Genomic DNA, 65,517 nt, shown 5'->3' on the forward strand with positions numbered 1-65,517 from the left:
GAGGCGAGAAAATTTTACGCCAAGCGTAATGAAAGTATTTATGACAAGAGTCAATCAAACTCCACCTTGAACATAAAAAATAGCATAAAAATGGCCCAGGAAAGGGATGATGTGAGGGAAGACACCATCGTGCACTTCTGGGATCAGTCGACGGGCTGAGCCTCTCTTTGCCCCCATAAGGACGCTTGTGTGTAAGATTCGAACGCTTGGTTATGCCAAGTGCTTCCCCGGGAAACTTAGAAATCTCTATATGGAGTGGTTTTATACCTCAGCGCTTTTGTAAGCGAGCTATATTGCTAGCATCTTTAGCATTCGCACGGGCTTTGCAGGCAGTCACTGTCACCGGCAATCCAAAAGAACTCGTGTCTCTGTTGTTGAAATAAACTGCACTGTGTAGGCAGCTCGTCGTTTGGGTTTCTCATGGAAAGCGACCAAAGAGTGGCCGTGCCAGTTCAGGAACATGACTGGGCTGAAGGTACAGTCTTCTGTTAGTGTATTCAGAACTGTAACAGTTTAAAATATCCTAAAGGTGCCTGGGCTGATAGTGCTGAATGGGGCATCACTCAGAATTTAACCCTAGCCGCACCTCGCCTCCCGCCTCGGTGAGGAGTGTTAGAACGCGAGGGAGTTTATTTTCTGCCAAAACTATTTTGCCCCTTCACCGAACACCTTTAAACCTCCAAATGGTTTAGCAGTACCGATGATCAAGGTCCAGGTCACGGGAATACTCACTGGTGCTGTTTAATTCAATCCCACAGATGCTGCCAAAAGCTCACCCTCAGACAGCATCCCACGCTAACATACGCAGGGGCGGTTTCTTCACACTGCCTCAACGATAGAAGAGGGGCTCAGTATCTCCAGAATACAGCCTAGAGAGCATCTGGTGTCAAGACAAGTGTTCACTTGTAATTAATTTTTTCCATTACTGTGACGAACAGGTAGAAGGGGTGTGTGGGGGTTTTTTTTGTTTGCTTGTAAACTTTTTAAATAAAAAAGGGAACAAAAGACATCAAGTATCTACAAAGACACAGGCCTGTAAAAACTACGTAAAAACTAGTAAAAGCTATGCCTGCTTGAACCCTTGAAAAGCAGGCGAGAACAGCGAGTTGGAGCTCACGCTGCTGCTAACAAGGACTTTCTCCCGCCCTGTGGCACCTGCATCCCCTGCGTGTGTCCCTCTGCCCGGGCGTTGCTGGGGAGACCCCCCAATTCGTGAGGTATTGAGATCACATTTGTTCTTTGTCTTCTGTGGTCTTGTGGTCGTTCCTGCGTCCTGCCCGAGTCGGCTCACACAGAAGCCTTTTGATTGTATCCCTTTCCTTAACATGTGACCAATGCTGTATTATTGATCATTTTTAGTAATCTTTCCACAGGGGGGGATGTTGGAGTCCCTCCTGGCACCAGTTGCAGTGCAGCCGCGCAACCCAGGGGTGCCCCCCATGGGAAATGTTAAAGAAATAGAGACCAACGTTTTATCCCTGGTGCTGTGGTTCCTCCTCCCGTCCCGCGGCTGGGGCTGTGCCCCCCTCAGTGCCCAACCCAGTGGGACAGGCTGGCACTGCTGGCACCCACCAACCTGGGGGGGTGGCTGTGTCAGGGGAGCTGGGTGGGCTGGAGAAAGGGAGGAAGCACCTCTTGAAACCAGCTCGGCCCTCTCCAGACACAAAACCCTCCACAGAGGCACCAGAGGGGACCTCCAGATCCTTGAAAAACTGCCCCAGACTCCCTCTGGCCTGCAAGAGTCCCCCCCAGGACCCCATAAGCGCCGCCCAGGACCCCTTACGGACACCCCACTGTCCTCCCAAATCTGGGTTCTTTACCTGCTGGGCAAGCCAGTAACACACAGAGCAGAGGTATTTCTAAGTTTATGCCATTAATCGCAGAAATGGGTGCTTGTCCCAAAACGGGAGCGCTCACACCTTAGTTCCAAAAATCTTCACTTTTACACATTAATTATTACATATTCAAACAATTAATACATATTCACTGTCATTCCCTCCAATGATTGGTCGAGGTTTCTTTGCTTCCCATGTAAATGAGTGCGCAGACTCTGTCTTCTTTCTCCACTCTTATGTTCCAAAAGTCTCCACTTTTACACATTGATTATTACATATTCAAACAATTAATACATAGTCACTGTTATTCCCTCTAATGATTGGGTAAATGAGTAAATGAGCGTGCAGACTCTGTCTTCTTTTTCCTTCTTTTTAATAGGTGGTATCATTTGGGGAGGTGGTCAATGAGCCGGTGGTCACCATCTCCCCCCGGACGGAACCACCTTTTACCTGCTTTTCCTCTGATCTTGGCAGTTCCAAGTGGGTTTCTGGGTTTGCTGACCAGGCCTACAGTTTGTTGCTCTCTTGATAGGAATACCCTGCTTACCAACAGTGCTACACTGTCTGCTGGGTAGTTCCTTAACTGAATCATAGAGAAATCGTGTCTACTAACTATTTCCCTATATTGAGATTAGGTAAATAACTAGCGTTGGGGCAGTATAGAGGACTTGAGCAGCAGCAGGTTTCCTTTGTTGCTTCAATTACAGTTTACATTTAATTATCCTGGTTTATGCCAATTTTACTACAACAATTCCCCCCCCTTGAGACTTACCCAAGTCTTCCTGTACTTCAGTGAGCCTCATTTCCTATCCCATATCACTAATACATAAGGTTGAGATAATTGCTTGATAACGATGCTCTTAAGACATCCAAACAAAACACAAACAAAAATCACTACAATCACAAAAATGATTGGGTTTCGCAATAGGCTTTGCAGCCATCTGGTCCGGGCAAACTCAAAGCCAAGCAAGATCTTCTTCAACCATCCGACTTCTATTGCCTCTTGTAGATTTCTGCCATCCAAGCAGGAGGCAAATTAATTTTTCCTATCTTCTCTTTTGACTGATTCCCTGTCCAATCCATACACCAAGGAGTAGATTGCACGTAATGCCATTCTCCGTGTTCTGCAGTCTTCCACACTGAAGGGAACTGCATTCCCCGAGGGAATCGATCACATGGTCCTGTTTGCTTAACCAATACAGGTTGCTGGGTCTCGTTAATATGCCAACACCAATTTTCAGAATCATTCCCCAGAACCTTCCATTTCCCTAATCCAAATTCCCTTTCCTTTTTCAAATTAAATCTTAATATTCCGGTTCCATTCACGAAGATGGTATCAAAGGTCCAATTCAAAGCGAGGGTTCAAATTCCCTGCTCCAAAGGAGAGTTTGCTGTCTTTGGTAAAGGCAGACATGCTGTAATTGAACCCATGTTGGGGATTTTACTACAGCACCAGGACACCGCAGCGGACACGCAGTGTCCTCAAGGGCCCGTCCAGCACAAACCAGGAAACCAAAAAACGGACCCCCGACCCAAAGAGGCCTCTGATTTGGGCAGCGCTTCCAGGAGATGCGGTTTCTCAGCCCCAGCCTGAGAAGCGAGCTGCACCAGCCAGTGAGAACCATGCTTTTGTGGGTTTTCAACTGACAGTCCCCATCTGCCACCCAGTCTGGGGTGCCAAACTCGGATTCCAAAGCCGCAGGTGCAGATGCTGGCAGCCAGCTGCCTGCTCGCAAGGACCCATGCGCCAGCGCCCCGTCTCAGAGCAGCTACGACATCCTTTTGGGGAAGGACGCCATGGAGAGAACCCCGAGATCCACCAGCAACTGGAAAACTACATCCTGGAGCCCCTCTGCAAGCGCAGCACCAGCCGCTGCACTGGTGGCATAGCAACAAGCATCGCTTCCCGGCCGCAGGGCGGCTGAGCCGGCAGTACCTCGCCATCCCCGCCACCGCCCTCCTGCCAGACCAGGCCTTCGCTGCCGGGGAAAGCACCCTCGCGCTGTCCTGGCGCCAGAGAACCTGCGCCACATTCTCTTCTTGCATCAGAACTTTTTGGAAGCGGTGCGGAACAGCAGTGAGACTCGCAGCAGGAAACTGCACGTGGAGCCCTTCCGTGGGGTAGCAGCGGTTTAAATCCACATACGGGGCTTTCGGACCTGTATTTCAATACTGTGCAAGGTATTTTCCCCAAACTCCCACCTTTTGGCATCGCTTTGGCAGCACCCGCAGTGAGGAGCGGCCTTAGGGAGGAGGTGCGAACACAATGCCGCTTCTTTGATTTTCAGTTCTTTTTACGTACAAGTGATGAGGAGCAAAAGGAGAATGTGCTGTTAATGTTAATTACCTAATCTAACTCTACTAAATGTGTTTATACTTCAGCTCCCGGTTTGCCTTGTTTTACCCGATTCCCTTTCCCGGGTGGGGAGGGCTCATAGGGTGATAGAATGATTGCCTAAATGACAATAAATTGTTATGGGTCTCTCCAACCATAACACCACCACCAACCCAGTAGAACGAGTTTTAAGTGCTTAAATTATTTACGGCACAAACAGCAAGAGCAGTCCCAGAACTTTTACATTCACCAACCCAATTTAATAAGTTAAAGACATAAAATTTGCAGTTCATTGCATGCTGTTGATTGCATGCTTTTGATTGCAGAAGCAAGGGAGGTCACAATTATGCCATGGGGGGTGATGATGTTGCTCCTCCTCCTCCTCCTCCTCCGATTGCGCTTCCTCCTCCTGGGAGGCGCCTTCCTCCTCCATGGTTGCCGGAAGCGGCTCTGTGGCATCCCATGCCAAGCTGAGCAGCTATCCGCCTCGCTGCGCCGGCTGCTCCCTGGCAGGCAGATGCGCTTGGGCTCCACGCCGTTCTCTCGTGGGCTTACAGCCATGCGCTGTGTGCCGTTGATCGTGGAAGCGAGGTCACTCGCACCTGTGCCATGAGGAGTGACATTCCTCCTCCGCTGCTTGCGCTTTCTCCTCCTGGCAGGTGCCTTCCTCCTCCCTGGTTGCAGGGAGTGGCTCTGTGGCCAAAGTGGACAGCCATCTGCCTCACTGCTCTGGCTGTTCCCTGGCAGGCAGATGCGCTTGGGCTCCACGCCATCTCCTGGTGAGCTTATGGTCAGGCGCTCCATGCCTCTGATTATAATATCGAGGTCAGCCGCGCTTGTGTCATCTCCTGGTGAGCTTATGGTCAGGCGCTCCATGCCTCTGATTATAATATCGAGGTCATCCGCGCTTGTGCCATCAGGAGTGGTGTGCCGCCTCTGCTCATTGAGCTTCCTCCTCCTGGGATGAGCCTGCCTCCTCTGCGGTTGCGGGGAGTGGCTCTGCGGCGTTCCACACAAAGGTGGGCAGCCATGCGCCTCGCTGCTCCAGCTCCTCTTCCTTCCAAGCATGCTTGGCATCCGAGGGCCGGGAAGCTCAGCAAACTGTGGGCCAGCTGCAGGGACCCCTGCTTTTATAGGTCCCCAAGAACAGGCAGTGTGAGGTGGCTGATGACATCAGGAAGCCATTGTGATGTTGATTGGGACTGTGGCTGATGCGTGTGGCCAACTATGGTATGTTTGGGCGGGGGGGGGCTGTGGCCTGAAACATGCCCAAATGTGGGAAGAGGAGGAGGGTCGAGGGGGCTGAAAGCCTCTTTCCTGGGGCTCGTTCCTGCCCGCCATGTTGCTTGCCCGAGAGAAAGGCCACCCCTTGGGCATAGGGACCACCTTCCAGCTCCCCTCATGAGCCCTGGACTCCAGCTCTCTCCTGATCCCGTGGCTGGGGTCTCAACAACATGGTGGCAACAGTGTTCCAGGAGGGCTGGGGGTCCTCAGTGCCCTCCCACCGACCCAGTGCCCTGCAAGTGGCAAAGCCCCCCGTGCTTCATAGTGGCTCTTCATCTGAAGTAGGGGCCTGGGTGGCAGTGCGACAGGCCGCCTTCCACAAGGTTGTGGCTGTCGCTGCCCATCTGGGGAAGGCAGGACAGCTCACCTTTGAAGAACCACAGAAGCATAGAGGTTGGTAGAGACGCTTGGAGGTCTTCAGTCCAAGCTTCTGCTCAGAGCAGCCACAGCTGGATCCCGTTGCTTGGGACTTAGTTCAGTCATGTTTGGGTATCCTCAAGGACAGGCTTCACAACCCCTCTGGGCCCTTGTGCTGTGTCTGAGGAGCCTCATGGTGACAATCTTTTCCTTTTTATCTAGCTGGGATTTCTTCTGTTCAGCTGTAGTCACCAGTTGGGTCCACCACGAGCCTCCTCTTCTTGATGCAGACCAGAGGCAGCTCCCTCTGCCTGCCTCTTGTGTGCCCCTCACCATCCCAAAGGCTTTGGGCTGGGCCCACAGCAAGTCTTTTCTTGGGCTGTGGAAACCAGGAGGGGGACAGAAGAGTCCAGATGAAGTTTCCCAAGTGCCAAAGAAGAGAGGAGGCATTTCAATTGCATTTTCTGGTGTCATTTAATTGTCTGGGTTTTTTTTTAATGGATTATTGCCTATTCTTCTTCCATGTTGTCAGTCACTTCTGTTGCTCTTTTCGTTAAAATGTGTTCCTGTAAGGCACTGGGGCATTTGGGTACAATGAAGGAAGTCTGTCCCTTTGTGTCCTTTGCCATTGATTTGTGAGGAGAAGAGCAAGGGGGAAGGAAGAGGAGGACAATCAGCAAATGGTTGCGGTAGCTCAAGAAATCCCTTAACTTGAAGCTGTTATCCAGCAACCTAATCAAACCAAGACCTCTTCCCATTGCAGTTTCTCTCATGGGACCTGTGCTGTGCTTTTTATCGTCTGGACTCTAAGTAGCTATAGATTTTATAAATATTTTTCCAGCTCCCCTGGTGATGAGTTTGCAAAGAGAGTGACAGTTCCCTGTTCATGCAGATTGATTTCTGAGGTGCATTGGGGTAAGGACAGTTTTCCAGCCTATTTGGAGCCAAGTGTTGAATCTGACTGGGGCCAGTAGGTGGAGGGAGGTCATTCTCCCCCTCTACTCTGCACTGGTGAGGCCACAACTGGAATAATGTGTCCAGTTTTGGGCTCCCCACTTCAAGAGAGATGGGGAACTACCGGAGAGAGTCCAGCATAGGGCAGATTAGATGATTAAGGGCTTGGAGCATCTCCCTTATGAGGAAAGGCTGAGAGAGCTGGGACTCTTTGGCCTGGAGAAGAGAAGGCTGAGGGGAGACCTTCTTATTGCTTCTAAGTATCTAAAGGGTGGGTTGAAGGAGGATGGAGCCAGACTCTTTTCAGTGGTTCCCAGTGACAGGGCAACGGGCACAAGTTGGAAGTTCCATTCAAATACAAGAAAAAACCTTCTTTAAGGTTAGGGTGACAGAACACTGGCACAGGCTGTCCAGGGAGGTTGTGGAGTCCCCTTCTCTGGAGATCTTCAAGACCCGCCTGGATGCAGTCCTGAGTCATGTGCTCTGGGCAATCCTGCTTTAGCTGGGGAGCTGGACTAGATGATCTCTAGAGGTCCCTTCCAACTCTGAAAATTTCATGATTCCTGAAAACCAAACCTTACTCCTATCAGAAGAAAACCAAACCTTACTCCTATCAGAAGAACACTAAAGCCTAAAACTAAGACCTAAAAGATGGCTAACGAAGACCTAAAACATACATGGGACTATCACCTAAGGGGGAAACGCTATTAAATACGATAACTATTTCTCTGCTGTTTGCTTCTTCTGGGTCTTTCTGGAGTGGGGGCGACCTCGTGGTGGTGGATCCTCTGCAGAGCTCAGGCACTGCCCCCTGCTAGAGGTCGGTGGGGTTTTCTAAACAGAGTAAATTGACCTCGTTGGTGGTCTGAGATGACAGTTGCCCAGTTGCCAGCTGGAGGAGGTCACCATCTGGGCTTCTCTCGGCTTCGCCTCCCTTTAAAAACGCTGCTGGGGCCTTCCAATCGTCCCACAGGCGATGGCATTTCATGTGAGCGTTCCTCCCATTGACCTTCCCAAACACCCTGGAAGGGCGAAAACAAATGGGAATTTTTAATTTCTTTTTTTAGTTTCTTAGACCACGTTTCATTAGTTTTATTTTGTGAGTTTCTGCTGTGTTTTGCTGCTTGGTCCTACACAGTTTCTGCCGGTACCCCTGGCTGGGTGGGACCTTGCTGGTTAAACAAGAGAGATTGTTGGGGATTAAAATAGGAGAATTAACGGTGTGATTGCTTAAAATTATGGTGGATTGAAACTTGAGCAGCTTTGCTGGGCATGAGTGATGTTGCTTGGCACGAGTGACTGCAGCATGAAAGCCCTCGGGCTGCAAACCGCAAAAAGGAACTTTAGTGGAACCTCTTCTTAGTGAAAATAGAGAAACGCTGGGATTCTTGCACAACCGGATGAAGCGGAACAAGCCTGTAATTCGAGGAAAGGGCCTTCAAAGAGAGTGAGAAACCGTTCCAGCTGAAGTCAGCAGGAGACAGAGGAGATGCAAGTGCGGATTGGATGGGAGGAAGATGAAACTGCAGGAGTAGAAACAATTCCCACTGCATTGTCGCTCCAATCAATGCAGAGGAAAAGCGGCTATTAAACAAATCGCTGGGAGAAAAGTCGGTGCATGCAGAACACAGAGGTGCCTGAACACCTCAGGGAATAAACCTTCTAAGGCACCAGAAGACAAGCGAGAGGGCTCTCTCTTCGGAGATACCGAGCTCAGCTGGAACAAAGCCACTCTGGGGCAGAGACGGGGCTCCGGACTCTCCTTCCCAGTTGGAGGCTGAGGCTGGATACAGCCACACCGAGACTCCTCTCCCAGAGGAGGTGAGAAAGCAAAGGGGGTCTGGTCCGAACCTCGCGACTCAGCGGGAGGGTCTCCCCACGTCAGAAAACACAGAGGTTTGGGTTTAAAGTCAAACAAAACCGCCAAAATTCTGCGGGGCAGGGGGAACCCTCCAGCTGCCCTTAGCTCCGCTGCCCCTGGGCACCTTTGAAAGTTTCCATCGGTTTGAGCCCAAAGCAGCAGGTTTCAAGAAGAAAAACGACCAGCTAACCTTCCACACTCTCTGCAGGGAAACAGCCACATCGCTGGCACCTCCACCCCAGCACGGAGAGTCATGGGGACAGCGGGAGGGACTGCCCGTGCTGCGGGGCGTCTTTTCACAACTCCTCTGCTTTTTCTTGGTGTTTTCCTTCGGCCCGAGCCGGTGCCTCTTCTTCGGGCTGCATGCAGCCTGTAAAGCAGACAGCCTTTAGTTATTTCTCCTTCTCCTCAGCAAGGGGGACAGCTAAAGTGAACAACTAGCTTGAAACATCCCCAAATGGCCACGGCAGTGAGGGATTTATTTTTGTGCTGGGTGTAACGCGTTCTGTCAGTGCCAGCCTGCCCTGCTGAACTCCTCTGAACACGAAACAGTTAAAAAAACACTGAAATTCAACAGGGAGGAGGGGGTGCAAAGACAGACCTTGAAAGAAAAACCGTATAATTCCTACTGTCCTCAGTGGAACAGCACTATCCTCCACAGAAGTCCGTACAATGGGTTTAAAGTGTAGAAGTACTGAGCACTGAAGTGACGTGGTTACCCAATTTCTACCACTAGAAAAAAAAAATAATTCTGTGAACCTAATTCCTGTTTCCTGGGAAGGAACGTTTTTGGCAACCCCTGTGCACAGCCGTGTGACAAGCAATTCCTTTTATGAAGCACTGGGATGTTACGGAACATCCCCGAAAATCATCATCAGCAAGTTTAACGCAAATGGGATTATTTCCAAGAGCCCGGGACGATAGCTTCATCGAGGAGCGACATCTCGCACCAACCCCCGGCAGTTTTTCTACCTTCTCTTCAGCTTCTTCAACCTCCTCCTTGTTTCCCTTCAGCTTTTCTTCTGTCCATTCAGCTTGACCGTTTGCAAATGCGACACGTTTTTTCCAGGCGTAGTAGTATTCGACACACTGGGACACGGTCTTCGTCTGAATCTATTGGGAGAAAAACAGAAGCGATCGATGAGGGAAAGACTGCAGTAAAACATTTAGGGCACAGACCCACAACAAATCTGTTGAGTGCTGTTTGTCTGTCCCCCCTTGTCTCTGGTTCTCACAGCACAACGAATGGGAGAGATCAAGCAGAAAATGAGCCTCCTTCTTCTGAAAGGGCTGTAAAGAAGCCATGGGAGGGCAGAATTGTACGTTTCACACCGGTGGTCAGCGGAACGTGTCAGTATTCTTTTAGTATTTCTGGTATTTTGCACCAGAGAGATGAAATATTCTGTGGTAATTACACATTAGGGCACATTATGTCTTGTACCAGTGTCTTTTTAGCGTGAAGCGCATCCCAAGAACAGGATTCCAACGCACCATTCAAAAGATGACTTTTCTGGGTTAAAACTCCCCTCCACGCTAACAACCTGAGACCCGCCTCGGTCTAAAGGCTTTACCTTCTTCTGTATCAGGTGCAAATCCTTCTGGTGTACAGAAAAGGCCTCTTTAAACAACTGCTCCTCGAGAGGCGTCCAAGTGTCTGCCCCTGGGAAGAAACAGAGACATGGAAACGATTAGACCACTCACCCTGTGCCAAAACCCCACCAGAACAGATTAAAAAGACTGTTTTCCCCAACCCAAAGAACACAAACCATTGCTCGCTCATTTCTAAAAACAACATTTTTGAATCAGAACAAAGGGAACGGTAGTACCCACTCGCATTCCCGGAGAAGGAACAAGCTCTGCTTCCACTTTACCTGCGTAATGATAATCAGCCAGGGGATGGGATTCAGTTCGCTGGGGTGCCCCAGACTGCAACATCTCCAGACCCTCCTGCGGGAGTTCAGAGAACAAGACTTCGATTCCCCCTCAGGAGGGGCCAAAAGGTCAACTCTTCAGCCCACTGTGGGAAGACGGTGCTCAGTCGATGCTCAGCAACAGCGCGTCGGGGTCACCTCCCCACACGGGAGTTGATGGGAATATTTCCTCAATCCACACTGATGTGTTTTAAGAAACCAGAACCTGTGGACATCTCTGGGAACCAAGCTGTGGCACCCCACCGGCCACCACCTCCGGGAGAAGACTGCTCGCTGCTCGAGTCCTTTTGGGCTCGTCCCTGCTGCAGGCAGAGCCTCCTCGTGCAGATGCAGCAGACGCCGAGTCCTCTGCCGCAGCTCAGCGGTGTGAAATCCCTTCTTCGAAGAAGAGGGAGCAAAGCAGACCCGCTCGGGGCTTCACCGGGGTCAGGCTGGAGGCGTTTGCTCAGCAAGGAGCGCCCAGGGACGGTGCAGTTGTCAAGGACAGGACGTTTCTCCGGGGCAGACCTCGGGTTTTAGCTAATATTCCTTCATTCCCAGCACTGGGAGTAGGAGGACTTCTGTTCTCCAAATTGTCACAGAATTGACAAGAGACAAAACAAGCTCTTATTGATACATGGGGTCTGTCACCCCACGAGACCTTAACTCTGCCTCTTTAGCAAAGAGATTTGAGCCTGCAGAACAGAAAACTCAGGAGCGACTCCCAGCTCACCCGAGTGCCAAAGGCTGTCCTAGACCGGTAGGAATTCAAAAACAGCTGCTTCTTACCAGAGCTTCATGCAGGCGGTGCAAGGCATGCTCAAGGTTGGCTCTTTCCCCCGGCACGATCTTGGAGCAGGTATCCGGGTTTGTTTCGATGTCTCCCCAGGGCTTCCACACCAGCGACGCTCCCTCTTCCTCCTCTTCCAAGCGGGATCTCTCCTGCAGGTCTGGGATCTCCGCCTGAAAGTTGCTGCTCATGTTGACGTATCTGAAATCAATAAGGCAGAGGAGGTGAGGAAGGCAAGTTGGGAACAGCACGATAGCACGCACCTGCTTCGAAGGAAGGGACGCGTCAGGTACGGCAGTTTTTTCTCAGCAGAGCATCACCAACTGCCCTCTAACAACTCCCACAGCCCCGTCTTGGCACCAACAGCATTACCGTGATGCCCTTCGAGCCCTTTTGTGCCCCATCAGGCAAGAAAATTGGGTATTTCTTCCTCAAAACCTGATCGAAATGGCAAGATCTACTACGAGACTGACGGCCAGCAGCAGAAGAGCTGTGACCGCAGGCCAAAATGAGTGTCAGAATGTTGTGTAGAACGCGGGAGTCCGGCAAACAGCATCATGAGGCCAGCCTGAGTGGCAAGCCCAGCCTGGACTAGCACTGGCCATTTCTGGCCAGCACGGGGGGATCCTCTGGCCAACAAAAACCCTCCGTTACCCTCAGCAGTGCTTTGGGGCAGTGGGAGAACTGGCCGAGGCATGGGGAGAAGGACAACAGCAACAATGAAGGCCGGCCGAGCCCCAGCACCAAACCAACATCACACCTGCTCCTCAGCCCCATTTCCCCAGGGTTTGCGGTTATTCTGACCGTTGGGCCAGAACTCACGGCCCAACGTGGATTTTAGGGTTATCCTTCATCGGCCAAAACCCAAAGTCCCCGTCCATTCTGCCTGAAAGATAGATAAAAAAAAATCCGCTTAAGATAAAAATCATTCTGCTGAGACCATCCTTTAGCCTCACGGCACTCACCATCGCACACCACCCCCCAGAGTCGGCCCCGCAGAGATTGAGCCATTTGGGGCTTTTTCCAAGCCAAAGCCAGGAGCGGAGCAAAACCCCGGTGGGCTGTTTCCATCCCCTCTGCTACAATAGCAATCCCAAAGGAGAAAGGCACCTCCTTTTTCACTTTTCCAGACTTTCATTGGAAGGCAGGAGCCTCTGAACAAAACAGTGCAATCACCGTCAACCACGCTCACATTCCTGCGTAGAGCTCACTGCCTGTCTAGCAGGGAAATCTCTGCCCCTCATTTAGCGGCAAAAGGTGGGAACTGGAGAAAAATCCCCAACGGGACATCAATCCCCGGCGTTATCATGATGCAGCCTGAAATAAGAGAGGTGGTTAAGATCCCTCCTCCTTTGAGCGGCTATGTGAATTGTCGGTTCTTTACCTCCACAGGGAACTTCTGGCCTTTTATTGTCATAGTGTGTGACCAGAACAAGCCCCGCCATTCCTCATTCCATCCTTAAAAGCCTTCAGCATTTCACTCGGGTAACCTCCCTGTCCCGCTTCCGTCCCTCAACAATTCTTAGGAGGGAGACTCAGAAATTAGGTCTTGTGGTTCCCATTGAAACACCCATTAATTCATACAACCAAAAGCTAGGCAAATGAAAAGGCTATGTTAAATCTCAGCCCTGAGGGAAAAGAAATGTGCCTGACGAGGGGCTAAAAGGCGCTATGGCAGACCACCCCCCCCCCTCCAAACTGCAGTTTTCTCTAGAAAACTGATGAGTTTTCTTCCTCTGCGGCCTTAGCGAGGCTGTAGATTTTTCCACCCTGCAGGGAAAGAAACAATCCTCAGAAGCAGATGTTATTCTGCCTGCAAGGAAAGCTTTAAAATAGTCATTCTGCCTTTAACAAAAGAAAAATAAAGGGAACATCTGAGTTGGTTTCTCCAGGAAAATAACACTTTGCACTTGCACAGCAAAGCAATGCTCATTAACCAATCTCATAAAGCTTCGCAGGCATTAAGAAACACCTGCGTGCACCCTGTAAGCACACGTGTAAAGAGGAATCGCCATTTCCACACCGCAACTATATCAAACCGCATTATTTCCCTCACAAGCCACGATGGAAACGGGCCACGCTCCCATTCCTCAGCTCACGAGCTCTGGCAATGACGGGATCATGCCGACCCTCAGCCGCTGCGGGCATCAGTTCTTCCAACCACCCGCTGCCGGGTCAGCGACAGGAATCTGGGAGCAGGAAGGGGATTGTATCAGCCAGGCTCCCCAAAATCCCCCGCAGTTACGAGGAATGCAAATCTTAGGCTCCCCTAAGCCAACAGATTTCACATTGTGACCGCCGCAGTAACATCAGAGCAGTTTTTAAGCAGCACCGACAGGGTTTAACCTCCGCGCCTGAGAAAGTCCCTGTCCTGAGGGATGCTGGTCCCCTCGGCCCAACGCAGGAGGCAGCAGCAAACCCCTCCGGAGAGGGCAAGAGGCGCTTGGAAGAGTGACATCCAGCTAATAACCAAAAAGCACTTAAACCAACCCCAAACTTTGGAGATATTTAGGCCCCGAGCCAGCAGCAGCACGTTGCTCAGTAAGGCACACTTCCACAACTACCCTTAATTAACCGTGACCTCCAGAGCCTCATCTTTGAAGGCGAGAAAGTCGTTTAGTTGACTCTTGACGTCCCTTTCTGTCCCACAGGCAACGAGACACCAAGTATTTCCACTTGAGAGCGCAGTTCCCCTTCCACGGGCACCGAGCTCGCTCTGCAGCTTTGGATTACCACCGACCTTCAATGTAACAAATTCTACCATTCTTCCACCCCTCTTTCTTGGGAAAAGACAGAGGGAACGAGACAACTCCAAACCGCTCTCTTTTATTTGATTTGCAGTGATCTGACAACCCCAGCCCTTCCCGCTGCCTTAGGCTTTGGGAAACAATTCAAGGGTCCTCAGCCACGAGTAAGGAACGAGCTGTTATTCATGGGCGAATCAGTAGAAACAGCAGCCCCGATCATTAGGAGAAAGTCTCATTTTTCAGTCATGGATTTTCACAGGTTTTGTTTTCAGGCCACCCAAACAGGGCGCACTTTTATAGCCATCAGCAATTAAGTTCTCTGTCCCCTCCAGAAAAGCCTTTTCCTAAAGGCGCTCTCCTTCCAAGGGCAGACCCACAAAAAGAAGCCCACACTGCTTAATCCATTTCACAGAGAATTTCAAATGCAAACAACAATTAAACAGGATGTATTTTCCCCGCTGCAGGGAAAGCCAGTAATACAGACCTTTGCAACATATTTAGCAAATCTATCATTTTAATGCCTTTGCATTTCCCACTTCCAGCTGGAGAGCAGGTTGCAAGGACTCATAACAAAAAACAAACCAACAGAACATATTCCTGTCTAGGGTGTAATTTTATGATAGTGAAGTTCCTGCAAAACAGAGGTGGTATGATTCTTAGGCCCTTAGGACCAGTTCCATGGGGCTTCGCTTGACCTGGAGCAGAACTCGAGGGTGTGAGGACAACGAGCCCCCTAAACAAAACCTAAAAAAAGGAAAAGTTCAATAAGATTTGCTGTTCCTCACCCACAAAACCCTAAACACTACAACTGGCCCTTTCACAACCAGGCCTGATCACAGGAGAAAACTGAAACATCCCAATTCCCGGTTCAAACACAAGGCGTGGAGCTGCCCAGACCCCACGTGTAGGCTGGGGAGACAGGACCTCTTCTTCTCAAAACCCGGAGGAAGAGAAAGGGCAGGAGTGTTTTCCTTAACACTCTGTTTGCTTAAACAACAGAGACACGACTTCTTTTGGATTGCCGGTGACAGTGACTGTCTGCAAAGCCCGTGCGAATACTACAGACGTCAGTAATGCAGCTCGGTTACAAATGCACTAAGCTATAAAGCCACTCTGTGGAGATCTCTAAGTGTCCCGGGGAAGTGTTCGAATCTTACCCAGGAGCGCCCTTCTGGGGGGAAGAGAGGCTCAGGCCGCCGACGGGTACCTGAGGCCCGGGCAAGCTGTGAGGGAGCCCTCCTCCACTGGTTCACCACGGGGTCTTCCCTCGCCGTGCCATTGGCCAGGGCTGAGCCAATCAGCGGAGCCGGTATTGGGCTGTCAGTCACAGCCATCCGGGGGCGGGGCCGAGGGGCCTGAGGAGGGGAGGGCCTGAGGGGAGGGAGGGGTGTGTGGGATATGTGGCTGTGAGTGCTGCTGGACTTTGAGCTGGAATTGCTCGCTGTGTAGGCGAATGGTGCCTTAATGTAATTTTGTGCATATAGGCAGGACCATGAGAGTGCTACTGTGCAGTCCCCAAGTTAGTGGGTGTCTGCTTTTCTGTGTTTGTGACTGACCTTTCTTGTTTCTTTGAGTCAGGAAAATCTTGATATGTACTCCGCAGGGAAGAAAGAAATACAAAGAACTGAGAAACACAGTTCTGGCAGTCAAAGGGGGAGTGCAGGTTAGTTCTGGTTTTAAATTGTCTCAACTGTCTTGTAGCTACAAGCCTTGTCTTAAATGAGTGAAACAAGTTGAATCACGGCGTATTTTTCATGCCTGTGCAATTCTGTATTGGAATCACGGAGTTTTCAGAGTTGGAAGGGACCTCTAGAGATCATCTAGCCCAACTCCCCTGCTAAAGCAGGATTGCTCAGAGCACATGACTCAGGACTGCATCCAGGCGGGTCTTGAAAAGCTCCAGAGAAGGGGACTCCACAACCTCCCTGGGCAGCCTGTGCCAGTGCTCTGACACCCTCACCGTAAAGAAGTGTTTCCCTGTATTTGAACGGAACTTCTTGTGTTCTAACTTGTGCCCATTACCCCTCGTCCTTTCACTGGGAACCACTGAAAAGAGCCTGGCTCCATCCTCCTTCAACCCACCCTTTAGATACTCATATGCCATAATAAGGTCTCCCCTCAGCCTTCTCTTCTCCAGGCTAAAGAGTCCCAGCTCTCTCAGCCTTTCCTCATACGGGAGATGCTTCAATCCCTTCATCATCTTAGTTGCCCTTCGCTGGACTCGCTCCAGCAGTTCCCTGTCCCTCTTGAGCTGGGGAGCCCAAAACTGGACACATTATTCCAGTTGTGGCCTCACCAGTGCAGAGCAGAGGGGGAGAATGACCTCCCTCGACCTACTGGCCACACTCTTCCCTATGCAGCCCAGGATTCCATTGGCTTTTTTGGCAACAAGGGCACATTGCTGGGTCATGGATAATTTACTGTCTACCAGGACCCCCAGATCCTTCTCCTACGAGCTACTTGTAGCAGGTCCGCCCCTAACCTATACTGGTGCCTAGCATTCTTCCTCCCCAGGTGCAGGACCTTGCACTTGCTTTTCTTGAACCTCATTAGGTTCTTCTCTGCCCAGCTCTCCAGCCTGTCCAGGTCACGCTGGATAGCAGCATGGCCCTCTGGGGTGTCAGCCACCCCACCCAGTTTGGTATCATCAGCAAACTTGCTGAGGATACACTCTGCCCCCTCATCCAGGTCATTAATGAATATATTAAACAAAATTGGACCGAGTATTGACCCCTGGGGGACACCACTGGTTACAGGCCTCCAACTAGACTCTGTGCCGCTGATCACAACCCTCTGAGTTCTGTCCCGCAGCCAACTCTCAATCCACCTCGCTGTCGCCTCATCTAGCCCATACTTCCTCAGCTTTCTAATGAGGATGTTATGGGAGACAGTGTCAAAAGCCTTGCTAAAGTCAAGGTAGGTGACATCTACAACTCTCCCCTCATCCAGCCAACCACTTATAACATCATAGAAAGCTATCAGATTGGCCAAGCATGATTTACCCTTGGTAAATCCATGTTGACCACTTCCAATAACTTCCTGCTCCTCAACGTGTTTGGAGATGACATCCAGAATGAGTCACTCCATTACTTTCCCAGGGACAGAGGTGAGACTAACTGGTCTGTAGTTCCCTGGGTCCTCCTTCTTGCCTTTTTTGAAGATCGGAGTGATGTCAGCCTTCCTCCAGTCCTCAGGCACCTCTCCTGTTCTCCATGACCTTTCAAAGATGATGGAGAGTGGTCCAGCAATAACATCCACCAGCTCTCTCAGCACTCGCGGGTGCATCCCGTCAGGGCCCATGGACTTATGAATGTCCAGCTTGGCCAAGTGGTCTCTGACCCGGTCCTCCTCAACTGAGGGAAAATCTTCCTCTCTCCAGACCTTCTCCTTTGCCTTCAGAGTATGGGATTCGTGAAGGACAGCTTTAGCAGTGAAGACCGAAGAAAAGGCGGCATTCAGGAACTCTGCCTTCTCTGTGTCTTCCACCACTAGGGCACCTGTCTCATTCGCCAGTGGGCCTACATTTTCCCTAGTCTTCCTTTTTCTATTGATATACTGAAAGAATCTCTTCTTATTGTCTTTAACTGCAGTGGCCAAGCTGAGTTCTGAAGTTCACTTGTGCTGTTGTCTGAAGTTTACTTGTGCTGTTTTCTTCTCCTGGCAATGCCAGCAGCAGAGCTGTCAGAGAAGGGTGAGTGCCAGGCTGGTGGTGCGGAGGGGCGTGTGAGTGTGATGTGCGCGGTGGCCCCGGAGGGCACTGAGAAGGGTCGGTTGGTCTGGCTGTGCGGGAGGATGCTCTGCCCGCGGCGACCGCCCGAGCAAGCGCGGCCTTGGGGAAGCGTCTGGTTGAGCGTTTGTTGGCGTATTGGAGAAGAGCTGAGCAGGTGTCCCAAAGGGCAGCGTTTGGTGGGACCCCCTTCAGCCCAAAACTTTGTGGGACCCTATTGAAGCCACCCTGGTGAGGCCTCTGCTCCTTCCACCCAAGTACTTTACGTTTCACACCTTGGAGTGGTCATTTCTGACTGCATCCTCAGCAGGACCTGGGGCCGGTGGCTGTAGCTTCAACTGTGGAGCTCTAGAGACCTGGCAAGGATGGAGGAGAAGGAATGAGCCTCCTGGTGAAGGGAGGGAAGTGAGGAGGTGCGATGTCCACACTGGCCTTGAGGACTGGCTGGGCAGGAGAGGACATGTTGGTGTAGGAGCCATGGAGCAGCCCGTGGCCAGAAGCAGAGGGTGGACACGGGGAGCGTGGGCTCAATGTGAGAGGGAGCACAACCTCGGCACAGCGGGTTTAACTAGAGGGCTGGGAGCGAGAGTGGCGTCCAGCCTGGGCAGGGGAGCTGGGTCTGCTCCTTCTCCACGTGAGAAATGGTGGTTTGCAGGTAGCATCTGGTTGCACTTGCTGGAATGCAGAGCAGGAGAGAGTTGTGTCTACTGCCAGGGGAGATTTCTGATGGATTTGAGACATGGAAGAGTTGACGAGGCTTTGGGTTGGGTTGACTTGGGTTGGAGTGCTGGCAAGCACCCCTTGCTGCTTTCCCCCCTGTCCCCAGCCCAGGTCTTGGGGGAACATCTTCCTCAGCCTTGGCTTTCTCTTCTCTTGGACCTGGAAAAGTGAAACGATGATGGAAATCAGAGCCAAACCAGACATGGTGCTCGGTTCTCACCAATCCCCTACTTTCTGTGCAGGGGACCGATGGTGGTCAGAGCACAGTTTCAGCTTTGCGGGGTTTTGGCTGCTCTGAAAGGCCGTTTGGGCCGGTTTTCCCCTACAAAGGCAGGACACAGGCAGAAAGATGGCAGCGGGGAGGAACTGGGGGTACCTGGGTGCTGAGTCGGGGCTGCAGCTCACCCCAATGCACCCTCGGGTGCCCCCGTGCTCTGTGAGGGGGGGTTTCAGGGCCTGCTGGGCTCACGGTGGTGGCATGCTGCTCTGCGTCGGGCTGGGGGTGGCGGGGAAAGGTCTGGCAGGCTGGGGCCGTCACTGACCCTCGTTTTCTCTCCCACCATGGAGCTCCTGGGTGTACCTCTCGGGTCTGTACGGAGCCCCCCCAGCCGGCACCTGCTCCAGGCTGAACAACCCCAACACTCAGCCTGTCCTCCCAGCAGAGGGGCTCCAGACCTCACAGCATCTCCAGGGCCTCCTCTGGCCCCGCTCCAGCAGGTCCATGTCTTTCCTATGTTGGGGGCTCCAGAGCTGGACACAGTACTCCAGGTGGGGTCTCACCAGAACGCAGCAGAGGGGCAGAACCACATCCCTCGCCCTGCTGGCCCACTTCTTCTGATGCAGCCCGGGATATGGATGGCTTTCTGGGCTGCGATCATGTGTTGCCGGCTCATGTTGAGCTTCTCATCAATCAGCACCCCCAGGTCCTTCTCCCCAGGGCTGCGCTCCATCCATTCTCTGCCCAGCCTGGATTTGTGCTTGGGATTGCCCTGACCCAGGTGCAGGACCTTGCTCTGGGCCTCATTGAACTTCATGAGGTTGGCATGTGCCCACCTCTCCAGCCTGTCATTAGTAGAAGGCCAGGCCTGCAGCACCCCGGTTATCAGCCTGGCTCGGGTGGGAGGGGATGCTCCTGCATGGGGGTGAACGTCCCACCGAGGGAAGGTCTCGCCAAAGTGGGGGCCGCGCTCATGCTCCCTTCCCCCATCCCTCCCCAGATCGCCCCGGCAGAAGGTCCCGAGGACAGCGAGCAGATGGTCATCATCACAGGGCCGCCCGAGGCTCAGTTCAAGGTGCGCTGGGTGGGGGCTGTGGGTGGGGGGGACAGTAAGGGACAAGTCGCGGGAGTCCCTGTGGTCACCACTGTGCTGCCAGCCTGGCTTGGCCTCCCTCAGCGCCGGGGGGGCTCTTTGCTGGGTACAGTGGTTTTGATGCTGCTGGACATGGGGACATTATCAGCTTTGGGGATGGAGAGGCACAGCGGGTGCTGCCTGATGGTTTTCCTTCCCGTCCGTCTCCTCCCCAGGCCCAGGGGTGAATATTTGGGAAGCTGAAAGAGGAAAACTTCTTTAACGCAAAAGAAGAAGTGAAGCTTGAAGCCCACATCAAGGTGCCTTCCTTCGCAGCCGGCCGTGTGATAGGCAAAGGTGGCAAAACGCTGGGGGGTGGTGCCCCGGGGATGCAGAGTTGGGCATCACCCATCACCCCTGCCCACCCCATGGGGACAAATCCCGGGTGCTCAGTGGTTTCAGCGACACCTTGACCCTCAGCCCCCATGTCCTGGTGGTGGTTCTCGTTGGTCCCAAGGAAGGGGGAGACACACAGGGTGCCTGGTGCCGTGGTGACACCGACAGTGGAGGATTTTGGCTCTTCCACAACAGAAGCCTCTTGTGGTTCGCTCCAGGTGAATGAACTGCAAAACTTAACCAGTGTGGAAGTCCTTGTGCCACGAGACCAAACCCCGGACGAGAACGAGGAGGTCATCGTTAAAATCATTGGGCATTTCTTTGCCAGTCAGGTACGGTTTGGCTGTGGCTTTACCTGATCTTCCCCGGCCGCTTTCATCCACCGAGGAAAGGTGTCGGGCTTGCTGAGCCCAGCACCACCCGAGCGACCTGCTGCTCTTCCTTTGGGAGGTCCCTGTGCCCCCAAGAGGCACTGAAGGTGTTTTGGTAGCTCCCCCCGGCTGTGCGAGCGCTGAAATTGAAGATTGGCTTGATTAAGCTAAAAATGGGTGTTTTGAATGCTGTGCAGAGCAGCACCCAGGGTGTGAATGGACTCCCCAGTGCGGGCAAATCCATGCGCATCCCACCTGGGTGCATCTTCCATAACCTTGTCTCTTGTCCACTTAGGCGGCATGGCGACCCCCCAAAAAATTCAGGCTCTCTCGAGGAGTGAAGCACAAGTTAAAAAAAAACAAACAAACAAACAACCTGAAATTAATTACAGCTTGTCCAGAGTGACAAGTTGGGAGCATTGAGATGCTCGGTGGGGGCTCGGGTGTGGTTGGTGGGGGGAGAAGCAGTGCCCTGACCCCCACCTCTTGCTTTTCCCCTCTCCTCCCCAAGACTGCACAGCGCGAGATGAGGGAAATGCTCCAGCAGGTGAAGCAGCAGGAGCAGAAACACGCTCCGGGAGCCCCGGCCTCGCAGCACAGCAAGGGAGGCTCCCGCCGTGCCGCCCAGCACCGCCCGATGAATGTAACCCCACCGCCAGACATCCCCCCCTCCCAAATCCTCCTCCTCCACCCCCAGGGTGCTCAGGGGAGCAAACCAAAGACCCCCCCAAACACACAGCCCCCCATTCCCCGCGGCGCTGCGAGGATGCACAGCCGAGGGGTACGGGGAGGGCTCTCTCCATCCCACAGCCTCCCCCTTCCTCCTCCCTCGCCTCCCGACGCTCTCCCTTTAGTTGGACTAACGTGGGCAGGTTTGGGTACCTCAGCACCTCACGCTTGTGTCTCCCTTTTAGAGATTTTGTGTGCCTTGTGTAAAACTGAGAGTTGGAGCTTTTTATTAGAAAATTAATTAAAAAAAAAATGAACCGAGTTGGAAAAGCGATGGGGATAGGCAGCACTGTGGTCATTCTCTCCGGGGCGTTGTGGAGGAAGGCTGCCAGTCTTCCTCCCAGTGTACTTTTCCCCGTTGGCTCCAGACTGCTGCTGGGGCTGAGCTCTGAGCCGCCAGAGCGGTTCTCAGCAGACGGTCACTCGGCGCAGACAATGAGGCCCTGAATAGCCCTTCCTGTGCTCTTGATGGCTCCGGACGGCTCTGCTCCTCTGCTGCTTCTAAGGTGGGGCTGCCCCAGTGCCCTCACTCAGGAGCCTTTTGTCTGTGCAGGTCTCACTTGTGACAGGCTGTGGGGGTGTTGCCAAACTAACTGCTGTGTTGCGATGTGTGAGTGGGTGTTCCTGCCCGTGTCAGTGCCAGAGCTCTTCCGTAGGCTCCTTCTGCCAGCGGAGAGCCAGGGGCCGCTCCTTCAGGAGAGAGCTTGTTTAAAAAGAGGAAAAAAAAAAGGGGGGGGGGGGGGGGGATGAAAAAAAAAAGTGGGAAAAGAAAAAAGGGGAAAAAAGAGAAAAAAAACGGGGGGGGGGAAAGGGGAAACAAAAAAAGGGGGAAAAGCAAAAAAAAGGGAAAAAAAGGGGGGAAAAAGAGAAAAAAAGGGGAAAAAAGTGAAAAAAGAAGAAATAAGGGGAAAAAAGGAAGGGGAAGTGAAAAACAAAAGGAAGAAAGAAGAAAAAATGAAAAAGAAAAAAACCCCCACATATTAAAAAAGAAAGGTAGAAAGGAAAAAAAAAAAACAAACGAACCAAGGAAGGAAAGTGGGAACATCCCCCGGGCAGGAGGAGGGACAGGAGCCGGGGGAGGGGGGAGGTGGGGGGAGGTGGCGGTGCCAGCGCCGGCCCCGGGGGCTGCGACACCACGTTTTTGTCCTCTACTGCAAAGTGTTCTGTGAAAAACAACCAACCAAATCCCACCCAACGACAACATCAAAACCCAAAGAGAAATCTCTCCAGCTCACAAGAGCCTGAGCTCGCTCTCCGTTGCTCTCTTTCCAGTGTCTCGGGGGGGTGTTGGCATCAGGAAGCCTGTGCTAAAGCGGGGTGGGGGCCTCACCACAGTTGGTTAGCAGAGCCAAAGTGGTTATTAATGGTTATTAACGGCACAGTAATTAGGCCCGTGTAATGGGGAAGCTCAGATGCCCCCTAAGCACCCCCCGGTGCTTCTCTAGCCAGGCGAGCGCTGGGCGTCCCCCCCCGCAGGAGAGGAGCGCACCTCCGGGGTGGGTGGAAGGGCGTCACCCAACGGGGAGAGGACCAAGATGGGGCTTGGGTGTCCCTTGGGGTGGCCGGGTGGCGGGGTAGGGCTGCTGGGGGCTGCCACGATGAGGGACACCCCCACGCCTTTCTCCATGGCTCCCACAGCTCTGCTCCCTCCCTCCCTCCCTCCCTCCCTCCCATCCAGTGCCACCGGAGAGGTGGTGTCCCCCCTCCCGGGGCGGGCAGGGGCTGTGCCACCCCATCTAACACCTCAACGCACCAAAGCACCTCACTGGGGGAGGGACCCTGTGCCTGGTAGCCCCGTGCTCCCCAGCACTGTAAGGATGGGGCTGAGCCCCCACCACGGCCACCCTGTGCAAACCAAAGACCCCCCCACAGAACCCCCCACCCCCATTCCCTGTGGCACTGCGAGGATGCACAGCCGAGGGGTACGGGGAGGGCTCTCTCCATCCCACAGCCTCCCCCTTTCTCCTCCCTCGCCTCCCGACGCTATCCCTTTAGTTGGACTAACAGAGGCAGAGAGAGAGAGAAAGAGAGGTTTTATTATTTTTTTATTTTTTATTTCCTAAAAGCCACCGGTTTTTCATCCCAGGCATGGCCAGAGGAGCTCGCCCAGCGTTGAGGGGGGGAGGTTGGGCTGCGGCACACAGCGCATCGGCTCATCAGCTTTTAGAATTAATGTAACAATAAGGAAACTAACAGCTATTTTTAAGTTTTGTAAGGATTTTATTTTATTTATTTATTTATTTCATTTCAGAGGGGGTGGGGGCGGGAGGGGGATGTTTGTTTTTTAGCACAAGCCGGCTTTTCCAGAGGTTAAAGGAAAGGCCGTGCTCGGCCGTAAACGCTTTGCGGAAAGATCGCGGTTGCAAGGAGAGAAGGGGGGAAAGAGGGGCAGGGGGGGAAAAACAGATTTCCAAGAGGTTGTCAGCCCAGGGCTGGGGGGAAAAAAAAAACAACACTAGCAAAAATATTAATTTTTTTTTTAGTTTCAAAAGTAACACACACACAACCCACAACCCCAAATGACACACACACATCCACACACAAAAACTACCTCAGGTTTTCATACCTCAGCACATTGCGCTTCTGTTCCTTTTAGAGATTTTGTGTGCCTTACAAAACTGATAGCTGGAGCATTATTTTTGTTTATTTTCTTAATAAAAAAAAAAGAGTTGGAAAACACGCTCTCTACTGAGTGTGAGGCGGGAGAAGGAAAGCAATCCCACGGGTGCCAGAGCTCTTCCATAGTCTCCTTCTGCTGGCTGAGAGCCAGGGGCCGTTCCTTCGGAGAAAGCTTGAGAGATGCTTAAAGAGAGAAAAAGAAAAAAACAAAAGAAAAAAAGGGGGTGGGGGGAAAAGAGGGGAAAGAAGAACAAAGAGAAAAAGAGATAAAAGGGGGGGAAGAAAAAAGGGGCAAAAGAAAAAAAGGGAAAAGGAAAAAAGGGGAGGGGGGAGAAAAAAAAAGGAAAAGGAAACAAAAACCCCAAATATAAAAAAAAAAGAAAGGTAGAAAGGAAAAAAACAACAACCAAACCAAGCAAGGAAAGGGGTGAAAGCCACTGGGCAAGAGAAGGGACGAGAGCCGGGGGTGAGGTGGCGGTGCCAGCGCCGGCCCCGGGGGCTGTGACACCACACTGCAAAGTGTTCTGTGAAAAAAACCAACCAAAACCCACCCAACGACAACAACATCAAAAAACAAAGAGAAATCTCTCCAGCTCACAAGAGCCTGAGCTCGCTCTCCGTTGCTCTCTTTCCAGTATCTCGGGGGGGGGGGGGGGGGGGGGGGGGGGGTCACGGCCGAGCTGAGATTGGGGGGGTGGTGGTGGGAGTTTGCCCCATGGCTGTGATGAGGGGAGAAGGGGTGGGTGGGGAGTGGGGGATGTGGTGTGGGGTTTTTTTGGGGTGGTGTGGGTTTTTTTTCCAGGTGTCGCTTTACCCAGTGGCTCGGGGACTGTGACGAAACGGGAAAAAGGGCTTCACTGAGAGGTTCAAATTAACAATTTCTTTGGACTTCGCTCACAGGTCCAATACGTCACTATTGCAAGTTCTGTGTGTGCGATAGCCATTACACTACTGCGGTTTAAAAGAAATTAGCGGGATCCACTATTGCGAGCTACAAATGCCCCCGACAAGTAGCAACACAAACCACAAGGGCGCTAGATATTAATACTTTAAAAGAGCGCACCAGTCACAAACTCAATCGCATGCCCTATACCCTACGGATGTTTCTTAGTCACTTACCCTCTCTCTCTCAGGTGAGGTCGCTCCATCCCGGGGAAGTTACCCTGTACAGCGTCCTGGATGGGTGGGACGGATCTCCTAAGGGCCAGCTGTATCCTTGGAGGATTCCCCATTTGTCTCCCCAGACCCTGCGGTTTATATTTCCTGACTCTGGGAGGGTGCAGGATTATGCCCGAGTGGATTACACTGTCTGGGATATTTCCCTCTGGTGGTGCCATAGCGAAGTCTCTGTTGCCAATTTGTGATGTCCGGTGCTCAATGTCACGGGAAGAGTGGTGGGATGGGATGGGCAGCTCCCTGCCTCTCACCTCTTGTGCTCTGAAACCGGCTTGGCTGGCTGCTCCCACACAGTGTGTTACTGGCTTGCCCAGCAGGTAAAGAACCCAGATTTGAGACGCCACTGGGGTGTCCGTAAGGGGTCCTGGGCTGCTCTTACGGGGTCCTGGGGGGGACTCTTGCAGGGCAGAGGGAGTCTGGGGCAGCCCTTCAAGGATCTGGGGGTCCCCTCTGGTGCCTCTGGGGAGGGTTTTGTGTCTGGAGAGGGCCGAGCTGGTTTCAAGAGGTGCTTCCTCCCTTTTTCTCCAGCCCACCCAGCTCCCCTGACACCCCCACCCCCCCAGGTTGGTGGGTGCCAGCAGTGCCAGCCTGTCCCACTGGGTCGGGCACTGAGGGGGGCACAGCCCCAGCCGCGGGATGGGAGGAGGAACCACAGCACCAGAGATAGAGACCAACATTTTATTTCTTTAACATTTCCCATGGGGGGCACCCCAGGGTTGCGCGGCTGCACCGCAGCTGGTGCCAGGAGGGACTCCAACGTCCCCCCCACAGCTCACCTGGCTCCGCTCGTGATGCTTTTGATGGGGCTCAGCGCGGTCTCTTCTGTGCTACGGACCAAGCGGCTCCAGGTAGGCGACTGCTGCACCGCACTGTGCCACAGCGTGGGGTGGGGTGGGGGGCTGCGGCGCGGGGCTGGGAGCTGCTCCTGTCTCACCCAGCTCCTGGGGTCCTGCAGAGGGACTGGAAGAAGCCAAAGCAAGGGATGACGGACGCGAGAGCCCACCCGCAGGAGCAGAGCGGTGAGTGGCCCCGGCACCGAGCACCATGCAAACAGCCCACACCCCACGGCAGCCCTGAGCCGGGGCTGTGCCCAGGGCTGCCGGCCGCTCACTCCGTCCCCTCCCTCAGCAGCTTCTCGGCTAGCGGATGAAGGATGGGACCTCAAGTCAACACAGGAGAAGCAGGGAGTGTGGGGGAGACCCCCAGATCCTGCCCCAGACCCTCAGCCCTGCCTGTGCTGGGCAGCCCTGCCCGCCTGCTGAGGAGGGGGTGCTGCCCGCGGGCCCCAACAGAGGAGACAGGGTATAGCGGGCTCTCTTCTCTCTCCTCCCCTGCAGGACAACCGAGGAGGCAGTGAGGAGGGAGCACCGGGCCCCACAGGACCCACTGGGCTCCCTGCCAACCATATACCATCGAAACAGTGATGCCTCTCTCTACCCCCTGCCCACCCCAAGCCCCCACGTCCCCCTGCCCTCCTCTGCCGCCTATAGGTCCTATCAGTGGGAACAGCTCCTTCTGGTCCAGGCACCCCTGGGGCTCCTGGGCCCCCCGAGGGCCACCACAAGCGCCCCTGCCTGTGCTCGCTGGCCAACTCGGAGGACTGCAGCAGCCTGTTGAGGAGCAGCTCCTCGTCTCAGAGCTCCCTCTACGACATCCTGGAGGCCTGGCCCAGTGCAGCAACAGAGCCAGTGGTGCTCACACACTCAGGACAACCCCGCTCTCCCATGGCTGCTGGTGGGGCAGTGGGGAAACCGGGGCCGGTCCTCGGCCAAGAGCCTCCACAGGAGCTGCCAGCAGGGACCGAGAAAGAGCGGGTTCCCAGGTAGGGAACGGAACTGAGTGTGGAAGCATACGCTGTGGGGCTCTGAGCTGCTGCGTGCTGCCAGGTATATCCAACGTCAGGCAGTACGTTCCCAGGAGATGTCACTGCTAACAACTCTTCCGTCGTAGCCTGCCTGAAGAAACAGCCCCACGGAGCTAATAGTCTGCTGAGCAGCAAGGGAGCAGAGTCGCTGACTCTCAACCAAGGACTGAAGTACAGCAACTCACTCTATTGCCTTCCCCCTTCGCCCGCTGCCTCCCACAGTTTAGAAGAAACCAACCAGGGAGCTCCAAGTGAGGGGACCCCTCCCCCACTCCCCCAAATCTGCCCAACATCCCCAAAGCTCCCTCAAGACACGGGACTCCTCCCACACACCTCCACTCCCCACACCGACAACCCTCACCCTCCCCCAACGCTCCAAAAAGCAGCAGTCCTTAGGGCAGACTCCTTAAGCTGACTCCACAGCTACGGCTCCCCGTCGGCTCTGGGGGAGACAAGGGGGCCCCGGGGGTCTCCGTGAGCTTTAAGGGGGTCCCAGGGCTGCCCACGGGCTCCCAGCAATGCCCGTGCCCACCACCCTCCCCCGCTTCAGGGGGCCCAGCGCTGACACCCCCCGACCCATCTCGGGGGTACCTGGGGGGGCTCGGCCGTGGGCTGGAGGCGGGCGAAGGGGGCACGGCCGGGCTGACCTGCCGGGGGGTACCGAGAGCGGAGCCCAGAGCGGAGCCAAGCGCCCGGCCAGGCCGGCCCCGGGCACCCTGCGCTGCGGCCGGGGCTGCCGCCACCTGCGGGGAGCGAGCGGGGGGTGAGGGGGGGGCAGCGGGGGACGGGGGGGGCCTGAATCGGCCCTGTTCTCCCCGGGGACCCCCCACTCGGCTCTGCCCCCCCCCAAAAAGGCCCAGACCGCCCCCCGCGCCCCCCAGCCCGGTCCCGCCACCCCACAAATCCCCCGAACTGGCCCTGGACACCTCCGCTCCTGCCGCCGCCGCCGCCGCCCCGCCCGCGCACGGTCCCGCTTGCGCTTCCGGTCCCCTCGGCCCCGGTCCTCCCGTCTCCCCCGGTACCGACCATCGCAGCTCCCGACCGCCGCCGCACACCGGAAATACTCCCCCTCTCCTCCGCCCACCCGCGCATGCGCCGAAGGGAAACCCGGGCCACGCCCCCCAGCGCTTCTCTCCGCCCCGGGCAGTGCGAGGCCGAAACCAGCCCAGCCCTCCCCCAAATGCGCCGGGACCCCCGAAACCAGCCCAGCCTTCCCCAAAATGAGCCGGACAGCCGTCTGCAGAGCTCCGCCAGCCCCCCCGACGGACATCACGGGGATGGGGGGAAAGAAAACAACCAGAAAGGTACTGAAAATAACGTGGAGACGGTGCTTAGAGATCCTTCCGAGAGGCAAAACCCGGCCTTTGTTCTCATTTTTGAACACGGGGTTTCGCAGTGCTTCGCGGTCAGTGGTTATCCAGGGGCATCAGCTATCCCGGGAAGCGAACGTTCCCATCCCGTGTGGCAAAAATCCACTCGCATGAATAATTTAGACAGAACCAGCCCACAAAAGGACAAGAGGCAGCTTTGGTCACCCTTTGCTTGAAGCTTTGTGAAAACTGTATAGTCAGATTGGCCCTGTCCTGCAGTTTCTTTCCCAGAGTTTTGCCCCAAACCCACGCTTCCAGCCCCGGTCCCCAAGCCCTCCCTCAGGGCCCACCACCTTTCCCCAGCCCAGCCTGTCCTTAAAGCTTTTCTTTCCACACACAGCCCTTTCCACTCACCTCCCTCCGGGGCCTCCTCTCTCACAGACACCTCACAGCCCTGCAAACCTCCCTCTCACGAAAACCCATTCCCCCCTCGCTTCCCCCCTCACGCAACACCTATTCCCCTCACACACTCGCTCCCACCCCCCCCCACCATCCTCTCTTCCTCCTCTCCCATCTCCCGCCCACCCCATCTCTCGGCCCCCCTTTCCCTCTCCTCTCATCAAAATGGCGCCGCCCTTCCCTTCCCTTCCCCTCTCGCCTTTTCCTGCCTCAGCCCCCGCCCCCCGCTCAGGTGACACCGCACACAGCCGCCATGAGGCGCGGCGGGGAGGGCCGGGGCTGTGAGAGGCGATGGCGGGGAGGGAATTTTCCGCTTTTTTCCTCTTCGTTTCATCTCCTCAGGCTTCGGGCAGCCCCGCGTGGGCGGCTGGAGATCCCCCCCCCCCCCTTCCAGGAGTGGCCCCGGCCCTGGGGCGGCCCCCGTCTCCCTCCTCCCCACAGGCTCTCCTCAGGGAGAGCCCTCAGATCTGTCCCCTGGGCGGCCCCACAGCCTCCTGTGTGTCCGGGAATGGGGTTTCCCTCAGGGAGAGCCCCCAAATCCATCCCCAGGGTGGTCCCACAGCTGCCTGTGTGGCCAGGAACAGCGTTTCCCCCATGGATGGAGCCCTCTCCTTCCCCCTACCCCACTCCTGGGCAGCCTTTTCCTCCCTCCCACCTTCTCCCCACACCTCTTCCAGGGCTGGGAAAACACTCCTGCCCTTTCTCTTCCTGCGGGTTTTGAGAAGAAGAGCCCCCCATCTCCCCAGCCCACACGTGGGGTCTGGGCAGCTCCACGCCTTGTGTGTGAACTGGGAATTGGGATATTTCAGTTTTCTTCTGCGATCAGGCCTGGTTGTGAAAGGGCCAGTTGTAGTGGTTAGGCTTTGGTGGGTGTGAGAAACGCGCTCACTGTATTGAATTTTAGTCCGGGGCAAATTCGGTGGAGCAAAGAATATTTATTGCAGCGCTGGGAGTTACACAGGGGATTTCTCCTCCTGTGTCTCATTTTTCCCTTTACAACCGCTTGTTTTTATTTCATATTCCTTATAATTATTCATGTTTCTTCTTGGAACATAGTTTGCATAGTCAATGAGTTTTTGGAACGCGACCCACCCCCAAATACATAATCGATGAGTTCTGGGAATGCAACATGCCCCCAAATACATAGTCAATGAGTTCTGGGAATGCAACATGCCCCCTTCCCAGGCGGCATGCTTCCTCTGGGGTCTTCCTGATAGTCCATGGAGGGAGGGCCAAAGTCTTTATCACCATGTCCTTCTTGTGGCTTCTTCACTCCTTACACTTCTGTGGTTATCTTAGCTAGAGACACCACCCTTTGTTTTGCAATGGTTCGGTGCCTCCAACTGTTGGTTTCGTCTGATACCCTATCTAACACTATCCCCTTTCCCAAGCGCATAGCAAGCACATAACTATCTTTAGCTGAAGCCATAGCGAGCACACATCTATCAAACGCATAGCAAGCATATACCCATCTTTAGCTGAAGCCATAGCGAACACACATCCATTTTAGCTGAAGCAAAATTCTTTTGCTAAATTACTTATTACAGTGGGTGAGTAAGAGCAAATCTTATTGAACTTTTCCTTTTTTCAGATTTTGTGTAGGGGGCTCGTTGTCCTCACGCCCTCGAGTTCTGCTCCAGGTCAAGCGAAGCCCCATGGAACTGGCCCTAAGGGCGGCAGCGGCCATGGACCAGCGCCCATGCGGCATCAAGAAAGTGGTTTATTTCAAGGTGAATCTCCCTGTTTTTCTTGAGAAGCAGGGGGCTGGTTTGTAGCGAGGCTTAAAACCCCGCATTGTGCCTAAACATGGGGCTGATTTCAACCTCAGGGGCTGCGACTATGTCCAGCTCTGACTCACAGCCCTGGCAGCACCGTCAGCGTGCCGGGCTCGGCGTTCTCTTTTATTTTGAAGGGTTTCTTACGGATCGGCAGCAGCTGGGGATATTTAGCAGCTGTGTATTGGTGGTGGAATCCGTGTGGTGAAAAGATCTTTGGGGTAAAGAGGTGACTAGTTGTATTTTTTTTTTGCACCTTGAGAATGTTTCTTGTTGCCTTGTACCTGTAAAAAGACGTTCAAATCGTTAAGGCTGAAGAAGATGGTAACAATCATAACCCCTCTGTTTCACAGGAATTTCACTTCTGTCCTATTTTCATAAAATTACCTCCTAGACAGGAATATGTTTTGTGGATGGTTTGTTTTTTTTTCTTTTATGAGAGTCCTTTCAGCCTGCTCTCCAGGTGGAAATGGGCAATGCAAAGGCATTACAATGATAGATTTGCTAAATATGTTGCCAAGGTCTCTGTTACTGGCTTTCCCGGAAGCGGGGAAAAGATGTCCTGTTCAATTCTATTTTGCATTTGAAAGTCTCTGTGAAATGGATTAAGCAGAGAGGGCTTCTTTTTGTGGGTCTGACCTTGGGAGGAGAGCGCCTTTAGGAAAAGGCTTTTCTGGAGGGGACAGAGAACTTAATTGCTGATGGCTATAAAAGCGCGCGCTCTTTGGGTGGCCTGAAAACAAAACACATGAAAATCCATGACTGAAAAATGAGACTTTCTCCTCATGATTGGGGCTGGTGTTTTTACTGATTCGCCAATTAGTAACAGCTCGTTCCTTACGCGTGGTCCTTACTTGTAGTTGGGACCCTTGAATTGTTTCCCAAAGCCTAATCCAGCGGGAAGTGCTGGGGTTGTCAGGTTGCTGCAGATCAAATACCAGGTCAAATCGCTGCAGATCAAATAAAAGAGAGCGGTTTGGAGTTGTCTCATTCCCTCTGTCTTTTCCCAAGAAAGAGGGGTGGAAAAATGGTAAAATTTGTTACGTTGAAGGTCGGTGATAATCCAAAACTGCAGAGCGAGCTGGGTGCCCATGGAAGGGGAACCACACTCTCAAGTGGCAATACTTGGGGTCTTGTTGCCTGTGGGAGGGAAAGGGACGTCAAGAGTCAACCTAAAGGAACTTCTCACCTTCACAGATCGGGCTCTGGAGGTGACGGTTAATTGAGGGGAGTTGTGGAAGCGTGCCTTACTGAGCAACATGCTGCTGCTGGCCCGAGACTAAATGTCTCCACAGTTTGGGGTTGGTTTAAGTGCTTTTTGGTTATTAGCTGGATGTCACTCTTACAAGCACCTCTTGCCCTGTCTGGAGGGGTTTGCTGCTGCCTCCTGCAATGGGCCGAGGGGACCGGCAGCCCTCAGGGCAGGGTATTTCTCAAGTGCAGAGGTTAAACCCGGTGCGTGCTGCTTAAAAACTGCTCTGGGTGTTAGTGCAGCAGTCACGGTGAGAAATGTGTTGGCTTAGGGGAGCCTGAGATTTGTATTCCTCTTACCTGCGTGGGATTTTGGGGAGCCTGGGTGGTACAATCCCCTTCCTGCTCCCAGATTCCTGTCGCTGGCCCGTCAGCGGGGTGTTAGCAGAGCTGATGCCCACAGCAGCTGTGTCGGCATGATCCCGGCATTGCCGGAGCTCTGGAGCCAAGGAATGGGAGCGTGGCCCATTTCCATCACAGCTTGTGAGGGAAATAGTGCGGTTTGATATAGCCGGGGTGCGTAAATGGGGATTCCTCTTCGCATGTGTGTTACTGGGAGTGTTTCTTAATGCCTTCGAAGCTTTATGAGATTGGTTAATGAGCGTTGCTTTGCTGTGCAAGTGCAAAGTGTTATTTTCATGGAGAAACCAGCTCAGATGTTCCGTTTATTTTTCTTTTTTTAAAGGCAGAATGCCTATTTTAAAGCTTTCCTTGCAGGCAGAATAACATCTGTTTTTGAGGATTGTTTCTTTCCCTGCAGGGTGGAAAAATCTACAGCCTCACTAAGGCCGCAGAGGAAGAAAACTTGTCAGTTTCCTAGAGCAAACTGCAGTTTGGAGAGGGGGGTGGTTTGCCAGAGTGCCTTTTAGCCCCTCGTCGGGCACATTTCTTTTCCCTGGGGGCTGAGGTTTAACATTGGAGGACAAACCTTATGAGGAACGACTGAGGGATCTGGGGTTGTTTAGCCTGGAGAAGAGGAGGCTGAGGGGAGACCTTATCACCCTCTACAACTACCTGAAAGGAGGTTTTAGAGAGATGGGAGCCGACCTCTTCTCCCTGGCGACAAGTGATAGGACAAGAGGAAATGGGTTCAAGTTATGTCAGGGCCGGTTTAGATTAGATGTTAGGAAGCATTTTTTCACTGAAAGGGTTATTAAACATTGGAATAAGCTGCCCAGAGAGGTGGTGGATTCACCATCCCTGGAGGTGTTTAAGAAAAGGGTAGATGAGCTGCTTAGGGACATGGTTTAGGAGTGGTGGTGTTTTTATCAGGGTAGGTTAATGGTTGGACTTGATGATCTTAAAGGTCCCTTCCAACCTCACTGATTCTATGGCCTTTTCATTTGCCTAGCTTTTGGTTGTATGAATTAATGCGTGTTTCAATGAGAACCAGAAGACCTAATTTCTGAGTCGCCATCTTAAAAATTGTGCAGGGACGGAAGTGGGACAGGGAGGTGACCGGAGTGAAACGCTGAAGGCTGTTAAGGCTGGAATAAGGAATGGCGGGGCTTGTTCTGGTTACCCAATATGACAATAAAAGGCCACAAGTTCCTCGTGGAGGTAAAGAACCGACAATCTGGGAGGGTGTTCAGGGTCTTGCCTGGCCGAAGGGTTTCCAGGGGAATATGGGGGTCACTCTCCATCTCATTCCTGGTGAGCTGCCTGCCTGTTAAGACCATTATTGTATTATAATCATGGAGACAGGGCCTGAGTTTAGGTTTAGGAAACCATTAGCTAATTTTGTGGTTAATTCTTTTTTTTTTAGAGTGACTCTGTGACTCGGTTCTCTCTGCTGAAGATGAGACACGTCCTGCCCTCTGCTTTGGCAATGGCCGCTTTCCTCGGGCGCAGGGACCGCACACCCTTCTGGTCCTTTCTCTGTAAGTAAATCGTGGCTGTGCTGCCTTCCTGCCCGGCCTGGGGAGCTTGTCCTTTACTGAGTGAGAAAGCAAGTTTTTCCCTGGAAGAAATAAAGAGATTTAAAAATCTCTGTCCTTCTGTGTAGCAGTGCCATGCCAATGCAGCCTCGGGAGAGGCACCTTTCCTCCAGCGCTGGAACCATGGCAGGGAAGGGACCTGCTGTCTTGTTCAGATGGATGAATTTCATCGTTCTTTGGCAAGAAACGAATGTGGTGACAATCATTACGTGGTCCAGCCGGCCTTGGTGGTCAGCCCCCTCCTCCCTTTCCCTGTGGGAAGTCTCCAAGGATCTCCCGGGCTATAGGAACAGGCAGGCAGTAAGGATGCTGCGCTGGGAAGCTTTGACTGCCTTTGCTATCTTCCTCCTGCAAATGGAGAGATGAATCCTCAGCACTTTGGAGCTCACCTTCCCCAAACGCTGAGTTCGCTATTTCTTATCCACAAACGATGTGTTATTCTGTGCAGGAAACGGGATTTTTCAGAAATTCCAGCACGGTATGGGAAGAAAACGCTCCTGGAACTTTTAATGCAGGTCATTCCTTTTTGGTGTCGCAATTAAAAAGCGACATCTGTAACTTTGAAACAAATATTTATACGTATTTGTCAATGGGTGCAATTCACGTAGTCGCTGGAAGGAGAATGGATCTTAACCGCATCTCTTATTTCAGGCTGTATCGTGATAACGCCAGGGATTGATGTCCCGCTGGGGATTTTTCTCCAGTTCCCATCTTTTGCCGCTAATTGAGCAGCAGAGATTTCCCAGCTAGACAGGCAGTGAGCTCTACTGAGTGAATGCAAGCGCGGATCTAATGTTGACGGTGATTAAACTATATTGTTAAAAGACTCGTGCCTTGCAAAGAAAGTCTGGAAAAGTGAAAAAGGATGTGCCTTTCTCCTTTGGGATTGCTTTTGTGGCAGAGGGGATGGAAACAGCCCACCGGGCTTTTGCTCCGCTCCTGGCTTTGGCTTGGAAAAAGCCCTGAATGGCTCAATCCCTGCGGGGCCGACTGTAACCCAGGTGAGGGGCAGCTGTGCCAGGAGATCCGGAGGGTCCATCTCCACACCTTCCGTGTCCAGTGAGAGATTTCCCCGAAAGGAGGGACATTCTGGGAGAATGGGGAGCGGTGTTCAATGATGAGGGTGGCGAAGAAGGCTAAAGGATGGTCTCAATGATTTTTACCGTGAGCGGGTTTTTTCATATATCTTTCGGGCAGAATGGACGGGGACTTTGTGTTTTGGCCAATGAAGGTTAACTCTAAAATCCGCATTGGGCCGTGAGTTCCGGCCCAGCGATCAGAATAACCGCAAACCCTGGGGAAAGGGGGCTGAGGAGTGGGTGCGTGGTTGGTTCGGCGCCGGGGCTCTGCCAGCCCTCACTGTTGCCGTTGACCTTCTCCCTGTGGCTCGGCCACTTCTCCCACTGCCCCACAGCACTGCGGAGGGTAATGGAGGGTTATTTTTGGCTGGAGTATACCCCTGTGCTGGCCAGAAATGGCCAGTGCTAGCCCAGGCTGGGCTTGCCACTCAGGCTGACCTCATGATGCCGGTTGCCGGCCTCCCGCCTTCTACACAACATTCCGACGGTGGTCTTGGCCCACCGTCGCAGCTCTTCTGCTGCTGGCTGTGGCTCTTGGAGTGAACTTTGCCAGTTTGCTCAGGGTTTTGAGGAAGGAAGCGGCAATTTTCTTGCCCGATGGGGCGCAAAAGGGCTCACGTGGTGGAACGGTAATGCTGTTGGTGGCGAGAAGGGGCTGTGGGAGTTGTTAGAGGGCAGTTGGTGATGCTGTGCTGGGAAATAACTGCCGTACCTGACACATCCCCTCCTTTGAAGCGGGTGCGTGCTATCGTGCTGTTCCCAGCTCTGCTTTCTCACCTCCTCTGCCTTAACAATTTCAGACACGTCAACATTGGCAGCGACTTTCAGGCAGAGATCCCAGACCTGCAGGAGAGATCCCGGTTGGAAGAGGAGGAGGAGGGAGCGTCGCTAGTGTGGAAGCCCTGGGGAGACATCGCAACAAACCCGGAAACACAGGACAGAGGTTTCTCTTAACGTTTTTCTTGTCAGTTCCCCCCCGAGATACTAAGGGTCGAAAACTGCACATTTTCACAGCAGCTGTTTGTCTGTTGGGACCCTCTCCCTCCTTTCATTGACTGCCTTCGTGGCTGGTAGCACCCGAGGGTGCTCAGATCTGATGGGACAGTGAACAGATAACCGGTGGTGCTCTGAGTCGCGTCCTCTGGGAGAGACGGTCAGGGGTGTTTGTAGCTGTCCCACCTCAACTGCAGCGACTGGTAGAGGGGAGATCTGTCTCTGGAGCTTCTGGTCCCAAAGCTGCTCTGAAGGGAGAGAGAGCGATACCTGATAACCTGCCTTTTTTTTGGTGCCTTTTCTGGGTCTCCAGTCTGTCTGCTCTGTTTGCCCTCGGCCTTGTATTGTATCTTTTCCTCTTTCTTGATGGGAACTGACTTTCTGTTGGTTTTTGTTGCATTTCTAGTGACAAATCTGCTCAATTTCGCCTGCTCCAATATGGTGCCGGGGGGAAGAGGCAACCTGGAGCACGCCTTGCACCGCCTGCATGAAGCTCTGGTAAGAAGCAGCTATTTTCGAATTCCTACCGGACTAGGACAGCCTTTGTTACTGGGGTGAGCTGGGAGTCGCTCCTGAGTTTTCTGTTCCACAGGCTCCAGTCCCTTTGCTAAAGGGGCAGAGTTCTTGCGTGCTGCCTGTTGGCCGCCCTCTGCATTAAGGTCTTGTGGGATGACAGACCCTGTGTATCAATGAGAGCTTGTTGTGTCTCTTGTCAATTCTGTGACAATTTGGAGAATAGAAGTCCTCCTACTCCTGCAGGCAGCTCTGCCTGCAGCAGGGACGAGCCCAGAAGGACTCCAGCAGCAAGCAATGGCTGTTGGGGTGCCACAGCTTGGTCCCTGGAGATCTGCGCAGGTTCTGGTTTCTTAAAACACATCAGTGTGGATTGAGGAAATATTCCCATCGACTGCCGTGGGCGGAGGTGACCCCGACGCGCTGTTTCTGAGCATCGACTGAGCACCGTGTTCCCACAGTGGGCTGAAGAGTTGAGGTCCCTCCTGAGGGGGAATCTAAGTCTTGTTCTCTGAACTCCTGCAGGAGGGTCTGGAGATGTTGCAGTCTGGGGCACCTCAGCGACCTGAATCCCATCCCCTGGCTGATTATCATTACGCAGGTAAAGTGGAAGCAGAGCTTGTTGCTTCTCCAGGAATGCGAGCGGGTACTGCCGTTCCCTTTGTTCTGATTGAAAGAAGTGATTTTTAAAAACGTGCGAGCAACGGTTCATGTTCTTCGGGGCAGGGAAAATAGTTGTTTTAATCTGTTCCGGGGGTCTTTTGGCATGGGGAGTGCCTTGTCCCTGTGTTCCAGCCCATTGCTGTCCTGTACAGTGATGCCCCACGCTGCTGTACGCTCCTCCTTTTGCATGCCGGCTTCACGGCAGCTCTGCTGGCAGCCATAACTGCTCGTGCTAACGAACTCCCTGCGGCATTGGCTAATCACTTTCCACAGGAGGAGAGATGTGGATGTGTGATGAATAACTTGTGCGGATTTCAGGTAGGCTGCGAGTGGTCTAATCATTTGCACGTGGCTGTTTCTTCCCAGGCTCAGACACTTGGACGCCCCTGGAGGAGCAGTTGTTTAAAGAGGCTTTTTATGTGCATAAGAAGAATTTCCACCTGATCCAGAAGAAGGTAAAGCCGTTAGACCAAGGCGGGTTGCGGGTTGTTAGTGTGGAGGGGAGTTTTAACCCAGAAAAGTCATCTTTTGAACGGCGTGTCGGAATCCTGTCCTTGGGATGCAGCTTCATGCTAAAAAGACACCGGTACGAAACATAATTTTCCTAATGTGTAATTACCAAAGAAATTGAATCTCTCCGGTACAAAATATGGGAAATATTAAAAGAATAATGACACATTCCGCTGACCATCGGCGTATAACGTACAGTTCTGCCCTCCCAAGGCTTCTTTACGGCCCTTTCAGAAGAAGGGGGCTCGTTTTCGGCCTGATCTCACCTGTTCATTGTGCTGTGGGGACTGCAGACAGAGGGGGGGACAGACAAAGAGCACTGGATAGATTTGTTGTGGGTCTGTGCCTTCAGTGTTTTCCTGCAGTATTTCCCTCATCGATCGCTTCTGGTTTTTTCCTGACAGATTCAGACGAAGACCGTGGCCCAGTGTGTGGAATATTACTACACCTGGAAAAAACACGTCAGGTTTGGCGCCACCCGACCAGGACAGACAGCCAAAAGGCTCCAGCGAGGCACGGATGAGGTGGAGGCGGCTGAAGAGAAGGTAAGAGAACTGCCGGGGGTGGGTGCGAGATGCCCCATGGACGCATTGTCTCGGGCTCTGGGAAACGATCCCCTTCGCATTAAACTTGCTTCTGATTATTTTCGGGGATGTTTCATGACGTCCCAGTGCTCCGTCACAGGAACTGCCGGTGATCCGCCTCTGTGTGGGTCTTGCCAAAATGTTCCTTGCCAGGAAGCAGAAATGTGGCTCACAGAAATACATATTATTTAGGGGTTTTTTTTGATGGCAGCCACTGGGTAAGCATGTCACTTCAGTTCTCTGTAATTCTACTGTTCTGCTGAGGACAGTAGAAATAATATGTTTTTTCTTTCACCATCTGTCTTTGCACCCCATCCTCCCCGTCGAATTTCAGCATTGTTTTGGCTGTTTTAGCATTTGGAGGAGCTCAGCGGGGCAGGCTGGGGCTGATAGAACGCGTTCCACCCAGCACACAAATAAACCCCTCACTGCCTGGGCCGTTTGGGGATGTTTCCAGCCAGTTTTTCGCTTTAGCTGTCCCCCTTGCTGAGGAGCAGGAGAAATGAGCACAAGCTGTCTGGTTTACAGGCTGGTTGCAGCCCAAAGAAGAGGCGCCGGCTTGGGCCCACCAAGAAGCAGAAGAGCAGCGAAAAGACGCCCCGTGGCACAGGCAGTCCCTCCCGCCATCCCGGGGACGCTCCGCGCGGGGTTGGAGGCGCAGGCGATGCAGCTGGGTTTCCCTGCGGGCAGTGTGGAAGGTGAGCTGCTCGCTTTTTCTTCTTGAAACTCACTGCTTTGGGCTCAAACAGATGGAAACTCTCAGAGATGGCTGGGGGGGAGCAGAACTAAGGGCAGCTGGAGGATTCCCACTGTCCCGCCACCACCTGCTGCTTTTGTTGGACTTTTAGCTGAAACCGCTGTGTTTTCCTGTGCCTTTGAACGCCTCACGGTCTCTTCCCTGAGGTGTTGGGGCACCTGTCCCATGCCGCACATGGCCACGTGTTGTCACCACCATTTGTTTAATAGCCTCTTTTCCTCTGCGCTTGTAGGAGCAACGAACCTGTCGGGATTGTTCCTGCTCAGTTCCATCCTCCTCCCGTCTCCCCTGCACTCGGGGCTCCTCCGTCTCCCGCTGACTGCAGCCACAACGGTTTCTCTCTCTCTCTTTGAAGGCCCTTTCCTCCCATTACAGGCTCGGGGCGGTTCATCTCCTTGGGCGAGAATCCCAGCGTTTCTCCTTTGTTTGGCTGAGAAAAAGGTTCCACTGAAGTTCCTTCTTGCGGTTTGCGGCCCGAGGTCTCCCGCGCTGCAGTCGCTCGTGCCAAGCGACATTGCTCGTGCCACGCAGAGCCACTCGAGTTTCAGTCCGACCCGATTTTGATCCATCGTGATGTTAATTCTCCTATTTTAATCCCCAATGATCTGCCGTGTTTAACCAACGAGGTCCCACCCAGCCGGGGGTACCGGCAGAGACTGTGTGGCACCACGCAGCAAAACGCACAAGAAACTCACAAAATTAGAAGTAATGAAACGTCGTCTAACAAATTTTTTTTTCTTAGAAAAGGAGTTAAAAATCCCCGTTTGTTTTTTCCCTTCCAGGGTGTTTGGGACAGTCAACGGGAGGAACGCGCATGTGAAATACCATCGCCCACGGGAGGATCGGAAGGCCCTGGGGACGTCTTCAAAGGGCGGCGAAGCCGGCAGAAGCCCAGAGGGTGACCTCCTCCCGTTGGCAACTGGGCAACTGCCGGTGCAGCCCAGCAACCAGGTCCCTTTCCACCACTAAGAAAACCCCACCCACCATCTCTCGCCTCCAGCAGCGCCTGAGCTCTGCGGAGGGTCCACCACCACGAGGTCACCCCCGCTCCAGAAAGACCCAGAAGATAAGAACAGCAGAGAATAAGGTATTGTATTTAATAGTGTTTCCCCCTTAGGTGATAGTGACGTGTAGATTTTCGGTCTTAGTTAGGCATCTTTTAGCTCTTAGTTTTAGGCTTTAGTGTTGTTCTGATAGGAGTAAGGTTTGTTGTTCTTCTGAGAGGAGTAAGGTTTTTTTTTTTATGTGTTCTCCTCAATTTATTAAATTGAGCTGTTGAACGTTCAAGTCCTGGGGCTGCTCTTGCTGGGTTTGAGCCAGAAATAATCGAAGCCGTCAAAACCCGTTCTGTGCGGTTGGTGGTGCGAAGCAAAGGAGAACCTGGGCCTGCGCCACACAGTGCTGTTCCCGGGTTGGTTTTCCCACCGGAGAGCGCAGCGGCACTGCCATGACAAAGCCGGCAGCAGGATTGGGGCGGGTGAAGGCATTGGATGTCTGCGAGGCCTCTTGGTTATTTGCCAGAGTCGGCGTTGGCCTTTCGTGCTGCGCTGTAGCGCCCATCGGTCTTTGTTTGCACAAATAACGCAGCGTTTGGCAGTGACAATGGTGGTTGGGTTAGTTCAGGGAATGACATCTAAAGAAGGGGGCTGGTCTCTGCTGGCGGTGTACCAGGAGGGAGAAAAGGTTTACTTTTCGTTGCCAGGCCACCTGATTTTCATGGCTTTGGTTTTTTGTTTGTTTTTTTTTTTTTGTTTTGTTTTGGTTTGGTTTGGTTTTTTTTTTGTGTGGCTGAATATTCCCGCCCGGTTGAAGCAAATCTGTATTTTGGTTCTGTTTTGTCTTTAAAGTATTGATCTTCAGGTCTGGGCCATGGTAAACTTCTTTCCCCGAAGCGCCCGCTTTGCAGAGCGGGTACGAACATTCTCCTTTTGTTTCCCATCACTTGTATTTATAAAAAAACTACCCTAAAAGTCAGAAGAGGCATCGGCGTGTTCACACCTCTTCCCTAAGCCTGCTCCTCACTGCCGGTGCTGCCCAAGCGATGCCAAAAAGGCGGGAGTTTGGGAAAAATACCCGGCACCCTATCTAACTGTGGTGTCCAAAACCCCGCGGGTCGATTTAACCCCCCACTGACCCAGGGAAGGGCTCCACGTGCCAGTTCCTGTTCCAAGTCTTGTTGCTGTTTCACATTGATTCTAAAAAATCAGAATGTGGATGCAAGAACAGAATTTGGACCAGATTCTCCGGCACCAGGACAGTGCACCGATGCTCCAGGGCGCTTTCCCCAGCAGCGAAGGCCTGGTCTGGCAGGAGGGCGGTGGCGGGGATGGCGAGGTACTGCCGGCTCAGCCGCCCCACGGCCGGGAAGCGATGCTCGTTCTTCTTCCACCAGCGCAGCAGCTGGTGCTGCGCTTGCAGAGGGGCTCCAGGATGTAGTTTTCCAGTTGCTGGTGGATCTCGGGCATGCTCTCCATCGGGTCCTACCCCAGAAGGATGTCGTAGCTACTCTGAGACGGGGCGCTGGCGCATGGGTCCTTGCGAGCAGGCAGCTGGCTGCCGGCATCTGCGCCCGTGGCTTTGGAATCTGAGTTTGGCACCCCAAACTGGGTGGCAGATGGGGACTGGTGGTTGCAAACCCACAACAGCGTGGTTCTCACTGGCTGGTGCAGCTCGCTTCTCAGGCTGGGGCTGAGAAACTGCATCTCCTTGAAGCGCGGGTCCAAAACAGAGGCGATAACTGCTGGGCTTTCGAGCACTTTCTCGAATGCAGTTCCCTTCAGTTTGGAAGACGGCAGAACACGGAGAATGGCATTACACGCGATCTCCTCCTTGGTGTATTGATTGGACAGGGAATCAGTCAAAAGAGAAAATAAGAAAAATTAATTTGTTTTCTACTTGGATGGCAGAAATCTACGAGAGGCAATAGAAGTCGGATGGTTGAACAAAATCTTGCATGGCTTTGAGTTTGCCCTGAGCTGACAGCTGCAAAGCCTATTGTGAAACCTACTCATTTTTGTGATCGTAGTGATTTTTGTTTGTGTTTTGTTTGGATGTCTTAAGAGTATCGTTATCAAGCAATTATCTCCCCCCCAGCCCCGCCATGCCCACCAGCAGCAACGGGCCGATGGGATCCTCAGCTGTCAGGTGGGGGGCAGCGGCACCAGGGCAGGGAGGGCGATGCCTGGTACCCCCGGGCGGGCCATGCCGACGGTGTGGCTGGAGAATGCTCCATGGCTGCTCACTGCGGCATTTCTCATGGCTGGGGGGAAACACGTTGGGAGCAGGGGGTGGGGGTGAATGGGGGAGGCAAAGCATCTGCAAGGGGCTGTGAGGGCCATGGAAAGGGGAGTGAAGGGCATCTGCAAGGTTGGAGGGGGTAAGGAGGGTGGTAGGTGTCTAAAATAGGGTGCTGGGGGTGTGCAAGGAGGGGGGACAGCAGGCCGCTGAAAGGGGGTGTAAGGCATCAGCAAGGCATCTGCAAGGCAGAGGGGTGGGGGCTCAAAGGGGGAGGCGAGGGGTACCCAAGTTGGGTGCGGGAGGGATGTGAGGAGGGGAGGAAGGCACCTGGGCAATGCCTGTTGGGGGTCTCCCCACCAGACCCCCCCTCCTCCGCATCTCGATGTGACCCCCTGGTGATGCTGTGGCCCTTCAGAGCAGGGGGACAAAGGCCACTGTCCCCACAGAGCCCCATGCCACCCGGTCACCTCAGCTATTGTCCCACCGGGCGCTTGCACGGATGCGCCCGGTGTTGGGGTGCAGGCAGGAGGTGGCTGGGTGGTCCCCCCCTCTTTCTGCATCTCCTTGGCCCGGGGGAGGGCCTGTCCGCCCCCCCGCTGCACCCATGGGACCCAGCTGCAGGAGGTGCTCTCGGGGGCAAACGAGAGGTGGGGAATTAATTAATCTGCCCTGAAATTACAGCTCACGGGAAAGACTGAGAGGAATTTGCGTCTCTGCCAGCAAGGGAAGACGGTCACGTCCTGGTGATGCTCAGCTGTGACCTGCGTGTGTGTCCCCCCTCACAGCCCCACTTTGGGGCTCTGGAGATGTGTCCTCTCCCAGGTCCAGTCCCCGTCACAGCCCAAATCCTGGCTCAGGAGCCGGAGGGGTCCCTGCAGGGGATGGTGCTGACCCCCACGATAGCAAAGGAGGGAGCCACAGGACCGGTGGCTTCGTCTGGGTAGGATGGAGATGGAGAGGGGCGAGGAGGGGGGTCTCCTGCTCCACCACTAGAGCAGCTCCCCCAGTTTGGCCCCTCATCCCCTTATAACACTGGGATCAGTGTTATTAATTACACTTTGCGCGAGATTAATTACATCAATCCTCCCTCCTGCTGCTGGTGGCCAGTCCAGCTTGCGAGTGACGGAATGAGGGGGCTGAGATGGGAAGTTTGCCTGCTCGTGCGATGCTTTTGGCCTCCCCTGGCACCGGGAGGACTCAAAGCCGGACCTGAACCTCTGCTTTGTGCTTTTCCTCATCCTCAATTACACCAAAGCTTCCCCAGGGAAAGATTTTTCTTTCTAACTGGAGGAGTTGCACTGAGACAGGTAAACTGAGGCAGGACAGTCAAAAGTCCCTCTCTCTCCTGCTGGGACAAAAAAAACCCTGCAGCAAAATAATAATTTGGAGAAGTTTTCTTGAGAGGGAACAACACTCTCTGCTCCGAAAGTCAAAAGTGAGCTTGCCATCCCCTTTCCCAGCCCAGTTTCGATGATTTGATGTTTTCCAGGCGCCTGGCAGCAGCGGAGAAGGACAAAGAGGGAAGGCGAAGTGTCTGCAAGTGCTGGTACCCATCCTGGGATGGGATAATTTGCTTTCTGGAGGCATCTCTCCATCCTGCTCCATCCCATCCCAAGCCCACGCGTCCACAGATCCCATAGACTTATTAAATCCTTAAATCCTCCAGCGATTTCCTCAATGAAATAACCTTTCTGAGTCCATTTGGGTGTCTTAATCGGGAAAAAGAGGGTTTTGAGTGGCACCGTTTCCTTCGGTGGCATCTCTGTGCGAGGTTTGCCGCGATTTCTGCTGCAACAACTGGGGAAGGGCGATGGGATTCTCGGAGTGTCTTGCCACGGACCCGCTTGGCTTCTTTCTCCTGTCTTTGCGCCTGAAGCTTTAATACTAAATAATAAAAAAGCAGCAGAGATCTGAGCTTGGATCCCGATGGGATTTTAACGGATTAGACCTCATTGTCACCCTCCTTCGCTGTGTTATTTTACATCCCATGTCACCTTTCAGGGCGAGCCGGGGCTGTCAACCTTTGTGCTGAGCAGCGCCGGGGAGGAAGTTCATGACAGCAAATGAATCTGTAGGCTGGAAATGAGGGATTAGCTCCGCTCGGAACATAAAGTAGGGCTGGAGATAGCTGGCGGAAGCGAGGAGAGTAAAACATGGGGCTTCCCTGGACATTTCCGTACGGCGTAGGACTTGGTCTGGCTAACGAGGGTTTATGGAAGCCGCGAAGGGACGGAGGCTGTGCCGAAGGGAGACCTCCCTGAAACACCCTGATTTGATGCAGGAAATGTTGATGAAGATCAGGGCTGCCCCATAACGGGCATTTCCCCAATGGTTTGTGCCTCACGTGGTCTTTTGGCAGTTTGGGCTTTCAAATACACCCAAACACTGTGTAACACCTTTTGCCCTGCCGAGATGCAGCGTTTCCACCCCTTTTCTCTATTCTGGAGAGTTTTTCCTCAAAACAGAGCAGGTTTCTCCCCATCCGCTAAGTTTTCCAAGCGGGATCAGTATTGGGGTGTATAGCTTTAAATAACTGCCGGGGTCACCCTGAACATTCCGATCCCAGCAACGGTCGCTGTTTATGTGCTGGAGATGGTGCAGACTGGGAGTCACTGGGCTGCAGTCGGAGGGTTTGGTCCTCTGATTGATCTGGAGGCTCAGTTATCCCCCAAAACCGGTGACCGACTTGAGGATGAAGCAGGAGGAGCGTCCCAAAATGACACTTCTGGAAGAGTTACAGGTGGGAGGGCTGTGCCGAGGGTCTGCGCATCCCCCAAAAAGGGGGGGAGACTTCCCAAAATCCCAGTGGCATGTCGCCAGAGCAGGGAAGGATGCGGGGGGACGATGCTTTGTGCCCTGCCGGGGGCAGGTTTAGCATCGTGGGTGGGAGCACGGAGCCAAAATGGTTTCTGAGAGAGAAGCAGACTTTCCCCATGTTGCTCGGGGGGGATTTGGGGAGCTGTGATGCCCAAATCGCTCCGTTTATTCCCACTCTGACACCCCTGTAACACACTCAAGCTCGCTATTGTATTTAAATTGCGATTTTATTTCAATTGTGATTGTATCTAAGTTGCGATTTAATTTAAACAGTGATTTAATTCAAATTGGGGTTTTATTTCGGTGGCGATTTTACTTAAATTGTGATTTAATTCAAATTGGTGTTTTACTTAAGTAATGATTTTACTAAAATTGCCATTTAAAGCGATTTGATTAAGCCCCTTTTGTCCCGTGCCTTTTCTGAGGATGGGGTTTGGGTTTTTGAGGTTTTTTTCCGGTAAATCTGGAGGGGAGTAGACGCATTGCTAAGAAGGGACGGAGGGTGGTGGAGATCGGCGTGGGAGAGAGGACGGGAAAGCCACAGGCGCGTCATAATCCGGCTGCCGGGTGACGCGGGCGAGTGCCGGGAGGTGGCGGGGAGGTCGCAGCAAGTCGGCTTTGAAATTAGTACTCGGGGGCCAGAAAAAACTCATTCCCAGATGGGAACGTTTGTTTCTTTTGCTCATTAAATTAACTGGTGAGCGGGAGGTGTGAGCTTCCCGAGTGTCGCTGCTGCGCGGCAGCAGATGATGCCATTCAGTCGAAGCAGGGATTTGGGGGATAAAAAGCAGATTTCTGGTGTTTTGCTCTTCTCTAAAGAGAAGTGTTTCCTGGAGGCCCTTTCAAAGTTGCAGTTGCGACTCGAGTGTGAGACGTGGTTGGGTTTTTATTTCTTTGAGTGTGGTGATCCCGGTGATGCCCTTCCCCAGCACAGGGGCAAGGGGAGAAGAGAACGCCTGTAATTCTCCTTCAGCTTTTAAGGCACAGATGCTCTTTGTGCAGCGCTGGCAGTGGTATTTCAGCCAAGGAGGGCATTAGCTGTTAGTCTTTGGCTTTTCTTTTGAGGAGAAAAACGCAGTTTTGTGTGGAAAGCAGGCTTGCAGCAAGAGAAGCCCGAGCCTGGTTGGGCTGAAGTCGAAGCTTCACCCTTGCAGGTTCTTGAGGGCCTTTGGAGGTTGATGGTGGCCATGTCTTGTGGCCAAGTGCCATCTAGTGAGTCCTGCAGGTATCACTTTTGGAGAATGAAACTGGCTGTGCTCAAAAGTGTGGAGTTGGGTTCCCCCACCCCACTCCACCCCCAGTTTGGAAATCCCTTTTTTAATTTTAATTTTTCGAAAGGAACCACAAGAACGAAGCAGGAGGTTTGGTTTTGGTTTGAAACACTCAACTGTCTCCCCTTTTAGTAAATCCTTCCAGACTCACGGTATATACAATACAGGTGACATTACAGGTGGTTTTATTTGGGTATGGGAATAAAAACCTCCAAGTCCGTGTTTTTAGGGCTGTGCCTGGAGGAGGAGACACGCAGAGGTGTGATGCTCTTGGGCTCACGTGGCCGCAGGGATGGGTGATGACTGGGAGGACGTAAGGGAGCTCTCCTCACCTGGTCCCAACTTGTATCTTCTTCTCCTCACTAAACAGAGACACGACGAGGAGGCGGTGATTGACCAGGGAAGAACGAGCACCGCTGTCACTATTCACTATGAGAAGGAGGAGCTGGAAGGTGAGTCGGGAGAGGTGCCACCAGCCCCACGCGTTTTTCCGTCGCGCTAAGTCCCTGCTGCGTCCTGTGCTCAGCGTATGCATCACCTGCAGCGAAACGTGGCGTGCTTCTAAATAAACAAGCACAGTTATTTTCACATTGTTTTAATATTATGGCTTTTAGACAGAGGGGAAAAAGCCCCCATGGCATCTGCGGTGTGAGCGTTGGCCACAGAGCTTGGTAGTTCCCAGCTTGTTTTCTCAGAGGCTGCTCTTGGCTTGGAGAGGTCAGGAGAATAATTTGATGGCTGCAGACACAGGGCTGTGATTTTCTTTTTTTTTTGTTCCAGACTTCATTATCACAGGACTGATTGGATCTCCTCTTGTTGCCTTGTGCCGTACAAAGATTTTAAAAATAATTACCTTCTGCGGCTGCTTAATGAGCAGGTCTGAGTGTTGTCCAGCCAAAGCTGGAATTTTAGACAAGGGTTGATACTTTCAGGGCACTTTTAGGTGACCCGGAGCCATCGCTTGTTGTTGCTCTGTTGTTGCAAAGTTAGAGTAAAACAGGCTTGGAAAAAAGGATGTCTCTGACATTCAGGGATGCAGTGAAACTAAAATGAAGAGAAGTTGGTGTTTCCTCCTGGGATGGATGCGCTGGTTTAATCGTGGCAGCGGCGTCAACCATCTCCGCAATATCGAGAGTGATGCGAACACTGCTTTTTTCGCAGGCCACCGCACCCTGTCCGTGGGCGTGCGGATGCCGCTGGTGAGGCAAAGCCACCGGCGCCACCGGCACCACCGACCCCACCGCCAGAAGCATCGGAAGAAGGAACGGGAGAAGGACTGTGCCCCAATGGAGCAGGGCTACCACTGTAAGTCCCGCCGCAGTGTTCACGAGCCTTCTCGGGGCTGCGTGGGTGCCGGGGTCCTCTGCAAGCAGGTCTGTGTGGCTGATTTGTGTGGTTTGCTGTTCTTCTGAGGGAAAGTGGCATTATTTGGGAGGCAGTTGAAGGCATAATGGATTGAGGCTGGTCTTCCGTAGAGGGATCCTGCCTTTAAAAATGGAAACGTGGGGAAGGAAAGTGGCCCGTCCTTATGCAGAGGTGCAATAGATGCTTCTCCTTCTCCGTGGCTCTGTGCAAGCCTGGCCAGACCTGGGGGAGAGGGGCTAGCCCAATATTTAGGGCTGAACTGGTGCCGATCGATGGCCACTTTGCGTGTGAGCGTGACGGGTCGAATGCAGGTGTGGTAACGGGATTTATCTTCTGCCCCCAGACACCCCATCCCAGCGGGTGCAGTTCATCCTCAGCACCGAGGAGGACGAGCAGCATGTTCCCCACCACTTGTTCACCGAGCTGGATGAGATCTTCCTGAAGGCGGGTGAAGATGCCGAGTGGAAGGAAACGGCAAGGTAAATCCCTGCCGCCGGCTGCAGTGGCGGCCGTGGGCTCTGCCTTCCGCTCTCTGGAACGCGAAGCTTTTGCAGCTGCAGGTGCCGATGCGCGGAGCCTTCTCCTCTTGCCGCCCCGTAGCTGCACCGAAGGGGTTGCAGAGCTGAGGCTGTTTTCTTGCAACGGGGCTGATCGTGCCCAATGTCCGCAGGTGGCTGAAGTTTGAGGAGGACGTGGAAGATGGTGGCGAGCGCTGGAGCAAGCCCTACGTGGCCACGCTGTCCTTGCACAGCCTCTTTGAGCTGCGGAGCTGCATCAGCAACGGGATGGTGCTGCTGGACGTTTGTGCCAACAGCATCGAAGAGATCGCAGGTACTGAGCACGCTGTGTCCCGCCGGGAACGGCTGAGCTCAATTTGCCGCGGTGCCCTTCACTCCCGTATCAAACCCTGCCCCAATGGCACATCCTTTTCCAGAAGTCGCGCGGTGTTTTTAAATCGTGGGTTGCTTTTTGGATGTAGACTGGGTGTACAACAGTCACATCAGCTTTTTCTCCCAGTATGGGAGCCTTTTGAAAGCAATTTGTGGGGTCAGAGAGGCGATTAGAGAATATTCTCTGGCCAGAAAGGAGTGTCAGGGCTTGGCAGGCTGCTCTCAGAAACATGGAGTCTGCGTAAGAGCTGAACCTCCTTAAATAAGCTACTTACTACAAGCTGTTTCCTCCCGTTGTTTGTTTTGTTTTTTTCCTATTGCCTTAACATCCAGGATTTAAGAGCTTTAAAGGCAGAGTTTATATGGCAGGTGACCAAGCAGCATATTTCTGTGGGGAAGATAATTGAAGTTAATTGAAAAAGCGGCTTTGGAGAAATTATCTTTGACTGGCAGGTCTCCATTCAGCCCTTGCAAGAGCTGGAGAAATCGGAGCCGTTATTAGCACGTTTCTCCCTGTGTTTGGCAAATTGCAGTCGATGGGCAAAGGAAACTCTGGGAAAGCCTGTGCTAGAGATTGCTTATAATTTGTTGAAATGTGTCGAGTCTAGAGAGTCTGTCTAGAAACGCCAGATTGGGCAAAAAAATGTCATTATCTAGGATTGGGAATAATTATCTGAGCGGAGTGATGAATAAGCACTTTGATGATGGCTTTTAGCAAAAGAGAATTCTTCCTTTCGCTGCAAAGGCTGAACTGCGTTAAAACGTCTTGCTAAGCAAGGCTGAGCCCTCGTTAGGTTATCCTGCGTGGTGCAGCCTTCGCCGGGGGCTTGAGGGGTCGGGGCTTGGGGACTTTCTGCTCTGACGGCTTCGTTTCCCGTTGCCATCTCCAGATATGATCCTGGGCCAGCAAGAGCAGTCCGCGGGGTTTGATGAGCGCATGCGGGTGAAAGTTCGAGAAGTGCTTTTGAAGAAGCATCACCATCAGAACGCGAAGAAAAGAAACAACCTTCTCCCCATCGTCTGCTCATTTGCTGACATGAGCAAGAAGCAGTTAGATGTGCATCCCCTCGACAAGCCAGGTGAGGGTTCCTGCAGGGTTTGGTACCCGGTGAGGGTTTCTGCCAGGCTTTGGCACCAGGTGAAGGTTTCTGCAGGGCTTTGGCCCCATTAGACTTCTCCCGGCAAAGGAGAAGTGTCCCGATTGCTCCTTGCCTGTCTTTCTCAGTGTCTTTCTTTCTCCTCCCAACCCAAACACTCATTCCTCATCCATCTCCCACCACTGCAGAAGCTAAAAATGGGGTGAACCGTGACACCAATGCAATGGATCTAAGCAAGGTGAGACACTCGTAGCTTTCTTACGCTTTTAGGCCAGATTTGCTCTTGCAAACTTGGCTGCAGAGTGTTCTGCAGAGTGCTGTGGGCTTTGCTTTTGGGGTAATGGCTGAAAATCCCTTGTCGTGCCCAGGCGGAGCTGCGCTTCATGAAGAAAATTCCCACCGGGGCTGAAGCGTGCAACGTGCTCGTAGGAGAGCTGGATTTCCTTCGCCAGCCCATCGTGGCATTTGTCCGCCTGACCCCAGCTGTCCTCCTCTCGGGCATGACGGAAGTTCCCATCCCAACGAGGTCTGAATGAGAAGCGCAAAGTTTTTATTTAAAAAAAACCCACCACAACAAAACACCAAATTCATGCATCAGTTGGGCGTCCCAGGGGAACACGGCCAGTGGGAGCAAGCAGGTTTCTCCCACCCACATCTCCGTGCTTTCATTTCTCCCTTCCCTGCTGGAGCTTTTAAACCCATTGGCCAATTTTAATGAAAGTTTGCCCAAAACTCAAATTTGCGTTTGGTTTTGATGCGTTTCAAATTCATCACCGGAGTCGGTGAGCCTACACGTCCCCCCTGGAGCCACGCTCTGGGGTGGGAGCTCCCAGGGATTTCCTTGGGTGCCCTTTGAGTGAGGCCATGTTCTTCTCTCTCATTTTGGTTTTCTTGCCTAGGTTCCTGTTTGTTTTGCTTGGACCAGGAGGAAAAGCCCATCAGTACCACGAGATCGGCAGGTCCATGGCTACTATCATGACGGATGAGGTGTGACGAGATAAGAGATATCGCCGGGTCATTTTTTTGGGGCTTTCTTCACCTCTTCCTGTCTCTGTAGTAGTGAGGAAGAGGGTTTGTTGTCCCTGTTAGCTGCCTGCAGGAGGCTAAAATCCCACCTGGGCTGCAGCCCGCGCCTCATCCTTCTCCCCAGGGTCCCCAGCATGCTGTCCCCAGTGGTGGCATTGCCAGGGCCAGTGAAACTTCTCCTCTTGAAGCAGAAGGCTGTGGTGTGCCATGGGGGACGGGAGCCTGGTGGAGATGGTTACAAATACTGTGATGCACAGATTTTTCCTTTGGGGGAATATTTCCTGCCACTTCCAACAGGCGATTTGGGGGAAATGACCTTGCATTTAGCCAAGAGCTTATTGCACAGGTTAGGACATCCGAGATGGGTCATCCTCTCACCGGGTTGTCTCCTACGGCAGGTTTTCCACGACGTTGCCTATAAAGCCAAGAACCGGGCTGACCTGGTGGCTGGCATCGATGAGTTTCTGGATCAGGTCATGGTTTTGCCACCAGGAGAGTGGGATCCCTCCATCCGAATTGAGCCCCCGAAAAACGTCCCTTCGCAGGTGGGTGCTGCGGCAGAAGGAGGCACAATGGGGACGGGCAGGAGGGCAGCACGGCTGGGGGTGCTGCTCAGGGGCCCAAATTCACAGGTCACGTACCCAGCCCAAAAAGCAAAACAAGCCAGTGGCTGCAAAGACATATCTTTATCTTATTTCCATTTTAACAGGAAAAAAGGAAGGTGCCAGAAGGTCTTGATGACAGCGCTTCTCACAGCAAGCCGGAGAAACACAGCGGTCCTGAACTGGAGCGGACAGGAAGGTGTGAACTGAAATAGTTTGGTGGGGTGTTTTTCTGTTTGCCCCTAAAATCTGAGTGCGCACCTCCCTTCTAGCAGAGTTTTGGGGTTAACTGGGTCAGTGAAGGGGCTCCAGGTTCCCAGCTTGGTCCCCTGGGCTGGGTGGGTGGGAGATTTGGGCAGCTGGGCTCAGCTGCAGTGTGGTTGCACAGAGGTTTTCTTGCTTTGGGGTGGAAGCAGATGTGTAAGTACCTCCAGGTAGAGCTCTGCTGCTTCTCAAAGTGAGGGACTGTTGCAATAAGAGGGGGTGGGCTCTCAGGTTTGGTCTCCTTTTCTTTTTGTTGGAGGGGTTTTTTGTATGCCTCAGTTTCTACTGGGGCTAAAATGGGAGAAGGAGACTTCTTTTTAGCAACGGAAGTTACTCTGTGCTTGTGATTGTCCTTCCTCAGCCAAGAAAATTTAACGCTGTCTTCCACGAAAATGTTGTTTTTTTTTTTTTTCCTTCCTCCAGGCTCTTTGGCGGTTTGATCCGGGATGTGAAGCGAAAAGCCCCCTGGTTCTGGAGTGACTTTCGGGATGGTCTGAGCCTGCAGTGTCTGGCGTCCTTCCTCTTCCTCTACTGTGCCTGCATGTCCCCCATCATCACCTTCGGGGGACTGCTGGGGGAGGCGACCAACGGCCACATAGTGAGCACCTCTCTCTGTTGGGTGGCACGGGGGAGGACAAAACTCATGCAAAAGTCCTTGCTGCAGTGAATTTGCACTTGTTTTTTTCCCCCTAATGATTTAATTACTCACTGCTGCCTCTCTTCCCCGGACAGAGTGCCATGGAGTCGCTGCTGGGCGCATCCATGACCGGCGTGGTGTATTCCCTCTTTGCTGGCCAACCTCTCACCATCCTCGGCAGCACCGGCCCCGTCCTCATGTTCGAGAAGATCCTCTACAAATTCTGCAAGTAAGGCTGGCTGCTGCGGCCAGGTGCTGCGAGCGCCTTTGGAAGAAGGCAGGGATGGAGAAAGGATGTTTTTCTTAGTGGTAGTTGGTAGATTTAAGTTGTCTTCTGTGTCACAGACATCACGCGCTGCTGCTTTAGTATGTGACGGTGCAGGAGCCCTCAGTCTCTGAAGGATGGATGGGTGGTTCGGGTTTTTTAGGGTTAAAGTGAAAGAGCAGGAGGAGGAGAAACCACAAGGATGTGGATGCCCGAGCTGGGCTGCACAGGGAAGATGAGACAAATGACTCTGGTTTGGGAATGAGGGAAGATTTGCTTTCCTCTCAGTACAAACTCGGGCACTTTTTTGCATGATTTTTGCTGGAAGTGGAAATATATTTTACCCACATATCCAAAGAGTTTTCTGGTCCAATGTTTTGATGATTTTTGAGAAAGCAGGAGCTTTTCAGGCGAAATGGATATTTTCCATGACAGTCTTTTTGTTGTGGCAACTGTGATGGGAGATTAACCCCCTTATTGCAATTAAATTTATTATGAAGCCCCAACTTGCTGGCAGCAGGTAACTGGGTGCAAACCCAGCCGGTTTCGCTGTTAGGGCATCGGGGTGATGTGGGAGAACACCACCTTCCACAACAGGGACCTGACCTCAATTAGCCTCCGAGGCATTAACACAAGGTCATTGTTAAATAAGGATTAATTAGCCTCTCCTCCTGCGGGCCCACACCCTGTGCCGCAGCCCCGAGACTGTCTGTCGTAGGACCGGAAACTGCATTCACCATCCGCAGCCTTGACACGCTCCTGAATTGCTGCCGACTTTCCCCGAAGGAAGGCACGGCTCGGAGTCTCTTGCTGCCCTCTCCACCCTGCGTTTTCTTTTGCTTTCCCAGGGACTACGCGCTCTCTTATCTCTCTCTCCGGGCATGCATTGGTCTGTGGACCGCCTTCTTCTGCATAGTGCTGGTGGCCACTGATGCTAGCTCTTTGGTGTGCTACATCACCCGCTTCACCGAAGAAGCCTTCGCCTCCCTCATCTGCATCATCTTCATCTATGAGGCTCTGGAGAAGCTGAGTCACCTGCGAGAGACCTACCCTGTGCACACGCACAGCAAGCTGGACTTCCTCACCATCTCCTAGTGGGTTTCTTCCTCCTAAAGTGCCGCTGCCCCTTGGCAGGAGCTCAGGGCTGCACCTCCATCGCCTTCCCCTCACCCCTGTCTTGGCTTCTCTCCTCCCAGCTGTAAGTGTGAGGCACCGACCCATCCCAGCAACGAAACCCTGCAGTTCTGGGAGAGCAACAAGATCAATGTGTCTGGCATCACCTGGGAGAACCTCACGGTGACTGTAAGTGCCCCGAGTCACTGCTTCCTCGTGCCGCGGCCGCGGGGTCCAGGGGCACTGGCCTGGTGCAAAGCTCAGAGCCCTTCAGGTGATGGTGGGCTTCAACTTGTGCCAGTGCTGCTCTGAAAAGTCATTACTTCAGTGTGTTTAACCTCCTTGGGCCTGGGAAGGAGAGTCCACCTCATCCCCGACATGGTGGGCAATAACTGTTATCCTCAGGACAGCGGTTCTGTCTGGGAGCAAGGTTCAGTGGGTGCTTTGGTTATTGGAGAAGTTGGAGGACTTAAGTTCATGCTTGAAGGCTGTAATTAGCTTCCTTCATTGGTTCCTAGTAACTCCAGGCCTTGCTTTCTTACTCAGCGCTGTCTGAAGGTACGTGCATAAACTTGCATGTCTGAGCAGCCCCTTGGGCCATTGTTGCTGGAAGCAGAGCTCAGGCACAGGGTGGGATGCTCTTATGGACATCTTCACCCCCCTTGGCCGTGTCCTGTGAGCCCGCCCCTGGGAAGGGACAATTTGTCTCTTCTCCTTTCCTGTCACTGTTGTCTTAGCCCTCCTTCCCCGTTCCCTCTTTCACTCTCCCCAAGAGTTCCCAGTGTTTCCTTCCCCTCTGGTGTCTTCTTCAGCCACGGTTACCTGCTGTTCAAGCAGAGAATGTGCCATAGGTCTGTGGTACAGTGTCCCATCACATCTCCTCTCTCCGCTGTCTGTGTAGTTCCATGTGTCACTTATTCAGCTGCTGTTGATCGTTAAATATAAATCTCCGCTAGCTGCAGCAGTCCCGAGGTCACAGATCTTGGAGCAAGATCCTCCAAACCCCCTAGTTATCCGAGGTTTCCTTGACGCATGTGCACTACCTTTGTGTCCTGATGCTCTGTTTCCCCAGGAATGTCGGTATTTGCATGGAGAGTTTCGTGGACCTGCCTGTGGACACGATGGCCCCTACACGCCCGATGTCCTCTTCTGGTGCTGCATCCTCTTCTTCTCCACCTTTGTCCTGTCGGGCTTATTGAAGAAGTTTAAAACCAGCCGCTACTTCCCGACCAGAGTAGGTATAAGACGGTGGCCAGCAGCAGTCTCCACACTCATTTCCCAAAATGGCTTTCCCGGAGCACTAAGCAGTGTTTGCCACCGCTTGGTCAAACTGGGAAATATTGGACCTTGAAGGCCAAACTTGGATGTCTCTCACTCATTTCCAGGAGTGCAAAATGATCGTAGTGTTTCCCACCTGCCTCGTGACCTGCCCCGGAGTGGTTTTTTCCCCAGGCAGTGGGAAATCGGTCTTCCAAAGTTGGTTGTTTGTTGTATTTTCATTTGTGGTTTTTTTCACCTTGTGTGCCCAAGGGGAAAGTTGATTCAAATGAGGAACTGCCATAGAAAAAGACACAAAAGACACTGTTTCTTCCTTTTGAGGAGCAAATGATGCCTCAGTGCCTTATTCCCATTGTAGCTGTGAGTGCAGCTGTAGTGGCAGACGTCTGTTTCGTTATTTTTTAATATTTATTGGCTTTTTTTTTAAGTTTGAATTTAAACCACCCTTTTCCACCTAATTAAACTTTTTTTATTGCCTGACACCAGATCTTGCAGGTACAAACACAGCAACACTATCCAAACGAGGGATTTGGCTGCATCTTCTCAGAGTGGTGGGAATTTGTTAACCAGCCTTAATGCTGTTGATGTCTTTAACTTTTCCATCTCATGGTATGGCCCCGTTTGTGCTGTCCCTTTCAGCTCTGCTTTCTTGCCCCAGGTACGGTCCACAGTAAGTGACTTTGGTGTCTTCCTCACCATCGTCGTCATGGTCCTCATTGACTTCCTGGTTGGGATCCCATCGCCGAAGCTCCACGTCCCCCACATGTTCAAGGTAATGGGGTGTTTTGGTGTGGAGCCGCTTTCGGCCCTTGGGGATGCCACAGGGTGATGCTGGGACAGGACAGGGCTGAGTCTGGGGATGCTGGTGGTGTTACCATCTCCTCTTCCACCTCCGAATGCATCGTTTCCTTCTGGAAAGAAGACGCCAGCCCCAAAACTTGATACCTACAGAAGTATCTATAGGTGCTTGCAACGAGGACACTGGCACTGCTGAACCCCGTAGGAGAGGGTGACACGAAGGCAGGGCCAGGAGATGAGGCGGCACAGCGATGGAGAGGAAAATCAAAGCCAGTGAAGTGGCTGGGCTGGGAGTTGATCCTGATGTGTGGTTTGGCTTTGTTGCAGCCTACCAGAGACGACCGCGGGTGGTTGGTCAACCCCATAGGGCCCAACCCTTGGTGGACAGTGTTGGCCGCGCCCATCCCAGCTCTGCTCTGCACCATCTTGATATTCATGGACCAGCAGATCACGTCTGTCATTGTCAACAGGAAGGAGCACAAGCTGAAGGTAAGGGGCTGCAAGAGCTGACCCCATCCCCACCCCACTCTGGGCTGCAGGTGTGAGGAGAAGCTCCTATGCCAAGTGCTTTGTGAAGGCGTTGGTTTGGGACAAGGTCAGGCTGTGTGGCAGGATGCTCTGCTGGATTAGTGATGTCACAGGGAGCAAACGAGGGCAGTTCAGATGAGCAATCTTTTGGAGGAACAAATTAATTTTCGAGCACTATAGAAGCGTGTTTTTGTTTCAGAATGCCAGCAGGAGCTGGGGGAACGAACTGTTTTGACGCACTGCCAGGGATAACTCAGGGTCACATCTTGCTTGCAAACAGTAGAAATTTCTTTATGAATGAAAATAGTCTGTTTGTTTGTGTGTTTGTTTGAGAAGTAGCTATTGCACAAACCTCCCAAATCCACTTGGTCTGAACTCCTGCCAGATTTTCATGCAAGGTGCTTGCGCAAAGACTGGATCCATCCTTATTTTTGCCAATTCTTCTCTTAAATTTTCAAGAGGGTGACTTGCGCCCAAGTAGGGTTTGAGTCTGAGTCGCGACGTTGTCCTCGCTCTTGTGCTGTGGGATGCTCTGTTCCTTGTTTTGCTGCCCACAGAAAGGATGCGGGTACCACCTGGACCTTTTCATGGTGGCCGTGATGCTCGGGGTGTGCTCCGTGATGGGGCTGCCCTGGTTTGTGGCTGCGACTGTCCTGTCCATCACCCACGTCAATAGCCTCAAAGTGGAGTCTGGCTGCTCAGCTCCAGGAGAACAACCCAAGTTTCTGGGGATACGAGAGCAGAGAGTCACCGGCTTGATGGTCTTTGTGCTCATGGGCTGCTCTGTCTTCTTCACTTCGGTGTTAAAGGTAAGAGGAAAATGCAAAACGCCCAACGAGCGTGAGCTTTTTGGAGGTTATACAAAAACCATCCCCTCCCTCCAGGCCTGAGTAGGTGTGGAGCAGAGGAGGAGGCGATCCCAAACCTTGAGGCTTGGCCCATGGTGGGAACCAGCCTCAGTTACCCTTTCCACCAGTTTGGTGTCCTCGAGGCAAGTGAGGAGGACAACTGCTTTAATTCCCAGGTGTCTCTCAGGCCCACCTGTGTTTATGGGTTACGACGAAGCGGATTCAGACCAGTACACTGCTGTCTTTCAAGCAGGCAGCACCTTATGGGATGCAATTGGCTCCCCCAAATGCCTCCCAACAGCCTTTCCCAGTAGCTAAACACACCAAAATCATCCCCGTGGGCTTCCTTGTGTGCTCCTCCCACAAAGTCACCGCAGCTCTAGGCTAAAAGGAGGCACTTCGCTTTTGCGTGTTGCCACAAAAATGTGTAGAAATGTTCTTCTGCCGTCACAGAACGTGGCGTACAGTTTCATGGGTGAAATGTCCTATTTTCCTCCAACCTTTCAGGAAAACAGGAGTATTCTAATGAAACGTAACTAAATGCTCTGCCTAAAGCAGAGCATACACTCACTCACTCGCACGCACAAAACCTCTACGGGTTGAGAGCTGAAACATCTCTAAGCCTGTGGAAACTGGAAAGCTTTAGGCAATTTTAGGCAGTGCCTCTAGAAGAGAGCAGTAATACTGAAAAAGCAATTAAAAAAATTAATTATTGCATTCTTTTTTTTTTAATTTCCCAGTTTATACCCATGCCTGTGCTTTACGGTGTCTTTCTCTACATGGGTGTGTCGTCGCTCAGAGGGATTCAGGTACGGACTCTTACAGCGTGCAGCTCCCTGCTGTGTCATCTCCAGAGAAGCAGGAAAAAAGCAGTGGTGTGGGAGAAAACCTCCCCAAAAGCAGGCAGTGAAAGTATTTTGTATAAGGAAAAGATTGGTGGGGGCACAGGAGGTACGTAGGGCGGGAGGACCAGGCAAGTTCAGCGCGCTCTGCGTCACGGTTTGGGACAGGGCAGTGTTTGGTGTGGTGAAAATGGGGGAATTCAGTGCAAAGCGAAGGCGATTTCTACTGCCGGTGGGAATCCTCACTGGGGGATTGAGTGGGCTGAGAAATGCCAAATAACAAACAGAAGAATAGAATATATTAAACATATACTTTTATAGAAGAACAGGGAGGGGGAGGGGGAGACGGTATGAGGAGAAGGACCTGGGGGTGCGGACTGATGAGAAGCTCACCGTGAGCCGGCAATGCGCGATCACAGCCCAGAAGGCCGACCGCATCCTGGGCTGCATCAGCAGTGTGGCCAGCAGGGCGAGGGGGGGATTGTGCCCTCTGCTGTGCTCTGCTCTGGGGAGACCCCCTGCAGTGCTGCCTCCAACTCTGGGGCCACAGCACAGGAGAGCCATGGACCTGGTGGAGCGGGGGCAGAGGAGGCCCTGGAGCTGCTGGGAGGGCTGGAGCCCCTCTGCTGGGAGGACAGTCTGGGAGAGGTGGGGGGTTCAGACCGGAGAAGAGAAGGCTCCGGGGAGTCCTCAGAGCCCCTGCCAGTGCCTAAAGGGGCTCCAGGAGAGTTGGGGAGGGACTCTGGATGAGGGAGGGGAGCAATGGAACGAGGGGGGATGGTTTGACACTGACAGAGGGCAGATTGAGATGAGATATCGGGGAGAAATTTTTCCCTGTGAGGGTGGTGAGGCACCAGCGCAGGTTGCCCTGAGAATCTGTGGCTGCCCCATCCCTGGAGGTGTTCAAGGCCAGGTTGGACGGGGCTTGGAGCAACCTGGGCTGGTGGGAGGTGTCCCTGCCCAAGGCAGGGGGTGGGACTGGATGATCTTCGAGGTCCCTTCCAACCTAAACCCTTCTGTGATTCTATAATAGAAGGACGTGGAATAATTGCAATTTGGTGGGCAGCTCTCATGGACACACTGGTTTATAGATGGAGCAAAGGGAAAACGGGTGCTGCTCCTGGGAGGAACAAAATGGGATCCAGGATTTCTCACTGCACGCGAGATCCTGAAAACTCCTTCCACGTCCCAACAGGGCCGGAAACTTTCTGCAGCCCCAAGGGGTAACTTTTCCGCTTTTATTTTGCAGTTCTTCGACCGCTTGAAGCTCTTTTGGATGCCGGCAAAACACCAGCCGGATTTCATCTACCTGCGGCACGTTCCCTTGCGGAAGGTGCATTTCTTCACCGTGATCCAGCTCATCTGCCTCGTCCTGCTCTGGGCCATCAAGGTGTCCCGTGCTGCCATCATCTTTCCCATGATGGTAAGAGCCGGTGCCGCTCTGCAGCGGGACGTTTGCAGCGTCGGAGTGAGACGTAGCATCATCTCACACCTCAACCCCCTCTTCCTTCTTATTTTGTGAAGGTTTTGGCTCTCGTGTTTGTCCGGAAAGTGATGGACTTCTGCTTCTCAAAGCGAGAGCTCAGCTTTTTGGATGACCTTATGCCAGAAAGCAGGAAGAAGTTGTCCGATGCCAAAAATGAAGCCAAAGAAGAAGAGGTGATGCTTGCTGGGTGCTCGGGGGTGGATGTCTCCCTCGGGCTCTGAGATTGCCTCTTTCCGTCACAGCTTCTTTTGAAATGTTGGGGGAAGATCCGAACTCAATAGAAAGAGATCCTGACAGCCTGGATCCCGCATCATAACCTTGTTTTTAAATTAGCAGTGTGCTTAACACTTGAATAGCGGTATAATTTTTAAAGGTGCCATTTATAATCAACATTATAATTATGATGGAAAGATTTGCTCGTAAGGGTGGTTTTAACCCCCCCCCAAAATGTTTGGAGTGAAAGGTCTTTCCCCGGCTGCGCTAACAGAAGGTCAGAAGGAGAGGGCAGCACGTGAGTTTTGCTGGGTGTTTAGTTTATCTCCACTTCGATCATAGACAGACAACTTTGATTTGTCCCTTTTTATGTCAGGAGTCCCAGGAGATGATGGAAGCTGCTGCTGCAAACTCCGTTCGGCTGCAGCTGGGCAAGACCAGCAGCGCGGATATCCCAAAGCCAAGCAGCGACAGGTAAAGCCCCACCAAGCAGCAGGACCCCCGGCAAGATCAGCCTGAAGGGGGTTGGCAGAATTTTCTCCACGTTTATCTTTGCTGAGCATCCCAGCGCCATGCACTCAGCTTGGTGGGAAGAGCAAATTTATGGGCAGGGCGGGCGGCAGAGTGCTGGCACAGGCTGCCCAGAGAGGTGGGGGAGTCTCCCACTCAGGAGCCATTCCAAACCCGCCTGGAGGTGTCCTGTGCCACTGCTGTAGGTGCCCTTGCTCTGGCGGGGGTGGGACTGGGTGAGCTCCAGAGGGCCCTTCCAGCCCTGACCAGTCTGGGATTCTGTGCAGAGCCTTTGCACAGAGCTGTAGCTCTGCGGCTCTCCGGCTCGCCTTCCAAACCTCCTCATCCCGCCCAACCCGCTGTGCTTATGCTCAGCTTTGGTTCTCCTCCCCCCTGTTCCTCTTGCTGGTGCTGATGCGCTGGGTGGCGTCAGTTCCCGCAGTCACGGATTGCTGTCTCAAATATTTATTGCAGGACTGATCCTTCGGAGATTAATATCTCGAATGAGGTGTCGAAAACACCCATGTGGAAGGCTCTCACTATGAGCACGGAAACAGTCTGAATCTGGGGAGGAAAGAGGTAAAGGATCTCGTGGGAACGTGGCCGTGCTACTTTGCGAGCGGTGGCACGTGCCTACGGCTTTTTTTTTTTTTGCCGGCAATGCTGAGCAAGCGGCGAGGGCTGCGGCACACGAACCAGCTCCTCTCTGCCGGCGCGGTCCCATGAGCGGGACAACAGCCCCACTGATGACGCTCTCCCTCCTTTTCTCTCTCCTCCCTCCCCCCAACTCCAGTTTTCATGTTTAGGAATCTTGACTTTGAAGGAGAGGCGTGAGAACGTGACTCGGGGATGTGCCCACGCAGACATGGGCAGAAACCGCTTTTATTTTGTTTTCCAGTTGGAGGATTCCCCTTTAAGCCATGGCGATGGTTTCAGCTGTCCTTGGTGTGCTTCAGGCATTCCCTCTCTCCAGAGCAGCAAACTGAGGTGCACATGACAGTCAGTGGGAGTTCGGTGGTGTTCCGCCTCCGTGTGTTCGTGTGTGGGTTGTTGCCGTTTTGTAGCGGTAGAGGGACTGCTACTGCTTCATCGTTCAGTGCCATTTTTTTAATATCTCACTCCTCCTCTTCTGTTTCTCTTTTTTTTTTTGTTCCCCAAAAATAAACTCTGAATGTTTCTGTTGTATGTGACGCATTCTCCACTTTCTTCTTCATCGCGACCAGGTTCTCGGGTCTGGTTTGGGGTCCTGCCTTCAGTTTGCCCTTCTGTCTCTCCCTGGCAGGAGAGGGATGCCCTCCGTGGCGGGGCAGCGCGGAGCGCCCGAGCGGTTGGGCCGAGGCGAAGGAAAAGCATTTGCTCCCTGCGCTCCAGTTTTACACTGGAGTTTTTTTTGGAATTTTTGTTTGTTTGTTTGTCTGTTTTATGATAATTATTTTTCTTGCTTTGGCTCTGCCGTCAGCCTGGAAGCTGCAAAAGGCAGAAATGGCGCCTTCTCCTCCCCCGGCTGTTAAATTAATATAAGGCAGCACTTCAGATCAAACCCCTCCAATCCGCCGGGTGGTGGCGGGAGCGGCCAGGCGAGACCTGGGGCTCTGTGTCCCTGGGCTGCCCCTCCGCTGTCCCTCCGCTTTCCTTCCTTTTCCCTCCCTGGCTCTCTCTCTGTGGTGTTTTTTCCTCCTCCCCTCTCCTCACAAAGCCGCGTCTCTCTCGCAGGGTGGGATGAGCCCGGAGGCAAGTGGGAAGGTGCCTTTTCCTCCTCCTTTTGAGGAGCCCTTAAAAAGAGGAAAAGAAAAAGGCTCGGAGGAAGGGAAAGGTGCAGCACCGGGTTTCCTTGCTGCTGTTCCTCCGGGATGCCCGTGCGCGTCCCCTCCACGCTGCCCTCCGGGCAGGACCGTGCTCGCTGCTCTGGCTCTGCCTCCCTGGAGGGGAAAGGTCCCGGCGCAGGAGAGTCCCTGTCTCTCCCCCCTTCCCAAAAGAAACTGTAATTTAATCCTTACGCTGGTGACCCGCAGTGGCTGTGGGACTGGGGGCTGTGGTACCAGCCCTATTGCTGCCCTGCCCTTAAAATGGAATTATACACTTCTAATATAGGACAATTTGGGTTTTTTTTTCCATTTTGTTTTCCTCCCTGTAAAAGGAGGGAGTGGAGCTGAGCTTCACTCCCTCCTGGCCGGGACCAGGGCCAGAGCCTGGGATTGTTTTCGGCACGTGCCGGGCATCACTCCAGCAGAGACAGAAAGGAAGAAAATCACCCTGGAGGGAAAACGCGGCCGGTTTTGGGGCAGAGCGGGCTGAGTCCGGCTCTGCATCTCCCCCCTCCCCAGGGGCCACAAAACCTTGGCGGCTGCCTCCAAAAGTCCTTACTTAAAAAGCAAAGCAGATTTCCCCAGCGCGGCCCTCTTCTGCATTCGAAGCTCGGGGGTTTTTGCTGCTTACAGGGTGAGATTTTTTATTTATTTATATATTTATGTATTTATTTTTAATTAAATGAAAGCTGAGGTCTTGGTTAACAACGTGACTCTGAGCCACCTAAAAGGCGGCTGTAACCCCCCGGGCTGACTGTGGGACACAGTGCTGCGCCTGTCCCCCAATTTGTGCCCCGTAATCCCACAGCCGGCTCTGTATTTCGGGAGGATTTAATATTTCCCTGTGCAGAGGAGAATTTTATGGGGAGGAGTCGGGAGGAAAAATCCCTCTCAAAGCTGCTGCTGGAGTCGCTTTAGGAACCAAAAGAGATATCCCTGCAGTGCCCCGCAATGCTTTAGTTGGCAGCAAAGCCCCTTCCCAGCGAGGCGGGACGGGGGCTGCTGTGCGCTTCGGTGCCTTCAAACAGCTCCTCACATCCCCCGGGGGCCCCTCAAAAGAAGTTTCCTAAAATGATGCGCATAATAGAGATCCTTAAGCGGGGTGGGGGGAATGTAAAAAGGTAATTAAAACGGGTGTTTTTTTTTTAAATTATTTTAATTCCCCCTCCCCCAGTGCGCTACATGTAGAAATACAGTAATTATTTTTGTTGCGCAGATGCTGAAATATATTTATTTTATTGTAAGAGATGATCTAGTTTGGAAACGCTCCGTGTTGTAAATAAAACTGGGGGTGGGGGGTGGGGGAATCCCCCAAGCGAATCTGTGTTATTTATCACTTTGAATCTTTGTGTGGTTTTGTGTTTGGTTTTAGTTTTTTTGTTTCATTGGGTTTTTTAATTTATTTTGGGTTCATTCTGTGGAACACAAATGACACAAATCCCTGTCGCCGTCGCGTGGGTCCCGTCGGTGGAGCGTCACTGTGGACTGAGGGGTTCCCCCCGCCGGAGCCGGGACTGTCGGCCCTTTTTCTCTTATTGCCCATTGAACGTAATGGGAAAAAGAATGGAATAAACCTCTCGTTTGTCTCACTGCGCCGCTGCCGTGTCTTTGGGAGGGCGGGGAGGAGGCGGAGGGGGCTGTGGAGCTTTTTTTGGGAGGGCTGGAGGGGATGGGGGAGTGGGCAGCACTGATTTTTGGGGGAAAGCCCATTTGCCTGGGGCTGGGGGTGAGGAACCAGCTGACTGGGGAAAGGGCTGAAATTAGTGGGTTTGGGGGTTTGAAAAATTTAATGACTTAACTATGTTTTGGTTTTTACATTTTGTTGTTTTGTTTTTTTTTTTTTTTTAATTTGGGTTATTACATTTGGGGGTTTTAAATTTTGTTGTTTTCTTTAATTTGGGTTTTTAAATTTTTTTTTTAAATTTTGTTTGTTTCTCTGTGCAAGTAATTGCAATGAGCTCTGTGTTGCAGGAGGGAGGGGACAGCAGTGTCACACGTGTCCCCTCTGCCAGACCGTGGGGTGCTCAGGGAGCTCAGAAAGGGGACTGGGGGGAGGGAGGGTCCAGCGCACAACAGAAATTGAACATTTCTTCCTCCCTACATTCTTGGGGGTATATTTTTGCCCATCTGCAATACAGTTAATCAGCATTACATTAAATCCAAAGAGATTCTAGTTATCTTTCATATAGTATTTTTTTTTATTAATTTCTTTCAAAATCCCCTCTGGCACAGGTCTGTGGGGTCAGGCAGGCGCATCCCCAGTGCCCTTTTACCTAAAACTTGAGGAATTGAGTGAAAAAAGAGGGCACCTGAGCCAAGCCAGGGGTCAGAGCCTGGAAATCCCGGGGGACCAGCGGCGTGCGGGATCCCCATGCGATGCTCGGAGGTGTTGGAGACGTCAGAAACCTGCTGCCGGATTTAGGGAAGGTTTTATTACGATTTAGGGAAAGCTGCAGGATCCGCGGTGCTGTGGGAGCAGTTACAGAGAAAACTGAGCCAGAGAAATCGAGGTTTGAAGGGGCGGTCGAGCCGCGGGGGCACTTACCTTCTGCGAAGACAGCCGTTCCCCTAAAAGCAAGATCCTCTTTTCCTCCTTCGAGCTGGTTGTGGCTGAACTCTTCTCCTCACCGGTGCCTTTAAGCTGGTTAGCAGGATGCTAAAAGCTGACGGGTAGGTCACCACTACTCCTGGTTTTAGTCGGATGGGTCGTTATGAATCATTACAGCATTTTTTAAGTGGGGCTGTTGCAAAAAATACAGTTGTTGCAGTATTTCCCACCTTACGCCTTCAGCGAGGGGCTGGTTTGGTGGTTGGGGGGGGTGGGGGGTGGGGGGGGGTAGGGGGTGGGTGGTGGTGGTGGTTCTCTTTTCTATTTTTTTCCACTCTTTGGACCAAAAGGAGTGACCTGTGGGTTTCCTCCTTTCAGGTGAGATGGCCCCGTGGTGCCACAGCCCATCTCGCAGGGAGGAATGATTTCTCTGCCCATGGGGCCGCCCTTTCCAACACCTTTGGTTTGAGTTGAAAAAGTTAAGATACAAAAAAGAGGAAAAATGTAAAAGCCTTTGGGTACCCAAGCACCGGCTGCTGCTTTCCGCTGAGTGAAACTCGGGTGGGAGCTCATCAGCTGGACAGACACCATCATAGACTCACGGAACGGTTTGGGCTGGAAGGGACCTTGAAGGTCATCGAGTTCCACCCCCCTGCCATGGGCAGGGACACCTCCCACTAGACCCAAGCCTGGTTTCATCCCCCAAGGTCAGATCTGAAACTGGGGCCGTTCCCCACCAAGTGTCAAGGACCGGCGCAGGAAGTGCAATTCCGGGGGCTCTGGTGGATTAAAGGAGCTGCTTCGGACCCTCAAGATACCCTAAAAAAAACAGAACAGGGGCAGAATCCACCCAGTGTGAAGGAGTTACAGCAAGTTCTAGGAACTTTAAGCTGTTGGCGTAAACACTCCCCTGGCTTTTCCATCATTGCTCGCCCCTTGATAATTTGCTCAGGAAGGGAAAATCCTGGGAATGGACTGACCAACATACCAATGCCTTGGAATTGCTAATAAAAGAGCTGAGGTTATTCCAACAACTTGGTCCTATACATCCAACTGACCCTGTCCATGTAGAATGGGGGTTCAGTGAACGTGGTTCTCACTGCACTTTGGCAGAAGGGACCCACACACCTCCACTCCCCACACCGCCAACCCTCCCCCTCCCCCAACGCTCCAAAAAGCAGCATTCCTTAGTGCAGACTCCTTAAGCTGACTCCACAGCTACAGCTCCCCGTGGGCTCTGGGGGAGACAAGGGGGCCCCGGGGGTCTCCGTGGGCTTTAAGG

General features: G+C 52.9%; 1 protein-coding gene across 1 annotated transcript; it reads left to right on the forward strand.

The window, feature by feature from the left end:
- Positions 1 to 30,418: 30,418 nt before the first annotated feature.
- LOC309685599 (electroneutral sodium bicarbonate exchanger 1-like) lies at positions 30,419 to 60,444 on the forward strand (the record flags this gene model as incomplete). Its single annotated transcript, XM_082501339.1, has 24 exons — positions 30,419 to 30,463; positions 46,491 to 46,572; positions 47,282 to 47,425; positions 47,829 to 47,964; positions 48,156 to 48,316; positions 49,266 to 49,454; positions 49,601 to 49,710; positions 49,841 to 49,998; positions 50,372 to 50,459; positions 50,897 to 51,043; positions 51,208 to 51,299; positions 51,788 to 51,962; positions 52,097 to 52,230; positions 53,115 to 53,360; positions 53,463 to 53,568; positions 54,452 to 54,613; positions 55,316 to 55,429; positions 55,783 to 55,944; positions 56,541 to 56,792; positions 57,572 to 57,640; positions 58,923 to 59,096; positions 59,198 to 59,332; positions 59,749 to 59,846; positions 60,357 to 60,444. 24 exons carry the CDS (start codon positions 30,419 to 30,421, stop codon positions 60,442 to 60,444), a joined length of 3,267 nt encoding a protein of 1,088 aa, XP_082357465.1.
- Positions 60,445 to 65,517: the final 5,073 nt, after the last annotated feature.

This window comes from Vanellus vanellus (assembly GCF_965231255.1).
Source record: "Vanellus vanellus genome assembly, contig: HAP1_SCAFFOLD_132, whole genome shotgun sequence".
Taxonomy (NCBI): Eukaryota; Metazoa; Chordata; class Aves; order Charadriiformes; family Charadriidae; genus Vanellus; species Vanellus vanellus.